We start from the raw sequence: 71,275 nt of genomic DNA, 5'->3' as shown, positions 1-71,275 counted from the left end.
GACTACCGCAGCTATTTTTTTTCACATGGCAAAAAGAATTAATTAAATGCCCGAACCAAAACCAGAAAAAACGGGTAACATTCGTGTATTTAACAAAACGATAAGTTACTAGTAGAGGGTTACCACTTACATGCAAACCAACTAATTTAACCAAGGGACAAATTCTATTTGTTTGTACGGGCGGTAAAAAAAATTCATTAGAAACGAAGGTCTAAGCTACTGTTTTAAATCTCAGTGACGGAACTTAAACTTACTCTTAAAGATGGAACGCTCCCGTTAATTTGTGTGAGTAAATGTGATATCTCCCTGGTACAACAACGAGGTCGGCGGCAATTTTAGACAGCCCCTTAGATGGTGAGTAATAGTCTCTGCATCTCGTTGTTAAAAACAACATATCACTTAATTTCTCTGAACTTGTCAATATATTAAACTTATCGCCTCTCCACGTATGATTCCAAGAAAGCCCTCTCTCCAGCAAGTTTTTTGAGGCTGACATGACGATAATCTCTTGAAACCCAATATTTGTTACCAAACGACAGGGTCTTGCTCCAACACAGAGACAATGTTTCGCAATGTTGGTGTCTTCGTTTGCACGCCGATGATTACTTTTAGTCGAATTGTTACGCAATTTCGTTCAACGCAAACACTTAAAGTTAATTTTAGTATTCTTGCATACGCAGTCTTTCTTAGAGTGGCTGAATATTTGACCGCTTCTATAGTTTTCATTCCTTGTGAAGATTGAAATAGAACATGATTATGCTCTAGTACGTCAAAATGCTGAGACGACGTAAGGCTATATCTGAATGGATATGCTAACACTATATCAGGATTCAGACAGCTTTTATTTTTCTGCCTAGTCTTAGTTACAGTATTACCCTTTCTATCTTCCCGCAAAATCTAGATACATGCCCGTTAGTGCACGCAAAGATAAGTTTTTCTAAGAATGTTTGTAATGAAAATGGCGTGTTTGTACTTACCGGTTTTTGAGTCAGTTAAGTAAGCACCAATTTTAAGGGATATCTTGGAACATTTCATGCACAATCTGCTTCTATTTTACAAACATATCGATATTACTTTATTGTAGAAATGATCACACTGCGAGCACCTTAACCCTATTCAGACCGGGCTTTTATTTGCTTCCTGCGACCGTCCCTACCCAACCCCCCTCCCCCCAAATATTAATTTAAAAGCGCTCACGATAAGGTACAAAACTAACACAGAATAATGGTCATAATTTCCAACATCTAGCTAACACATTAATAATCCTTACAATAGCAGTTAGTTCATGATGGCGTCGTTTTTATCCATCGTGCAGAATGCCTATTATATGTTGTTCTAGAGACATTTACTTCCAGTTCAACAAAGTTCGTAGATCGGTCATATACATATAACGCGCATGTTTTACTTTTCCATTTAAAAGATGTTAGCTCTCATATTAACCAAAATGGCGGGTACGTAAGTAAAACAACGACACTTGGCACTAGCTTACATGGAAAGGGCGGACGGTCGGTCGGTAGTACGTACGCCGCTGACGTTATCTGCAAAATTTTTCGTATCGGTAGGTACCTGAGATTTTCTTACCTGTGGTACTCCGCTGCTTGGTCACGCCGCGCGAAGCCTCACTGTAACTAACCGTTTTTTAATAACCTCTGTGAAGTATTTTGAACTTGGTTGTTCGGAGTGGAAGTTGGAGAAAAAGCATGAGACAAAACGCATCACAGCAGGCATCAGTCACGGACGGGATTAAAAGTGCAGAACCGGTCCCCGGGCACGCCTGATTCACATGTAACATAGGAAAAAACATACTACTATATTATGGGATGAGCAATGGCCAATGCTGTATTGGACTATTTTAGCCCACTCTCGAACTTAGTTCAGTTCCGGTTCCGTATATGCCCTTGGAAATAACAAGATTTTGAGCATTGAGGTACTGTATTTGACTCGAACGGACAAAATTCGAAACCAAGAAATACAATCCTTTTGGATCTACTGTACGTCGCAAACTTGATGAAATAATTAATGCGGTATTTGAGTATTTGCTGCGGGTCTATTATCTGATGCAGCTGCTACTGTGAAGCGGGTGAATCTGATTTAAGACTAAAAAGACATGCGATGCAAAGTTCATCAGTATATTAGCCAAGCTACTTTTAAGTAGGATTAACTGATAATCTTTACCCAATAAAATCAGTTATCAAAATATGGCACAAAAAGTGCTGGGTAAGATAAATAGACGTCCCAGGGAAAGTTTATCAGGGTAAAGGAAAAAAAAAAGGATCAATGGATCCGTGGTTTAAATATTCAGTCTGTCTATCTGTGTATTTCATACGGAATCCTTATATTTCATATGTTGTGATATATCCTTTGCCCCTTGTAAATTCTTCCAGAAGAAAATATTTTAAGTTCTAATCTTGGTTTCCAAGGGCCCTTTTGAATGATCAACCCAGTGGCATAGCCTTTCTAGGTACTATTCGACAACTTTTATTCTAGCATCAAACTTGCATATAAAGTACAAAAGAAACAAAAAAGGAAAGAAAAGAAAAAAAAGATGATATTGGCAGCATATTACTTGGGCAGAAACATCACTTTTAATTGGTATTCCAGAAGAAACGATCGAGTGAGTTGCTCCTTCGAATTTTATTTAAGCCCTTTAATCGACGAATTGAGCAAGACTAGATAACAAGTAGTGCCTTTTGATATCTGTTCAAAGCACTTAAAAGTGATAAAAGAAATAAATATTAAAATAATAATAATAAAAAAAACACAGACCGTAGACGTGCGTCAAATCATCGTAACAGGTTTGCACTTTTGTTTTTTGAATGATAAGTTGTTTGGGTTTGAAAATGAAAATGTCGCGTTTCCATGTCTGGTGTGCGGTAATTTTAACTACTCTTGTTTATGAAGCAATAAGTTTATCTTCGCAAATTGGAGAAAGATTGTTTTACTTTGTAATCCAGATTTATTAAAGGTTCATAATAATCTTCTTTTGCAAAAATTTAACCTGACCCACCACGGGAAGCAAATGCAATTTTGAAGCAATAATAACTCACCGGAAACAACAGGTAGCCCAAGCTCGAAATATGAACATCGGTACTGTTGCGTAACGTTCAAAATATAAATATAAATATAAAGTAACTGTTATCAGGAATGTTTTCGTTCTTAATCAACTTAATATTTCAGGAAGTCTAAATAAATAATCAAAACTATCATCAAAGTGTGTACAACACTTTCAAAGCATTCGCATTATCATCTAATAGAGTGAAATTAATTATTTATAAATAAAACATAAGAAAAGACAAAACTTTCTTGAACACAAATATAAAATCTCGAAATGTCAATCTAAATATATTTCAGACCTTTTCTCGTTTAGACGGGGATTTAGGCCCAATACGTGGGCGAAAATATCAAAATAGGAAGGGCCAATCAAAAACTCATCAGACATATTGCGTAGGGCGGTTTGAACAGCTACAAAATGAGACTTAAGAAATCATTCTTATCAAACCAGAACCAAAACCGTACTCCTTGGCAAGCTGAAGACATCATCTCAGAGACTTCGAGAAAAAGGTGTTCGTCATGTCTCCGACTGTTTGGTTTGGTTTTTTGTTAAGTTTGTTTGTCACCTTGTGTAAAAGCGCTTCCGTCCCTAAACAAAAACTGTACGCAAAACTGGCAAAAGGTAGGTATGGTAAACGACACCTTTACGGTGCTTTTTATCTCAAACTAATCATCCTTAAATCCTCGAAGCAGTAGTTACGTTAGTATCCACGTCATTACCCGTTTTATCTTATATCTTTTATTAACCAGAGTATCACTGCTAACTCAAAACGTGGCTCCGGGAGTTGAAACTCTTAGACCTAAGTATCATCAATTAGAAAACGCTGTTGGACAACATTTCCGAAAACAAATCTGAACCAGAAAGAAAGAAACTTAATGACCTCCTTCATACTAACAAGTTCGCTTACAAAAACTTGAAAAAGGAACGCAGGGTGTGCATCTTTTTTTTTCATAGGAAAATTTGGTGTTTCGTATTACTCAAAAATGTTTGTTAACAAAAATACATATTTTCTGCTTTAATCCTTACAGAGGCATGCCATTGTTGTAAACTTGTCGATACTAAAATTATTGTCAATCAGTAAATGATTTCAACAATGCCTTGTCCCGTTATAAGCGAACAGAAACTCATCACAATCGAGTTATTGCATCGCAAATCATTTTAAAGAAAAATTCAATTCGGTATGCCTCATTACTTCGACCTCACGATGTTTGCAGGTTGAGCTTCATTATCAAACTACAACCCTCGAAGGATTCAAATAAAAGATCTCATACTCATTAAGACAATCAAGTATCAAGCCAATTATTTTATTCAAGTTCCGTCTATGTTAAAATCACTCTCTTTTGTCTAAAATGTAAATTTTCAGGAGCCTATGTTTATTTTTTAACACTCCACTCATTGTATCCTCTATGATTGTAATTACTGTAAAATTGTGATAAGATTGTTTCTAAACGGAATGTTAAAAAATATATATAAATAACTGACAGTGTAATAAAATTTTAAAATAATTCAATTAAGCCTAACCAAATAGCTTTATATTAGATGCTTCGAGTGAACCTCAGTAGACAAATTAAACAAGAGCGGAGAAGTGAAATTGATTCTAAAGAAATAAGAGGAGTAAAAGTGAACCAGGGCTATGAAAAAGGAGTTCTTTTCCAAAATCAAGTCACTGTTCGACGGGGTTTTGCTAAAACAATAGGCAATGTTCCGCAAAGTTGGTGATTTCGCGGTTATTTTTGTCATATTGTTACGTAATTTCTTTTAACGAAAACACTTGAGATTGATTTTGGCATTCGTGCGTACGTAGTCTTTCTGAGTGGATTTGGATATTCGATCACTCTTCTAAACGAGTATTTATCATTCATGATAAGGCTTGGTGCTGACAACATAGTTTAGTCCATCAGGTTTCCCTGACGACGTGTGGCGTTAATCAAAATAATCTCTAAAATAGCATTTTACTAAGGTTAAATATCTGAATGGACATGCTCACACCTTATCAGGAATCAGAAAGCTTTTTTCTGTTTGGTTTAGAGTGCAGTATTCCCGCAAAATCTAAGTACAAACACTTGTTAAAGCTCTCCAATCCGTGCACAAGATGATGCCTAAATTTCCTAAGAAGGTTTATAATGAAACTCGTGTGTAATAATTTAGTACATTCGGTACTTACTTGTTACAAGTCAGCTAATTAAACTAGAATTATCAGCAATAAAAAAAAACTACATCAAAAATATCAACAACAACGAGTTTGCTTCGAGTATTCTCTAGTAAACACCAGTTGCGAACATTAGTGGATAGTGGAGGCTTCGAGTTAACCTTTTTTCTTGTCTCTTTGCCGGCTTGAAAACATTCCAGTAATTAAAAACATGTGAAGTCTGTAATTCTTACCAGCCTTATGTTCTGTAACTAATAGGGGAAAATGTGGCACACAGTCGACAGCGCCGCCAAATGGGCAACTGTGGAGGGTCTCCATTCAACCCCATGACTGAACTATGCTGCAGTGGAAGTGTAGCACCCAAAGTGGGGCGAACGCCCCTCTGCTGTGACAGTAACTCTTACGATCCCGCAACTCAGATGTGCTGTGAAGGTAACCCATCAAACAAGCCGCTAGGGGTAGGGGCAATTCCGAGCTGCTGTGGAAGCGACGCATATGATGCAGCTACTGCCCTGTGCTGCAGTGATAATGTATACTTCAAAGCAGCAGGGCCGAATGCAATGCCAGGATGCTGTGGAGACCAAGCATATAATGCTGCCACCCAGTTATGCTGTGACAGTAGTAACCCAGTACCAAAGATTGGATCCCTTCCAGGATGCTGTGGAAGCAACGGCTACGACGCTAACACCACCTTATGCTGCGATAGTAACGTCGTTTTCAAGGCAGGGCCACTGGGTGGCTGTTGTGGAAGTCATGGGTACGATGGCGCTACCCAGTTGTGCTGTGATAGTGTGGTTTTACCCAAGCCAGGGGCAGGGGGAGCCTGCTGTGGAAGCCTGGCATACGATCAGGCAACTCAGTTATGCTGCGAGGGAATGCCAATCTACAAGGTAGGAAACAGCTCAGCCTGTTGTGGTACCCAGACATACGACCAAGCCACTCAGCTCTGCTGCGGCGGTAACGTGGTTATAAAGACAGCGACAAGGTCCGTCTGTTGTGGACCAACCTCCTTTAATCCAAGCACTGAGATATGTTGTGATGGACATGCTTCTCCGAGGGTAGGATATCAGATGCCGACATGCTGTGGAGGGAGCGTGTACGATCGAGCTAACAGTTTATGCTGCGATGGTGTCCCAGTCATTAAGACGCCATCACGGCAAAACTGCGTAGGGCTCGCCTAACCAACTCAACTACTTCTTAGGGCCTGTTTACTCGGAGGTGGCGGACCCCAGGTAGGTGAGGTAACCCACTTAGGTGGGGTAACTCGCTTGTCCATATAATCTCTCATATGGTCACCCCACCCATCATGTAAACGTAATCAATTTAAAATGAGAGATTATATAGACATGCGGGTTACCCTATCTACGCAAGTTACCTCACCTACCTGGGGTCCCCCACCGCCATGTAAACAGGCCCTTAGATAACATTTTTCTTTCTATAAATAAAACTCCAAATAATGAAGTAAAATAAAAAAGGAAAAAGAACAAAGAGAAGGAAGTGAATTTCCACTGTACAGTGGTGTAATAACTGATAAAAGTGTGGAGATTGAAATATAGAGCGAAATTGTAAAAGACGATCGGAGTGCAGGCCGTGAATCATTGGAATTAACAGAATAAAACAAAGAAGTACTACCTTGTCCTTCTCTTGTCTCGAAACGTAGCTTCGTCCAGTTCACTGTCAGGGAAACTCAGGGTCAATAAACTGTCAGGGTAAATAATATTTTAAAGGAACATAAATTTCAGAGTACATTTTAAAGGAAAATTGTTAGACTCTACAGGGCACCTGGCACCATACGAGTGTAAGTTCACCAAGTCGCCGTATAAAATGCTTTCATTAAAACTAATTTAGATAACTTTTTGAACGCTTTTTCCCTGTTCTTGGCCTAAAACGGATAAAATGCCCGTATAAATTTAGAAACACGATGCTGCCAGATAAATAACATTCTCATTTACTCAGAATATTTCGCCCTTTCTGATTGGTTCCAGTCCCCCGGCCAATTCTTCATAACCAACTGATGCTTACCATATTTGGAAGATGTGGATAATACTACTTTCGATTCGATGGTATATTTGCTTGGAAATGAGGTTGATCGATGGTATATTTGCCTAGAAACGAGGCTGCTTGGGCAATAGTGAAATAAAAAAAAAGCGTTCTGGGTTATCCGAAGAAGAAATAGTTGCATTTTTATTAAACTGTGCGGTACTTTAATACGCAAGAACACGCAAAACATATTGCTCGATGGATGTTACCTACTTTTAGAGGAGTATATACCTGCAAGAAAAAAATCTGTTCAGTTATATCCTAGCTTATCCTGCAACCGTGCCGAGATATTGGCCAAAGGTTTAAAGAAAGTCTAGTAAAATAAACGATGAAAGAGGTGTCGAGCTCGGGTTCGTATGATGTGAAAAATTATGCTGATCTCGGAGGCCTTTTTGTCCACATTCTCCTCGATCTGCATAACTCAGTCTTCACACCATACTGAGTCTCATTCAATAATATTATTGTTAATCATCGTAACGTCACTGCGTTTTCGTAAAGTTCCTTTTTCAAAATGTTTTCCGTCCAAAACATTGTAGTGCGTAACCTTATTTACGAGACCTTATTTACACGTCAAATATATCATTATATTCCAGCTGTAATTCTCGACCAAGGAACAAGGGATCCTTTGCCGACTCAGAAGACTGGGTTCTATACAGCACAGCCGGAGATGGGATAAATGGATTGGAAACCGCTTCCCGGCGATAGCTGTGCACTTCGAAAACAACACAAAACTAAAACACCACGAGCCATAATAATGATAATGATAACGATAATGATAATAATAATAAAAATGATAAAAGGAGGCTCACAAATTACTTCACTCAAATTTCTTTCTTGGTGACTTCCAATCGAACTTGATTGTTCTGATTGTTTCTGTTGATTGGTAGAAATGATGAGTGTCATGCTCCAGTTATACACGAGTAAAAAGCCATATGCTTCAAGGAGATCGCAGGCAGCTGGTGGCATCAAAATATAAATTAATCATAACATATACAGCACAGAAAATGCGCAATGCAGGGCACATAAAAAAAGTCCCGGTCAAAAATTTTCACAGAGAGAACTGGGATGATCGAGGTGAGACCTGCCTAACGGTGATGTCTGAGCACTCATTAGAGAGCTTAAGCAACGACCAAGGCGACGTCAACGAGACAGGCAAAAAAGTAATTGGTTTAGATTGGCAAAACGTGCATCACGCTTTTTTGTACATTTCTTTGCCGTCATTGCACGACCACGACGGAAATAACCTAACTTCACGTTTTTTTGGAGGACATGAACCCAAGACAACAACTTTCTTTTTCTTTTCCTGAACTTTGATACAGTCTTTTACAATCCCGTACCTCGAGTCTTCGTCCCTTACTGTGCATGCTGGCTTGACGAGACGAGTTGTCGCAATTTCCCGACAGCTGGTCAAGGGGAACGAAGGCGCTGGGTACGAGGGTGTGTCTTTTAGAGCTCAACTCCAAAAAAATTGCCAACATTTAACAAACTGAACAAGATGGAATAAGCGCGATAAAGTTTGAAGCAGCGCGACTTCACTTTTTAAGTTACGTTTTCGTAGCCGTCACCGTCGTTATTGCTTAAGCTCCCTTAAAAGAGAAAGAAAGACGTCTAATTGCTATCATAGTAATGAGAACCAATGTTCCTTTCCCCCCCCCCCCCCCCCCCCCCCCCCCCCTACAAACTTCTTGGAGGGTTAGGTTACGGCAATGTTATAGTACCCCTAATTATGATCTGATTAATTATTAAGTGAAGCAAACTCGATGAGTTTGGATAGAAGGAACAAAAAAACACAGATATTTAAACGGTAATTATATCGTGTTTAATCTCACTTGTCCCAGTTGTAATTCTCGACCAAGGAACTATTCATCCTTTGTCGACTCAGAAGACTGGATTATAATTTAGCACAGCGGGAGATGGGACCAGCGGACTGGGAACCGCGTCCCGGCGATAGCTGTGCTTTTAATGATCAAGAATTAAAAGAAGAGGGAAACGAAAAAACGAAAGCTGCAACTCAACAAACCTTGTATCCCTTCATGCTGACTTGTCTTAAGGTCTGTTCAGGGAATGAGTTGCTCGTGTAAAAAGGATCGGAAAGTAATTCTCAGTAAGTCTTCTACGAAGAGCTAAACTACACACAAAACAGCGTCGATTTTATTTTATTTGTCCTAGCTGTAATTCTCGACTAAGGAATGATACATCCTTTGTCGACTCAGAAGACTAGATTCTAATGTTGCACAGCGGGAGGTGGGACCAGCGGACTGGGAACCGCGTCCCGGCGATAGCTGTGCTTTTTATGATCAAGCAATAAAAAAAGAGAGAGAGAAACGAAAAACGAAAGCTGCAACTCAACAAACCTTGTATCCCTTCATGACTTGTCTTAAGGTCTGTTCAGGGGATAAGTTGCTCGCCTGAAAAGGATCGGAAAGCAATTCTCAGTAAGTCTTCTACGAAGAGCTAAACTACACACAAAACAGCGTTGATTTTATTTTATTTGTCCCAGCTGTAATTCTCGACTAAGGAATCGAACATCCTTTGTCGACTCAGAAAACTGGACTCTAACTTAGCACAGCGGGAGATGGGACCAGCGGACTGGGAACCGCGTCCCGGCGATAGCTATGCTTTTAATGATCAAGCAATAAAAAAAAGAGAGAAACGAAAAACGAAAGCTGCAACTCGACAAACCTTGTATCCCTTCATGCTGACTTGTCTCTAGGTCCGTTCAGGGGATAAGTTACTGGCCTAAAAGAATCGGAAAGCAATTCTCAGTAAGTCTTCTTCGAAAAGCTAAATCACACACAAAACAATGTCGATTTTATTTTATTTGTCCCAGCTGTAATTCTCGACAAAGGAATCAGATATCCTTTGTCGACTCAGAAGACTGGATTCTAATCTAGCACAGCGGGAGATGGAACGAGTAGATTGGGGACCGCGTCCCGGTGATAGCCATGCTCTTTTTTTAGAAACAAAACACAAAAGTCGCAACTCAGCTTACCACGCACCTTGTATCGCTGGTACCTTTTACGGTTCGTCGAGGGGAACAACAATTCGCCTAGAAAAGAAAACCAATTCTCAGTAAGTCTGCAACGAAGATCTAAGACACATACAAAACGATTTCGTTTCTATTTCATCTGTCCCAGGTGTAATTCTCGACTTTGGAACCATACATCCTTTGCCGACTCAGAAGACTGGAATCTAATTTAGCACAGCGGGAGATGGAACGAGTAGATTAGGAACAGCGTCCCGGCGATAGCTGTGCATCTCATTAATCAATAGACGCAAGATAAACCTAAATAAATAAATAAAACTTTAATGGCTCTCACAGTTTCTGGTAAACCCAGTAGTTTACATTGTGGGCCCAATGTACAAATAATTCTAAAATGTAAAAGATATCGTAAAAAGAAGTTAAAGGGTAAAAAATTGAAAACGGTTTAAAATAGCTACCTAATAAGTACAGTAAAATCGAGACAAACAAATGAAAAAGGTACCTTAAAATGTCCTTGTAATAATAAAATGTTTGCGACTTGCGTTAATGTTTAAGAATCTCTCGAGCAAATGTTTCTTAAAGTTACTTTCATTTGTCATGTTTTTCAGCTTGTCGTCTGGACGATTCCAAAGGCGAGTCGTACTCGCGTGAAATGTTTGCAGACCCGCGTTTGTTCTTTTCTTCTTGAAGACTCTGAGAGTTTCTCTGCTAGTTTGATCGCGGGGTAAAAACTTATTCTTAGAAGGGAGCTTTTTTGAGGAAATATGGCATGAGAGGTATAAAACATCACTTGTTATATAAAAAAGGCGGAGTTCCCAAATCACGGACGGGTTGTGAAGAGGCTCTTTTTTAGGGTAAAGTGCGAGCTGATCAAAAGAATAAGCCGAACAGAGAAGCTATGAAAAAGAGACCTCGCTATGAAACAGAGGCTTGGAGCAACAACTCGGAAAATGGACTATAAAATCCCACCCCCCCCCCCCCCCTCCTCCTGCCCCCTTTCCACACCACACCTTACTTTTCCCTTTCGCCTATTTGGCACATTCTACCCTCTCCACTCTTTGTCTGCTTTCCATATCCAAGATGGCGACTACACACAAGAAATGCCGAGGGCTCACTCACGCGAAAAATGCCCCCGCTTTCCAGGCTAAACATACGCACTCTTCTGAGTACGCTCTCCTGCTGAGCCATCGCGTTGGTGCTTGCACACTCTACGGTTCATTTCTTTTCCCAAGATGTGGCCGTGGTTTTACTATTGCTCTGGCCCAGTTGTTCAAGCGTCGGAAAGCGCTATCTCCCGGATAAATCACTATTCAGCGAATAAGCATAAGAGAAACCTATTGCGCTAGCCACTGGGTAAATATTTATCCAGTGGATAGCGTTATCTACCTTTTGAATAACTGGGGCATCACACAACACATCAATATACTATTGATTTAAGCGTCACAAAAATTCTCACGGCGCACATGCGTGATAATGCACGCGCATGTTTTGTAAGAAGTATCAAACCTAACTCTCTAGAAAATTGGCCCGATATAAAAATAGGCTTGAGAGTTTGAAAAGTCTTGATTGAAAGAAATAAAAGCATACTGCCACCGCTTTCTTCGTTCATTACAGATATCTTATCCACGTCATAGATGTTAATTATTATAGTGAAGCTATGAAACGGCGCCCTCGATTGTAATATACGTGTTCGGAGGGGCAGCAAAGAAGCATTGCCCATGAAAACGATCGGTTCGACATAAATAAAACAATAATTGATGAAAGAAAAAAAATCTAGGTTTATTACAAGGAAAGCGGACTTAATTAAGCAATCGAAGTTGTAAAGGTTATGAAAGCACGTGCTTGACGACTAAAAATGCATTCGATGAAGCGACATTTTTTATCACTTTTTTAACTTACCTTTAAATAACCAAAGGGTATTTTGCGGCACCAGAGATGAACTTTTTCCAGCTTGCCTAAGAAAGTGGGGTCCAAACGATGAAATATACGGTTTTACCGTTTATCGAATCGCAACACGAGCCGGCCAAGAGACAAGTGACACGTTGATGTTGTGTGACTAGCCTCACAAATAATGCACCTTTCACTGAGGGTCAAAATCATTGAAGCGTTGATAGATATGTTAATACTTTTAATAGGCCCTCTGTAGAAGAAAATCAAGAAAACTGGACAATGGAACTAAGGAGGAATGCACCACGCTCTGTTTTCTCCGAGATCGATCAAACTGTGATCAGTATGATGAGGTTTTAAGCGGTGGGGCATTATAATTGAGCGGCATTCTTTCAGCGAAAGAAGGCTTCATTTATTAGATGCAAGGAATCCGGCGCCATTTGTGTTTGAATCATAAAACTTTTTTCAGCTGATAACCATAGTCCTTGCATGCTAAATTAGCCCCGCTACTTGGCTATTTGAGCATTTACCATTAGTCAGTCAAAACCGACTTAGCTTGTCAGGGCAGTCAATATACCGGGGGGGGGGGGGCACTTGGGTATTTTTTGGGTGGGTATGTGCCGCACAGGACTCCAAATTGGCACCCCGTTCTAAAAAAAATTTCCCCTAACATTGATACCCCGTTCTAGAAATGGGCCAATTTTTTATACCCCGTTCTAGAAAGTTTGTAAATTGAAATAACCCTGTTTTTTAAAAAGATATGTTCGACTTATACATCAAATAAATGCTTCTTCACAATCATCCGGAGTACGTTTCCTGTGCATGTGGATACAATGCGGTTAATTATGACGCAAAATCTCTCATCACGCACAGAATCACGCTCGTACGCTAACGATTTTCCTTCTCCTGCTCCCTCGGGTACATTATAAACTCGTTCCAGACTTCCGCGCGCCTATTTATCCAAGATGGCGGAGTCAGCGCTCGCGGCTCGCGCCAAAATACGCCCGCACTGCACGCTAAAACACAGGGTGCAACAAGAGTACAACAGTTTGCTTGTTAACGCATTGAACCATATTTTTAAAAGTAATCTGTCCTTGAATAATTTCAAATGGCTGCTTACAAAACTGGAGCTTTCGTGCGTTCGAAATATTACGGCCCCGTTCTAGAAAACTTCTCTGAAATGGATACCCTGTTCTAAATCAGGAGCTTCAAAATCACGACCGCGTTGGGCGGTACATACCCGTATAGGTAATGTATGGGAGTATCCTCCCCGGGTCAATATATAACCATGCGAACGCCGGGGTTACTTCATCCTAAGCATTTCAAACGGACCTCTAGAGCCAGGGTGCTATTAATAAAAGATGTCCACAGTCCAGAAAAAACCCTTTACCTCAAAACAGTATGCTCTGCAGTAAAACGGTTTATTTAGAATTCAGTACATTGGGGCGCAATTGGAGAGTAAGACACCGAGTAAAACTTCATGCCTTCATTAAAGTTCTAGAGTCAGTGGTCATCGAGCGACTTGGGAGTCTTTGTCGTTTACGACCTCTCATGGAGCAAACAAGTATTTGAACAGTCGTGTCGCGCAAATAAGCTGTTAGGTTACATTAGACGTAATACACACAGGATTCACAAGAGGCACTGACGGTAGTCGATCGTTCTATACTATTTCACTTTAGTTAGACCTCTTTTCGGCTGTGCAAACCCAAATTTGGGCTCCTCAGTCTATCGAACTAATTACAATAATTGCCTTTTTCCTGCACAATTTCCACAGGCAGCCCAAGCTCAAAATGAGAGTACGTGCGATTGCGTAATTTTCAAAATGGCCGTCATTATGAAGGATTTGTATGAGAATTCAGGTAATAGATTCGAGAAGATAAATACTGGTATTAATTTTCAATACAACACGCTTTACCTTGTTTGCTTGGTGTCCTCTTGCTTCCTGTGCGGCTAATTTCCCGATCCGTTGCGATTTGAGCGATTTCCTTCATCCCGGGTTTCCACAAGGGATCGGAAAATAACCACACAGGAAGCAAGAAGACACCAAGTAAACTAGGCAAAGCGTAACGTATTGAGAATTCATGCCAGTATTTATCTTCTCGAATCTATTACCTGAACCTTTATAAAGACGGCCATTTTGAAAATTACGCAATCGCACGTACTTCCATATTAAGCTTGTGCCGCCTGTGCAATTTCTTAGATGGACAGACTTAAATCTTTGGATATGCTTCCATTAACATTCTGGCACGAGTATCTCGATATGGTGTTTTTTTGTTTTTTTTGTTTTTCAAAATCATTCATGGTCTCGTATCGGTAGATCCATCAATTATTTCTAAACCCCGCGTCACGACGGAGACCTACCAGATCTTCATCTAGTGGTGTTACTAAAAATTTGTCGATCCTTAATGCCACACAGCAACTTTTCAAAACTGTCCTATATCATCAGATGCATACGCGTCTGGAACGTTGTTGCTGATGATGAACTGAACCTGCGCATGAACGCCCGGAATGATTTTAATCAGGCAATGGTAGAGCAATACAAAACCGCCTTAAGTAATCACGACTGTCTTAAATGTAATAAGTGTCGTAGCCTTGCCCAGCCTGTCTCCTGTTGCTGTTAATTTTGTGGTTATGTATTTCAACTATTCTTACATTTTTAATTTTCTGGCCCCTCAGCAACTGGCTCACGCTGTTGCGGAATCCCTGTCACTTTTTCTGGGTTACTTTGTTTGATTACCTGAATGTATTTATATGATGTTGGCGAAACTAACAAAATAAAATAAATGAAATAAATTCCCTGACGAAGGGCAATCCATTTGATCTTAAAATGACTAAAATTATCAGTCTAATCGCATTTTAAAGGTAATTACATTATCAGAGGGTGCTAATGGGGGTACCCATGTCTCAGGTAACTACTAACTTTTAGGCCATGTACTTTTTTTTGGCCAATTCTCACTTAACTACTAATTTTGGTTAGGTATTAACTTTCACGATTTTTTGCAGCGAATGTTATTCCGTCGTAACCCGAATTTTCTTTACTTGAGCACTTAATTAATCACTTTTGGGGGTGGGCCCTACCAAAATCAAGATATAAATTGCATGAATTCACACACACTCCGCCCCTAGTACAATTTAGAAGTAACTGAAAATATAGAACATAACATAACATAACATAACAACTTTATTTAAGGGTCGATGTGTCAAGCAGATACAAGCTAGTTAAGGACACTAGGTTTATAAAAAAAAAATTAAAAGAAGTTCACTACGAGCCTCAGCGCTCCGGAAGTTAAAAAATTCGTACCGTCTGGTTGCTATGAAGTGACGTAATCATCCAGTTGAGTATCCATCACCGTAACACTTTTGCGGTCAACTACCGCAGCGCTCGTAAAGTACTTTAATTAAAACCGTGTTCAAAACCCTGTAGGAAGTCTGTTTATTTTTGAGTCGATTAATGCACTGCTGACTTTCACGAGGTCAACTTTTGCATAAATTATCAAACATTATGTTAAGCGGGAAATCTACCTATGGTTCGCGGGAGAAGCAACTTCTATAGCGGCGCAAGACAAATGTTTCGAGAGTCGAGGATGTGCTCACAAACTATTCACTATGCGACGAAAGCAGAAATCACTGGCATGATAGCTGCATGTAATGGTAATTTTATCAATCCAGGTCGCGCCGTGTTCGCTCGGGAACACTGTGACAACCTCATTTGGCGCGCTTCTCAATACTTCCAAAACATGTTGTAATCGGTAAGTAGACTTAAGCACTTAGTATCGCCAAGTCATTCGAATCAGTGTATACCCAATTCTTTGTCTGAAGATTCTCACAAACACATATACCAAGTAAATCTGGATGGAAGAGGAAATTGTCTCCCTAAACGCAGCCAAATTATATTTTGAAGGATGGCGGCACAATTCAACGCGTCTTCCAGGTCAGCCCTAATTTACAGTTCGTAAGAGTATAAATTGCGATCTCCCTATTTTCGCTTAAGCTTTTTTTGATAAAACTTCAGTAGAAACAAAACAACGCAGACGTGACATTCTCCTGCATGAGACACAATCGGCTGAAGGAAATATCTGTTTACAAGTCGGGTAAATTATCCATTCTTGCGCACCGCAAAATCAGCTAAAATCAGTCGCTGGAAACCTGGCATATTATTAAGCCTGAGCGCTTCTAAGAATAACACGTTTAGAACTTCGACGCGTAGAAAAAAAAGGCAGTTGTTCTATATCCTTTCTGGTTCATCCAGGTAGAAGTCCTGGCATATTATTATGCCTGAGCGCGTCTAGGATATATAACACGTTTAGTGTTTCAACCCGTAGCCGTAAAAAACAATTAGGCAGTTGTTCTATATCCTTTCTGGTTCATCCAGGTAGAAGTCCTGGCATGATATCATTATGCCTGAGCGCTTCTAGGATATATAACACGTTTAGTATTTCAACCCGTAGCCGTAAAAAACAATTAGGAAGTTGTTCTATATCCTTTCTGGTTCATCCAGGTAGAAGTCCTTGCATGATATAATTATGCCTGAGCGCTTCTAGGATATATAACACGTTTAGTATTTCAACCCGTAGCCGTAAAAAACAATTAGGAAGTTGTTCTATATCCTTTCTGGTTCATCCAGGTAGAAGTCCTCGCATGATATAATTATGCCTGAGCGCTTCTAGGATATATAACACGTTTAGTATTTCAACCCGTAGCCGTAAAAAACAATTAGGAAGTTGTTCTATATCCTTTCTGGTTCATCCAGGTAGAAGTCCTGGTATATTATTATGCCTGAGCGCTTCTAGGATATATAACACGTTTAGTATTTCAACCCGTAGCCGTAAAAAAAAAATTAGGCAGTTGTTCTATATCCTTTCTGGTTCATCCAGGTAGAAGTCCTGGCATATTATTATGCCTGAGCGCTTCTAGGATATATAACACGTTTAGCATTTCAACCCGTAGCCGTAAAAAAAAATTAGGTAGTTGTTCTATATCCTTTCTGGTTCATCCAGGTAGAAGTCCTGGCATATTATTATGCCTGAGCGCTTCTAGGATATATAACACGTTTAGCATTTCGACCCTTAGCCGTGAAAAACAAACTAGGCAGTTGTTCTATATCCTTTCTGGTTCATCCAGGTAGAAGTCCTGGTATATTATTATGCCTGAGCGCTTCTAGGATATATAACACGTTTAGCATTTCGACCCTTAGCCGTGAAAAACAAACTAGGCAGTTGTTCTATATCCTTTCTGGTTCATCCAGGTAGAAGTCCTGGTATATTATTATGCCTGAGCGCTTCTAGGATATATAACACGTTTAGCATTTCGACCCTTAGCCGTAAAAAACAAACTAGGCAGTTGTTCTATATCCTTTCTGGTTCATCCAGGTAGAAGTCCTGGCATATTATTATGCCTGAGCGCTTCTAGGATATAAAACACGTTTAGTGTTTCAACCCGTAGCCGTAAAAAACAATAAGGTAGTTGTTCTATATCCTTTCTGGTTCATCCAGGTAGAAGTCCTGGCATGATATCATTATGCCTGAGCGCTTCTAGGATATATAACACGTTTAGCATTTCAACCCGTAGCCGTGAAAAAAAAAATTAGGCAGTAGTTCTATATCCTTTCTGGTTCATCCAGGTAGAAGTCCTGGCATATTATTATGCCTGAGCGCTTCTAGGATTATATAACACGTTTAGCATTTCAACCCGTAGCCGTGAAAAAAACAATTAGGAAGTTGTTCTATATCCTTTCTGGTTCATCCAGGTAGAAGTCCTCGCATGATATAATTATGCCTGAGCGCTTCTAGGATATATAACACGTTTAGTATTTCAACCCGTAGCCGTAAAAAACAATCACGCTGGGAAAAAAAGTGCTAAAAATCGGCCACAAAATGTGTCCAAAGTTTGTTTAAAAATATGCGTGGAATGTCACAAATATCTCTTAAACTATAGCAGATAATGAGTTGAGACTTTCACTTTCTATTTGTCTTAAGTTTTTCTTTCAAATTCTACATTTTTTGGGTTAGTACTGCGCATGACCAAAAAGTCCATTTTGTGACGTCATCAGTTGTGACGTCACAAAAATGAAATTTGAGATTCCAAATCGGACAAGTTCTTTAATTTTATGTGCACTATATTTGTGCAAAGTATCACACTTTCAGGTTTAATTCTCTTGGAGGAGAAGTCTTTGGGAATTTTGATTTTTTAATTGGCCACTAGAGGGTCACGTGACTCTCTACCAACAAAACGCCTATTCCAAAATTTTCCTGGAGTGAAGTATTGTTGCCTGTATTAATTTCAGTGTCATGCCCTTAAAGGAAAGAAAGTTATAGCCCCAAGAACTCCAAAAATGTTTTGTGCCTATCACGCCCCCACTCAATCTTTTGGCCGATTTTTACCACTTTTTTTCCCAGCGTGATTAGGAAGTTGTTCTATATCCTTTCTGGTTCATCCAGGTAGAAGTCCTCGCATGATATAATTATGCCTGAGCGCTTCTAGGATATATAACACGTTTAGTATTTCAACCCGTAGCCGTAAAAAACAATTAGGTAGTTGTTCTATATCCTTTCTGGTTCATCCAGGTAGAAGTCCTGGCATATTATTATGCCTGAGCGCTTCTAGGATATATAACACGTTTAGCATTTCAACCCGTAGCCGTAAAAAAAAAATTAGGCAGTTGTTCTATATCCTTTCTGGTTCATCCAGGTAGAAGTCCTGGCATATTATTATGCCTGAGCGCTTCTAGGATATATAACACGTTTAGCATTTCAACCCGTAGCCGTAAAAAAAAATTAGGTAGTTGTTCTATATCCTTTCTGGTTCATCCAGGTAGAAGTCCTGGCATATTATTATGCCTGAGCGCTTCTAGGATATATAACACGTTTAGCATTTCGACCCTTAGCCGTAAAAAACAAACTAGGCAGTTGTTCTATATCCTTTCTGGTTCATCCAGGTAGAAGTCCTGGTATATTATTATGCCTGAGCGCTTCTAGGATATATAACACGTTTAGCATTTCGACCCTTAGCCGTAAAAAACAAACTAGGCAGTTGTTCTATATCCTTTCTGGTTCATCCAGGTAGAAGTCCTGGCATATTATTATGCCTGAGCGCTTCTAGGATATATAACACGTTTAGTGTTTCAACCCGTAGCCGTAAAAAACAATTAGGTAGTTGTTCTATATCCTTTCTGGTTCATCCAGGTAGAAGTCCTGGCATGATATCATTATGCCTGAGCGCTTCTAGGATATATAACACGTTTAGCATTTCAACCCGTAGCCGTGAAAAAAAAATTAGGCAGTTGTTCTATATCCTTTCTGGTTCATCCAGGTAGAAGTCCTGGCATATTATTATGCCTGAGCGCTTCTAGGATATATAACACGTTTAGCATTTCGACCCGTAGCCGTAAAAAAAAAAATTAGGAAGTTGTTCTATATCCTTTCTGGTTCATCCAGGTAGAAGTCCTGGCATATTATTATGCCTGAGCGCTTCTAGGATATATAACACGTTTAGTATTTCAACCCGTAGCCGTAAAAAAACAATTAGGTAGTTGTTCTATATCCTTTCTGGTTCATCCAGGTAGAAGTCCTGGCATGATATAATTATGCCTGAGCGCTTCTGGGATATATAGTAGCAGTTTGACCCGTAGAAAAAACAAACTCAGCCGTTCATTTTGTAGGAGATATTTAAGCGTTTTTGTCCGTGTTAGCAATGTGATCGACTTTATACGCTGACCTTAATAACATGTTTTTTTCTTTGACGGCACCGAATAATTTTAGCCGAAACCTGAGCCGTACATTTGTTGAATGCCGCGCTTTTAATTAAATTTCTCGCCCTAGAATGATGACATGATGGCGCGAAAATTGACGCCTCTATCGTGTTAGATGCGAAATATGATCAGAGATAAATGGAATAGTGAATGTTACAAGCTTCTGAGTATCCAGCTGAGATAGGGGACTTTTAGTCCCCTATCTCAGCTGGATAAACAAAATTTTTTTGGTTGCTAAGGCGGTGCGGCTCGTTATGACAGTACTAGAAGAAAAAAAGGATAATGGCAGTTACAAAATGAGTGTATAGATCATTCTACAATTCTCTAAAATCTAAAATTTATAAACATTTAAAATTTAAAGTTACTGAGTTAACCCTACTTAAATATTAAGGAAAGTGTTAAAAAAATATTACTAAAATTCTTAAGAACTGACAAATTGTGCAGGAACCACAATTGTCGCTTATAAGATCTACAAGGTTAATGCGCCGTATGCTGGACTTAAAAGATTGTAAGCTAGGTTTGTCTTTGACTTTGTTGTCCAATCTAGACTATATAATTATTGGTCCATAGTAACTCATAGAATGTTTCCCGTAATATAAATATGATCATGTAACGCCCCTCTTGAAAAGCCTGTCTTGGTTGCCTGTTAAGGACCAACTTTACTATGGTCTTCAAATACATGACCGGTCAAGCCCCTGAATATCTTACATCCCAATTTATTACCCGTGAGCAAGTTAGCGAACGAACAACTCGGAGTAGCCAAAAGCTAAACATCCCTCTTTTCAGAACTGCCTCCGGACAGAGAACCTTTTATTACAGGACTGTTAAACTTTGGAACAATTTGGAATCTTTTCTTAAGTTAAGCCCATCTGATGAAATTTTTAAACGTTCCTTAAGTAGCCAGCTTTCAGATAATTTTGTAAATACTTCTTAGTTAAGTTTAAAACATTTTATTATATAGACACGAGTGTTTTACTGGAAAATATAACACTCGTAAAATTCATAAAAACTACATCCGGGACCCGAGTAGTTTATTTTCCATAATCTCACACGTGAGTTTATCGATGACGTAATTTTGGTAATTTCCCTCTATGATTTTATCCATTTCATTTTGCCTATATAATAAAAAAACATTGCACGGCGGCTTGAAGATATGAATTTTATTTTCTCGTGTCAAAAACAATATTCTACTCACTCGCTGCGCTCGTTCGTAAAATATTGTTTTGCCACTCGAAAATAAAATTCATATCTTCGCGCCACCGCGTAATATCCTCTATTTAATTAGTAACTAGCTAACATTGTAATTAGTATTAGATTAAGTGTTGTAATTAGTTATTATAAATAATGTAATATAATCATTGCTACTGAAAGGCCCCTTTGGGGAGGTAACAATAAAGTATGTATCATACGTAATATACAGTATTACATCTGGGTTTGAAAATCCGTATTTCTTAAGTGATACCGGCTTGGATGACTTTTTAAAGTCATTATGTTAAAGAACAATTACCTCATTTTAACCGAAGTGGTCAGAATGGGTAAGGGATAGCTATTAAGGCTCCTATTAAATGATTTTTTTCAGCAAGTACAGTTAACAAAAAGAAAAAAATGAGATTAAGCGTAAAGCCATCAAATGACACCGGCCTGATAGATCCAGACGCCGTGATTTTGTTTCGATCCAGTCGATCCATCCGACGAAATGACTTAATCACTTTCGTTTGTATGTAGTGAATTTTTAACCTGAGAAAACAGCCGATCTTTCACGACGCCACCACTGGCCTTGGCTGCGAAATGACAGCTGAGGGACGAGCGCAGAAATTCCATACTGATGCTGGGTAGTGCTTCTGATTGGTCGTGCCACGAGGGAAATTTGCTTCAAACAATCGACGGCACACATCTTTCAAATTCAAAGTTTTAATGTAATTAAATCAGTGGAACTTCACAAAAACTACACAGAATGAGACCATAATCCGCGCAACATCACTGCTATGTACGCTAAACTAACTGAAAAGGCATATATAACATTATAACATCCCTAAATGTCTCGTGCTGCAATTGTTTTAATTTTTTAAGACTCTATAAACAAAACCAAGGATGTACTTCGGCATGTCATCACTGTCATATAAAGGAATCTTTTTTGTGCTGACTTTTTCCCATCGTCTATCTTTTTCGAGTTCCATCATCTTTTCCTGGTAGGCTCCCAGGTGATCGTCTCGAATACTGAAACAAAGAAGACCACCTGCAGAAAAGAAACCAGAGTGTGAATCGCAAGTGACAACAGTTGATGTTAAGGGCGTAGCTGCCCTTATGTTAAGCCAACAACCCTATTCAGACCGGGAGCGTTTAAACCCTCTCCCCCCACCACCCTCGTGAAAAAGTTAAATAACTTTAAAACTGTTCAAGCTATGACCGCCAAACATAGTAAATTATATATATAATTTATATTTATATTTATTTAAGTATATTAGACTGCATTAAATATATTTACCGTTATTGTCTTCAATGGTTTATACTATGACAAACTTGAGATACAGTTGTGATACAATTTTCTAAAGCATTTTTGGGATGAACAAGAGTGTAATAATTACTGAGACTACATTTGTTATATCTGTAAACCACGTGATATAGCTGAGTTGCACAGGTCATTAAATTGTTGAGTTGAAAACCATCCGATCTGTATGATGATGTCATGTGTTGGTTTTGAAGTATACAAATTTTCGGAGCCCCCCCTCCTAGCGCAACAATTTTTTCAGAGGCCCCCTTCGGGTGTCTAAAAATTTTCGGAGCCCCCCCTCAATATCTTCATCCCCCCCCCTTGTCATATTAAATGAACTTTCCCTAAAAAGCAAGGTCTGAATAGTGTTAAGCCTGAGCTTAACAAAACTTTGGCTTAAATTTTAACTCACACACTGATGTCTTTCGCGGTATTAAATGGGCATGGATATACGGTTGACTTCCGATTACTCGAACCTTCTCTCACTCGAACCTCGCGCTTGACGCTATCTTGAGGAAAGTCGCGTAGTACGTGGTGAAATTTATGCTACTTACTAGACAAAAAGACTTACCAATCCTAACTATTCTAATCATCTCTACAAACGCGGAGGAACGAGCGTGTCCCTTAACCAATGTACCAGCACAAATAAGGGCATCATACTCGCTAGTGCCTATTTCAGGAATCCGCTGGTCACTCACAAAGGCGCAGATGAACTTTTTGTAGACATTTTTCTTCCTAGCTTCGTTCAACATTTCAGCTGAAATATCTACCGCCGTAAGGCTAGTGTAGCCAAGCTCATGAAGCTGAACCCCTAGCAGTCCTGTCCCTGCACCGACGTCGATGATTTTCATCTCATTCTTTGATTTATCTTGGCACTCTTGCTTGATTGATTCGTTTAAATATTGGCATAAAGCTTGGTACAACACATAACCCGCTGACTGGAGGTCCTGAAATCGTATTAATGCTCAAATCACGCGATATTTAATTAGATTTATTAATCATTATTCATTCAATACATTTCGCCGTTTCTGATTGGCTCAGATCCCTGGCCAAGCTTGGTTAATTCTTCATAAGCGGCCGGCGTTGCCGGACCAAATGGCGAGGAGTACACCAACGATTCGATGGTGTGTACTTGCTTGGAAACGAAATCGCTGAATTTCTGACTAAAACTGAACGGAAGAAATACATGCATATGCAAAACATATTGCTCGCGGATGGAACCTACAAGTACTTAATTAGCTACAACAGGTCATTTGCATGATGACATCATTATTTTTACCACTACGACCAGAACCCTTCAGGGTTTTGCTTTCCGGTGCAAATCAGGGCTTTCGTTATTAACCTCACTGGGATTGCAAAATTTAAATATGAAAGAAAAACGAAAAGGTTCCTGGTCGTAGTAGTAGAATGACGCCATCGTGCAAATGTTATATTGAGAAGTATCTGTAATAAAAAGAAAGAAAACCTTTTATATCTTGCATGTGTGCAGACGTCTCATATTTCCTTTGTTGCACGCGGAAAAGGAAACAGGAGACGTACGGTGCAACGAAGGAAATAGGAGACGTCTGCACGCAGGCAATTTTATATCCTGAAAATGTGCGAGAAATGGACCAAAGTTTCGAAGAATTTACGTGTACGAGGAGGTAAGGCAGACTCGTACCCAGTCGCTATTTAAGTGTTTTTTGGGAAGAGAGAAGATTGGGGATTAGGTTGAGGAGGGCGCGGGGTCTCATGGGAAGGGAAGTAGGAAAATTAGCCTGAGTATCAGGCGTTTCTGGGGAAAAGGGGAAAAATGGAAGCGAAAAAGGAAGAGAGGTCAAGGAGAGAAACGCCTGACACAGATGCTTTTACTGGAGCCTTCCACCCTCACACAGCATGATACGATACCATCCAATCAAAATCACTTCCGCTCATTGGGTTGTCAGCTTCACGTGTCAAAAAGCTCGCCTAAAATAAATCTCACTTAACGGTCTGGCCGAGCATCGGTGCTTGTGTTGCTCCGATTTCGCTTTTTTCTGAAACCTCCAATGAGGAGTTGTCGAATACTTGTAATGTAAAACCTGCCGTTTATGAGGAATTATAACGGGGTTTAGGAATTGTGCTAGTGTAAGATCACCAACGCTCTGTTTGTAAACAAACGTGTACCCGGAAAATTGTAAATTGCTTTTGTTTACAGAGTTAAATCAGGCGCTTTTCTGGCAGCTAAAAAGCTGGTGTTATCCTCCGTATTCTCGGGTGGTTGAATGGAGCTGCAAGAATATATAGGAAGGTGCGATGGTGAAACACCTATGCCTAGAAATTATCAAGCAGCAGCAGATTCCACCACTTCACAGAGAGCTCGTGAAAGCTGTTACAAGTTCAAAAATGGTGAGAGCCTATAGCAAAGGTCAATCCCGTTGGCGAAATATGATGGCGCCCGCTTGAGCTTAAGACATTTCAAAAGTGAGAAAATTTTGGAAGAGGAAGCGAACGAATTCCAATCACGTACGTTATCGTAACCGCAACAAGCAAAGTCAAGCTTTTTAAAAGCATTGGTGCTGTCGGCTATCCCCGCGGCTATCTCAATACATGGCTACCTCGCTCTATTTTCATTTACAGTAACAATACCCTTTTAACGGCAGGATGTTGTAAATCTGAATTTACATCTCTGAAACACTGATATCGTCTTCTTTGTCCCGGTCTTGTGTAACCAATACTCGGACATAGTTTCGGCAGAAGATGGTATATGAGGCTACGAGGCCTTGAAAACACAATTCTTGCTCGGGTTTTATTTTTATTCCTGGAAAGAACTTGAGAGCGCCCTGTAGAGCCTTTTTGAATTCCTCTCTGCGTCTCTGTCTGTAAAAGTATCACATACGGGTAATATGAAATCAAAACATCTATGAAAAATTTCAATGACCGTCTCCTTGCCGATCGCTCTTGCGGTCGGTGACGTCAGGGGGTATTGTGTGTTATCCAATCACTGCCACATCCAGATTTTGGATGTGTCACACGATTTGCTGAATGGTTTGGTGTCAGGCCTTCCTTTCTCTTCTCCCCCTCCCCCCTCCCCCATCTAAAATCTCCTCTCCCCTAGCCCCGTAGGAAGGCCTGATACTCAGGCTATAGGAAAATTCTTCCTTCTTCCCTTCCCATGAGACCCCGCGAGCGCCTCAACCTAATCCCCAATCTTCTCTCTTCCCAAAAAACACTTAAATAGCGACTGGGTACGAGTCTGTAGGTAAGGATCTTAAAAACTTAGAAATAGTTTGGACGAATAATAAAACTATTATTGAATTCAGTTTCCGTATGATGTTGAGAATTATGCAGATCTCGGAGACTGTTATCCACTTCGGCCGATTACATTCTCCAGCTCGATCTGCATAATTCTTCATATTATCATCACAGACAGCCTCATTCAAAACTTGTTAGGAGAAGACTCTGGATCTTCGGCATGTTGCTAGGATATACTTTCAAACCCAGTCCTAATAGCCGTGCCCTTAGTACAGCGGGCTCGGTTATGACCAACGATTTGTCAATAAACGGATGCTCGCACTCGAAAAACCTCTTTGACGAGAGAGAACAAGATTGACTGGTCTAGAACTCTGGGCTGCGGTGGCCTCAAAGGTTTGATGACTCCTATTTTCCCTCCTCTATCAAGATGACAAAAGAAGGCTCTGATAAATGAGAGCGAACTTTAAGAGCGGCGAAAGGTCGCAAGCGAAGTGACGTCCCCGGCGGGTACGTAATGAGTCGAAATGAAATCTTGTCGCATGAGGAGAAATTTGCATGGGTGAGCACATTTCCTGCTGGCTGGACAAAAATTTGCGACAAGCGAAATTTTGTTGCTTAGGCCCCAGTACGTAGTCATCAATTTTTCCGTGTTCTCAGGGGTTTTACAAGACAGAAATTCAATTTATAAGTTGCTTTTACCTTGTCATAACTGCTTGCCCAATCACGATACAAATGTTTAATCGCTTCCTCTGATGTGCTGTATGAGATGCTGTCAAACCGACTGCCATAGTATTTAGTGTATCCAGCTTCGTATCCAGATTTCGCAGACATTCTGGAAGAAGAGGGGAATCGAACGTTTTTGCATTTGCATAGATATCTTGTTTTATTACCAACCTTCATACATCGTACATAACTCCTCATAATCTTGTTATTACAAAATATGTATATATATATATATATAAATGAACACAAGTGAAACTCTAAAAATTGCCTTGAACGGGATTTGAACCCGCGTCCTCGACTTTCTAGTGCCGATGTGTTAACCACTACACCACCAAGACAACCACGCTAACGCGCAGTCGAATTGAAGGCTTTATGGCTCACGGGACTCCCCAAACAATTTTTTAGAGTTCACAGAGGCCACTGGAAGGTGCTAACACCTTTTTAATACTATACATAACACAAATGAACTGAAACCAGTGAAAGAAAGAAATAAATGAACACAAGTGAAACTCTAAAAATTGCCTTGAACGGGATTTGAACCCGCGTCCTCGACTTTCTAGTGCCGATGTGTTAACCACTACACCACCAAGACAACCACGCTAACGCGCAGTCGAATTGAAGGCTTTATGGCTCACGGAACTCCCCAAACAATTTTTTAGAGTTCACAGAGGCCACTGGAAGGTGCTAACACCTTTTTAATACACCTTTTTTATACTTAAGGCAAAAGGAAACACAGCAAGCTCTGATGAGCTTTTTGAAAGTTCCCCAATGATTTCTTTACATAGTTTAAAGTATAAGAGGTGGCATAATGAGTATCACTTTACATATTAATCAAGGTATCAAGGAGTATTTTTCGCTGATTGTACATGTGAATGTATAATGCTTCATTAAATACGTTGCTTGATTTTAATTCCTTCAAATCATTTGGTAAACTATTCCATATTATTGCTCCTCTATACTGAAGAGAAAATTTTCCATAATTTGTTCTTTTAAAATCAATGTGTATTTTTAAAGCTAAACTAATATTATAGGAGTGTATACTATCATTGATTTATTACGAAGTAGTCATTAAAAGTTTCAGGAAGTTTGCCATAATTATGTAAGTACATGAAGTTTGCAAATAGGTATAGATTTATTTCATATATATTCATTATTTTTAATAACTTGAACAAAGGCTGAGAAGTTTCTCGAAAACTTGGAAAAGTCATGAGTCTTACTATTTTCTTTTGTGCTATATAAATAGTCTTAGTCTAGTTGGATATGTGCTTGCCCAGTTAATGTTAAAATAGGTCAGGTAAGGATGAACCATTTTTAAGCTCTAAATAATGTCTTCAGAGGTATATATATAGCGCTGTTCACCTACTTTTTTATCTTAACCTTTTGTAAATTAAAAACGTCACTTAGTACAAACTTTGTTTACAATTTAGTACAAACATTTCGAGGATTTTGTCAAGTGCACTTTTTAACATTTTGCTGCAAATTCAGCATGAAAATAATTTTCTACCTATCAGTAAACACCGACAAGCCAAAGTTCGTCACTTTCTTGGTATTTGCTTGTACGACTGCTTCATTTATCGCTCAAATTTTGTCTACCAAAAATGTCTTAAAACGAGACGCCATCTTGGCTCCGGTTGCAAAACAGTGAATAGCCAAGGATATTCCGAGTTACGGGAGCCAATCAAACGCGCGAAAATTGCTATTCACTGATTTGGTGAATACAAAAGCAGTATATTGTGATCTACCGTGTCAAATGCCTTGGAGAGGTCTAGGAAAACCCGCATTGTATATTCACTGTTGTGTACTACCTTAGATATCTTTGAAACAAGCTCAAGAATTGAAAATTTGTTGACAGGTTTTTCCTGAATCCGTATTGACTGTCTGTTAAGATTTTATGCTTATTTGGAAAAAATAGAATTCGCTTGTACATTAATTTTTCCAAAATTTTTGAAAAACATGGACGTACCGATATAGGTCTATAATTTGAGAAAAGTTCTTTCTCATTTGCTTTATAAACAGGGGTTACCAGAGCTAATTTAAGTTCATCAGGTATAATATCAGGGAGAAACACTGGATATATGGTAGGAAGTGGTTTGATTATAAGTTTAGATATCGCTTTTACAACCCTTGGAGACATTTCATCTTAACCGCATGATTTGTCGATTTTCAGTTGTTTCAGCTCTATTTCTATTTCTCTTTCAGTGACTGGATCTAAAAACACAGAGTCAACATTACTTTTTTCTAAGTAAATTGCAAAGTTTATGATATTTTCTGGTATTTTTCTTGCTAGTCTTATTCTCCTTAAATGCATTAGGTAATTCAGTTTTAGTTTTTCTTTTATTAATTACCTCGTTTATAAGTTTCCAAGATAATTTCAAATTACCCCCCGTTTCTGATTGGCTTGAGCCCTCCGGCTAATTCTTCATAACCAGCTCATTAGCTGAAAAGATAATCGTCAGAAAAAGGCTCATCAGGTGGCCCAGTAGCTAAGCTGTTTTTGAGAAAATGGAATCTAATGGAGAAAGTGGCGAAAGATTTCACTCGTTTTGCGGAGAAGAAATATCGGAACTATTGCCTAAAACATAGCAAGAGTAAACTAGGAAAACACCATATACTCGAAGAATGACAACTGTTGTTTGAAAATCTCTTCTCACTAAATCATACCGGCCTTTATCCCCTAAACCTGTCAAGAAACAGACGCATGTTTTTAAATTAAAGGTAATTAAGAGGCATACTTGCACTAGGCTGCACTTTTCACGGGACTGGCACATCGACAACAGAAAATAATAAACTTTAGAATTTAGGGTCTAAAGGGTTAGCGATGCGTTACTCTTTTCTCTTTATCACGAAGGGTTAAACGGACTATGATGTCATGGCTGGCTAGTTCATTTTGTTGATGATGTTTACTTAATATGTTCCGCGTCCTCATTCGCTTATCAGCTGATGGAACTTGAGAAATTACTTGTCATAGACAAAATTACAGCTTTGTGTCAAACAAACATGTTTATCAAACATTATTTCAAACGTTTCAGACAACCAAAATGGACTTTGAAAAACTGTTTGGCTTAAACACTGCGGTTTTCAGAAACCACAACTTCACTGATTCGTTTCAATCTTCAAGTTTGAACATCCGTGCATCCTTTTGTATTTGCTGTTATTTATACCTTTTTTAACGTTTTGAGCGCGCTATTTTTTATGATTTACTTAATTTGGTGGCAGTGTTTGGTAAATTTCGTGACATAGCTCCGGTTAATACTGAGCTAACTGGGCTCCTGCTAAGATACGTTTCAGGTAGGTTATAACAATTATGCGAGCATAACTGATATCAAAGGTGCGCCTAGGCTAATAAGACTGAGACGTTTCTTGTGTCTCTAATAAAAGTTTGATCGTACTCATCGTCACTGATGTACGGTGTATACTGATTCAGTGCTCAAACCATATTTTCTTGGATTCATCTGTCTTGTTCCTCACTGGAGTTTACCACCAAGAGCCCTCGACACAACCCGAATCATTTAAGACCTAGAAGAGGTTTCTCTCTTGTTTGGCTTTTCAGCGTTTACCAAGTCGTTGGTGTCGCTTGTCAGTCGCGTATAAAACAAACTAACTACGAGACTGACAAGCGATGCGAAAAACTTCATACAAAAAGGCTTACATGCAAGAAAGAAGCCTCTGCTCGCGGTGTATTATACACGTAAGACCGAGTCTATTAAATGTAATGTACATGTATCAGTGAAGGGGAGATAATCTAAAGTTTTTGCGGAAAAAAAAATTGTTGCAATGATTACACTGGCTGGGAATCTTACACTTACCTTTCTGTGGCCTAAGTCGGTTGCAAACGCACAGGAGGTATTCGCAGCACAGACGAGGTTCCAGATCTCATGCGTGACCAGGACTGGCTCCCGTACGATGAATGATTGCCTCTTCAAACGACCAGTCCCTTGTAACGTATCAGAACCGCACGAATGTCACGCATTGTTGCAATCGATCTTGCTACGTCCTAGGTACATCCTTTACGACTACCAAAGGTCTTCGAGGCCGAGTCTACAGGAAAGAAAAAGCGAACGGGTATTTTCATTTTTGTTACTAGTCGTGTTTGCCACCATGTGTCAAGGCGACCATTTTTTGAGAAAAATAATACGGAAATATGAGAAAAGAGATCTTGTTGTTGTTGTTGTTGTTTTATTATTATTATTATTATTATTATTATTATGATTATTTTGGCGTAAAGGCATGAAACGGAGAAAAAATATCAGTTTCGCTGACCGTCACAGGAACTCCTCCCATCACCTCTGTGTTCATTTAAAATTCTCTCTTTACAAACCTATACTCCTTTTTATTTTATCATTATTTTTTATTATCGTGGAAGTTGTTTCATGTACGGAACAGTGACGGAATGGGGATTCAGAGCTTCAAATAATCGTGTTCAGCCTGCTCTTCTAGACCGCGAGTGCCTCGAAAATAATTTGTTCTCGGCCTTAGTCTCTTACCCGAGGGAAGAATAGGATCCCGCGATTGTCACGAGTGACTATAATTGATCACGCGATCATTGAGCCATTACGACAATACTTCAAAGCCGTGTCCTCAACTATTTGCTTCCAGTTTGGAAAGAAACGGATGCTTATTTGCATTGTCTTCACTGAGGTACGAGCAAGCTAAAATCAAGCAGGTAATAGTCAAACAATGCACCATTTTAAATAATTAGATGGTCTCACTGATTTACGTGTTTATAGCGGAGCTCTCGCGCGCGAAGCGCGCAGCGGAGCACCATGGGTAAAGAAATGTGGTAAACTACCCATCCGAGAAAATTTGGTAATCACATGACCGTACACCGACCGCCCGCCCGACCGTCCGTCCGCACCACAGACATACCAATGTAAAATAATTCAATTAATAGGTAAGGCAACCCAAATGCAACTCAAGGTTTTATTTGGAAAGAAATCGCATGGCCGCCCGGACTTTTAGAAAGAAAAAACAACAACAAAGTGGTGTCTTTTTCAACGTTATTTTTGATGTTTACACTCACGTGGATAACACAGAAACTGAGCTAGAGCTAGTTTCTGAGAACAAAAGAGAAGAATTTTGTAGGAAGAAAAACGTGAAAATTCAAAGCGACTGTGAGACAATGAGAAATGCTAGTGGCCAGCAAGGTGAAACTGAGCGCAGCAGTGAAAAATAAAAGCGAACATCAACACAGGAGACAAAATATTGGGTAAGAATTCCTCCATAAAAATAATGTGCAACTAGGAAGTTTGACGTTTAGTCCTACAAAACAGCGTTGTAGTTGTGCAAAACAACGGCAAAGAAGGACGAAAAGCGTGCTGCACGTGCAAATTTTTTTTGTTTTGCTAATTAGAAAAAAAAGTGTGCTGCACGTGCAATTTGTTTTTTTGCTAATTAGATCTATTGGTGCCATTTCCATTGGCCTCTCCGTTTAGCATTAGACGATTTACTTTTTTTTGTTTACAAGTTTTATTAACAAGAGCTTCGCTTTTAGCCCTGGCTAAATCTATATATTAACTGGTAAATAGAAGGTGTTTTCTCAGACGAAACGACACGTTTGGATTGCAGTGAAACCTCTATTAAGTAGACCCCCAATTAAGCAGACACTAAGCCGGGTCCCGAAATTAACGTCTTATATTTCCCTTTATAACGAACTCCTATTTAGCGGACCCTTCCATTTTAAAAGCAAACGCGGACACTAAAATAAATTGTATTTGGCTTATTTCTATTGTTAAAAACCTCTATTAAGCGGACACCGTACTGAATTGACAATAGTAGTATTGGATTACGTCCTTGAAATACGTACTGTAGTCGATTAGGGACGGACCATTAGAAACGTTATGGGGGTGGGGGTGGGGAATTTTTGAGCCGCAGGAATTTTTTTTTCGTTATCAAATTCCTTGTATGAATTATTTTTAGGCCGAAGAATGAATATTTTTTAGGGCCGTAATTGGCGTGCATCAATTTTTTTCATTTAACGTTCCCTTGCGCGAATATTTTTTTCTTTGACTTCGCCCCCCCCCCCCCCGCCCCCATTAGTTTTCTAATGGTCCGTCCCTTAATAAAGATAAATCAATACATTTAGCTGTCAATAAACTGATGATTAGACCGATATCCGGCCGTATGATTGTCATCCGCGATCAAATTTCACCTAAAAGTCTTGCACAAAGTACAGCGCTTCCTTAACGACATGAAACTTTATCACAGTACAGAGTAACCGTTATGTGTTTTCGTTAACAAACATTGCGCAATTTTTACAACTCTTATTAAACGGACATCCTCTATTAAGCGGACACTTGGGAAGGTCCCGAAGGTGTCCGTTTAATAGAGGTGTAACTGTTTATTATTTACTTACATCCATCAATGCTTTCTTGTCCAAACAGCGACTTATGGCAAAACCATGAAAGATACTGCAGAAACAGAAGCGCCCATACAGAATCATGTGTTTACTTTAACATATGAATCGTTAGTGTTCATGTTTATGTCAATTAAAACCGTAATCTTCCTCTTGTAAGTCCACCCCCCCCCCCCCCACATTAGTTAAAGGCCCATCTACCTGTAAACAAACAAACACCTCCTGTTATAAGCAGTTTTCTAGCTTGTATTACAATGAATTCCATTTTTCATGACGTTAGGTTGAACCTAAATTCATAAAGGATTTTGATTAGCACTGCGCGCTATGTACCTTGTTTGAAAACGCTTTTTTAGTCTGGTTATAAGCAGAATGGACAGAATGGCTGCCAAATCTTATGAAGCTGGCGTGAGAAAATACTACGGTGACAGACTGACCGACATCTCAGATGACACAACAAGTGAAGAAATTAGGCACGTTTATGATAACTGGGCCAGCGAATATGACAAGGTAACAATAATTTCATCTGACCCCGTTTACATGGGTCCAGATAAGTTTTTTGAACGGACCAAAACTTGCACGGATCCGCCTTTCGATTACACCGAACCCGCGCAAGTTTATCAGGAATGCAAACAATAGAGCAATCTGCAACAGAATTTGCACGGTTTTGCATTGTGTAAACGAGTTACACAGGCCAAAAAATTCGTCCGTTTAAAAATTTTTCCGGACACAAGTAAACAGGGTCAGTTTCGTAGTCAGGTGAAATTAAGGTTAATGGTTTTCATTCTCAATTCAGCCTCTCCAAGAGTCAAGAGAGTAGCTACAGAGGTTTCTAAATTCAGTGCCAGGTCTCAGATCTCTCTCAAGAACTCCAAGTTTAGTTTCTCCCTTTTACAATCCCCGTGTAAGTACATAGTTAGGGATAAGGTTTTTTTTTATCTTACTGTAACCGTCTATTCTCCACTCCGCAGGTCTTCTTCTCATTAAAAATCTCAAAAAGTTGCTACCAGAACATAAAGATGTATGAAAAGATAAATAAGTCAGTGTCTATGATCTTAAGTCTTAGTTTGAAATACCGGTTTCAGTATTCCCCTCCGAAGACGAGGTACGAACTAAACGAACACAAATTTTAGAAAGTTTCTCAAAATAAGTAGACTTTTTTCAGACGTGGTTTAGGCTGAGTATTAAAAAACGCCACAACATTGTGCCAATTAGTTATTTTGACTCAAAAAATAATTCTCAACAAGGAGAATTGTTTGGTGGAAATATCGCTCGAACACACAGCGCATGAACGGTTTCAAAATCAGGAGGGAGTATGAGAATAGACAAATTGAACCATGCGTTTTGCAAATTCTTGCTACGCATGGCATAATATCCAATCAAGATGGAAATTGTTGGAAAAATTGACGGAAACCCATTTTCCCACCCTCGTTCCCAGGGTCCTCTCGTTTTCAAATATGGCAGGAAAAGACCTGGGGACAAGGTTGCCATTTTTCAAATGACGTCACATCCGCCATACCTAGGTAAAATATTCTGGGAAGGTCACACTACTGATATCGGCCCCCAAGGTTTTCACGCGCAGTTGAAGTTTTTGGCGCGTAAATTCAAAATGGCAAGATGCTCAGGGATCTAGCCGATGAAAGAGAAGTATTTCTGTTATCTCGTTGTTATTTCTTACGCTTAATCAACGTGCAAGGTGAAGACAGGCGAAGACGTAGACTACTCGTGCCCCAAAATTTCTTTTACAACGTGAGTTATAGCCGCTTTTGTCATCAAGACCTTCGCCGATGAGCATCTATTGGCTAGCAACCTCGGTATTTTAAAATTTTTCCCTAGCTATCGCTTTGGGGTAGCTGTCAAGGAAAAGTCTATTGTTCTCGAGACATATCCAAGCCCCAGACGATAAAATTTTCCCGAGGTACGTTACCTAGGGAAAATCGGTCACACTTAAAAAGCAAGTTTCCCTTGGTAAACTGTCAAGAAGCCGAGTTTACCTGTAGGTAAAAAGTCTGTAGTGTGACCACAGCTAATGAAACGGTGGCCGAGTTAAACCTTGTCCTTGAAAAACTTTCTAAGTAATTTTCATCGCTTCTGGCCACATGAGTAAAAACGTTCTGTACTAAGATCAGACTTATTATGACTTGAGCCTAAATGGTTTTAAAAATTAAGCAGAATATAACGCTCGTTCATGGAGTGTCTTTGTTTAACCCTACGTCTTAGAATGTTGTGGACGCAGCACGTTGTATTTGCCACAAGCCACTTGCGGAATCTCTAGATGGAGCCCTCAAAGACAATTTTCCTGAGAAAGCAAAAGATGACCTCAAAATCATTGACGTGGGAGCAGGGACAGGATTAATAGGAATAGAACTTCAAAAACTTGGTTACAGTAATCTTCACGCGTTGGACATCTCACCTGAAATGTTAAAAGAAGCAAAGAAAAGAGATATTTACAAAAGTTTTTTTTGCGTCGCATTAAGTGACCAACAGATTCCTGAGATACAAACAGGAGAGTTTGACGCTCTTATTTGTGCTGGTAGTCTCCTTGTGGGGCATATCAGGGCAGCTGCTTTTGAAGAAATGGTCAGGATGGTAAAAAATGGTAAGATTGTTGTCATTGTTTTTTTCTTAGTGTACAGTTTGTCATAAAAAGGAGTGTCAATCAATTCTTAACTACCTAAGTGGCGATAATGATAATAATAATAATAATGATGATGATGATGATGATGATGATGATGATGATGACACTGGATAAGTTTTATCTTGACAACAGGGGGAGGGTTTAGGAAAACAGACAATTCTTTTTCAGGGATTAAAGACTGTTTCCTTTGCCCCATTCTCGCGACATGAGTATCATTACATTTTATACCAATAAGTATCACTGTAATTTTGAATTGTCAGATTTTGTTGTTGTTGTTCATAGGTGGTATAATCTGCTTCAACATGCGGGATGGCCAGCTGGATGACTACCGGGAGAAAATACAGGAACTAGAGAGAACGGGACGATGGGGAGAAATCTCTAAGAACGCAGCGTCTTTTTTCGAAACTAAGGAAATGCCCAGAGAAACTTACGCTTTCTTGTTTAGAGTTTTGAGGAAGTAACGCCAACATTCAAGGTTGTCATTAGTAGTGGTGGCGCCAACATTAGAGACCTCTAGACTCGAGGACGAGAACGACAACGAGGACAAGATTTAACTTAAGGTTTTTTCAACTGTTCTTAAAAAAATAAACACCGCGGAAACTTGATTGTACTTACAAGAAAAGTTAAGTCAATTCCATGCAGTAAACTAAAAATTGCTCAATAGCATATTTGATTTCACTTTCAATTTCCCCGAAAATTCCCTGATAAGGCAACGCTTTAAGAGGACAAGACGCATAACTGCGTGAGCTCGTGCAAATGCTTTGCCAATCAAATACGGATGGATCAAGAAAAGTTACCATGTGACCACTCATGTACAAGCCCCTGGCGGGTCCAAGAAATAACTAGGTTGATCATGAGTTATCAAGCAAAGCACATGCAGATGGCGAGTACAGAAACCTCAGTTGGTCATCGACTGGAGCCGAGTTGGGCCTCGGCTTCGGGCTCGAGTTAGGAGTTGCATCTCGAATTGATCTTGCCTGCCTGCCTGGTACATATGTGACCAAAAACAAAGCTATAAGGGTGTCTAAGTAAATTAATTAAAAAAACAAAAACTAATTTAAAAATGCAATAAACTATAATATTTTAATTCTTCAAAACTCTGTATAAAAAACCAAGGATGTCCTTCGGCAAGTCATCGTTTTCATATAAAGGAATCTTTTTTTCGCTAACTTTTATCCATCGTCCATCTTTCTCGAGTTCCAGCATCATTCCTTGGTAGTCGCCTAACTCAGTGTCTCGGATATCAAAACAAATAAGGCCAGCTGCAAAGAAAAAAGTGCCATCGTGAATAAAAACACTTAGGTCCACCTTTTTTTACAAAACCAGCTTCCCAGACAAAAATAAGTAGTAAAGAAAAAAATTAATAGTAAAGCTGAAGAGATGAGAGCTCGATACTGTTGAAAAAGGTAACTACAGCTCAGGCTCCATTTGTTCAAACGGTGGTGTAGCCGCAGCCTTTACGGGCTTTAAATTTGCACACAAAAAACTTTATTTCTACATCTTCTACAATCAATAGGAACAAGGCGAACCGAAGAGAGGCGATGTGAAGTAAAACGAAACAAAGTGAAGCGGTACTGATAAAAACAACAATTAAACAAACACAAGGTCAAGATAAAATAACCAACCAATTGAACGAAAGCAATAAGGCAAAATGAAAATGCGAATGAAACAAACGAGATACTTAAACACGATAGCGAAATAAGATGAAACACTTGGACGAGCAAAGAGCAAATAAAAATGAAAAGACTTAAACTGGACCAGCGAAGCACAACAAAGAACTGACGCGAAAATTACAATCGAAGCTAAATATAATATATGCAAGAAAACTTAACACGAAGAACAAAGATACGCAAACAATGAAAGGCTAATAAACCAAAAAAAACTATACTAAAGGCGCGAACACGAAAATAACTAAAACGCGGCAAACACACAAACGCTAAAGAAAACGAAAAACGTTCCTGGCGCTTAAGGGTGGAAAACACTATCCGCTGGATAAATATAAAACAGTGTATACCGAAACTTGTTCCCTGTATAAGGATTTATAGTGGATAGCGATGAGCAAGTTTTGCACAACTTGAGACAGAAAGGGTGCGACATTTCACAGATATGCAATTTGGAAAGAGTTGTGTTGAGTTGTGTTGATACAATACTTGAAACAGTTTAAAGAAATCAATAAAGTTGACTCTTTCTTAACGGAAACCTCCGTATAAGACGAAACCTCGATGAAACGGACACCTAGAGTTGGTCCCTTCTTTTGTTTACTCCCTTTATTTGACTCTCTAAAGGACAGACATCTCTCTAAGACTGCCCCAACGGTGTCCGTCTTAGAGAGTTGACTGTAATAACAAGAACAAAAACAACCACAAACAAATATAAATCAAGACAAAAACAAAATAACCCCACACCACACCACATCAGGACGGCACTCTCTTATTTGGCCTAAAGAGGTATGGGCAACTGAACAGGATATTGAGTCTTAAAGAGGGTATGCAATTTTAACATTTCGCGTATTGAAATTTGGGGCCGAAAACCTTTAAAATGGTGTTAAGGTTGGCGATAAGTGGTCTACATTTATGTTAACACAATTAGATGTTTTTCTCTAGTTTGAAGAATTACTGAACTGTTTGCAAAACGAAAGGAATAAAGGGTTTTAAATTAAGGTTTTCTGTATTCAACAAGGTAGCGAAATGAGCACTTTTTGGCTTAAACAGGGTTAGGTTTTGAACACCTTGGCGGCAAATTTCTACCTAATTCTCTTGAGTGCCACGGCCTCGCGACCAACACCATCAACAACAACAACCAAACAAACCAAAACAAAGAGGAGACTTAAAACCAGCAAAATAAAAGACAAAATTGAGAGACAAAATAAAAGACAAAATCGTGGTCACCGCATGATAAAGAGGGTTGTAACTATTACTACAGGCATAAATTTGGTCTTTTTGCGATCAAAGCAATCAAAACAGTTAACACTTAAACGGGGGGACATGCTTAAGTAGCTGCCATACCTGTACTAGTAGTATGTGTCCGGAGTTTCCCTTTTATAAACTTTTTCACGCACAAAATAACACTAAAATGCTTTCTCGACAATACGTTGACTTTCCTTAGCCGAACAGTGTATTTTTCCGCTTTAGACCCCCGTTTCCGAAATGGCAGACTTTGCTGCTTACATGTACCCTTCAAACGTGCAGATAGACGGTGTTCTATGTATCGTTTGATTGATGAAAATCTATTTCCAAATGGTTTTCATTAGGTCGCGCAGCATTAAAAATAATGGTAATTGGACTATAGGTCTTACCGATCCTAACCATTCTGATCATTTCCAAAAATGCAGAGGAGCGAGCGTGTCCCCTAAACAGTGTACCAACGCAAATCAGAGCATCATATTCCCCAGTGTCTATTTCAGGAATCCGCTGGTCACTCAACGAGGCGCAGATGAACTTTTTGTAGACGTTTTTCTTTTTTGCTTCGTTTAACATTTCAGCTGAAATATCCAACGCGTCCAGTACATTGTAGCCAAGCTCATGAAGTTCCAGACCTAACAGTCCCGTACCTGCACCGACTTCAATGATTTTCCACTCATTCTTTGTTTTGTCTTCGCAATCTTGTTTGATTGAGTCATCTAAATACTGGCACATTGCTCGGTACACAACACAGCGCGTTGACAGGACTTGCTGAAATTGTCAATCAACCGCAGCTTTCAATCAATGCATAATAATGATAATAGCAAAGATAATGAAAGTAAAAATAATTATAACTAATAATAACAATCATCATCATCATTATAATTGTAACGCTTGGAGAAGAAGAAAAGAAGATACTTGATCAAAAGTGTGAAATATAAAATTCCTTCAACCATATTCTTGACTGAAGGTGGCTACATACATGTACATACAATGACAAATGGCTGAGGGCTGTGCCCATACCTTTGAGGCTAAAAAAAAAAATGTAACAAACGAACTTTCAGGAAAGAGCACCTCATGCACAGTTTTATGTTTTTTACCATCTTTAAATTTACAACAGCTACCTTGAGAGTGCCGGTTACCGCCTTCCTTTTAAGTCAATTCATTCTTACAGTGGACAATCGTTTCAACATTTGCTTACGCTGTAGTTGCAGCCGTCTACAGCCGCTCCTTCCCCTAGTACTGTGTACATCTGAAAAGTAAGTTACCACCATCTCGCGAAATCGAGGAACGAAAGACTCGTCCCGAGAGACGAAAGTTTTGTCTCGCGAGGCGGTTAAGAAATTGCAAGTATCAAGTGTCTTCCGAGGTTTTCCGTCACAATACGGCATGCACTCGACCAAGCAGGTGATGTGATGAATTAGAGGCAAGAGATGCTCGAATTAGAAGTAGCTTAAAACTTCAGTACAGTATCAACGAAAAATAAAAGAAACATTTACAGTCTTAAACGCGCTTGTCAATTATAATTGAGAAACCTCTCCGAGAAATACAGTGCAAAAACTAGGATAGTAACAGTAAAATGGATAGTACGCGTACATCGTCTGTTTTCACTATATTTATTCGAATATTTCATTTAAATATGTGATACCCTCGGCGTCACAGGCTTTTTGCTCAGGTCACTATGTAGACTCGACAGAAACCGGAAACCGCACATGAAAAGTCTCTGGCATCCAGAGTAAATGTGCAATAGTAAACAGGCGAAATGTCACTATCAATTCCATATAAGTTAAACATAGGAACCTTTAAGATTTTAATTGAAACAACTGCATTTGCTCTTTCTGAAATGGCTAAAACATTCGCCAAGACAAATGTAAGCTGTGTGTCTAGAACTCCCTTCCAGTCTCCCTTGCAAAGTCTCCCCTCAAGTTCCCCAGGGTGTGTACGGGGGGACGTACGGGCGGACAAGAGCAATAAACGTTCCCCGATAAGAAAAATAACACTGAACATCCTTCTTGTAACTTGAGGACCTTTGCCTGGTCTTGGCAGCCTAGGGCCGAGAAAAAGTGCTCCACAACTTAAGATTGACATGCATGTGCATAACAATAATCATAACATTATCAACTAATGCAGGAGAAAAGTTACAGCCAAAGGCTGCTTTTACAAAGTAAAAACATACTTGCCCTACGAACTGATTCTTACTGACGGCAAAGAAATCAGTTGAAAAAATGTGATACACGGGTAGAGTTGTTGTTTTGCTTATCAAACCTTTAGCGTTTCTGCCGTTTTTGTTGCCGTCGCCGTCGTCGTTGCTTAAGCTGCCTTTTATCTCTGCGGGTTTTACACGAAAAATAAATCAATTAAAATGTCTTTCTTACCTTGTCATAACTGCTCGCCCAATCACGATACAATTGTTTAATCTCCTCCTCTGATGTGCTTTTTGAAACGTTCTTTAACCGATCGCCATAGTATTTACTGTATCCAGCTTCGTACGTTTTCGCAGCCATTGATCTAAAAAAAAGGGAATCAATTAAAAAGAATAAATAAATCAACAAATAAATAGCAAATAAATTGGAAGATTTATGACATGATTTGCCCAATAATAAGTTATCAGTAAAAAATACATCCTGTAAAAGAAGTTGTGCTGTGGATCCTGAGCGCACAGCTTGAAAAATTTCGAATGCTCATCGAACAAAGAAAAACAGAATAACTGAATAGAAATATGACAGCAACAACACAAAAACGCTTGTGCATGTAAGAGAAAATAAAATCTACATGAAAAACGTTCATTTACTGTCTATAATAATATTCTGAAACTCTTCACCCTGGACTTGCTACTTAATGTCTTGGTTGTAATAAGATTACATTATTAACGATCCTCAATAGCCTACCAACCATTTTAGGTCTCAACAAGTGATCAGGAGGGTGAATCTGGTCAAACTATTAAGGATAGCAAAGATTTGGTTTTGCATTCTACTCTAACTAAGATAGTAGGCGCGCTCTGATTGGCCGAGAGGAGTGTTTGCATGAGAATATGACTGTAAACATGGTTGTGGCGTCAAGTTGTTTGGCTTTTCGCGCGCTAATCACGCAAGCACGAATTTGAAAAAGTTTTCGAGTTCAAAACTCGACAAGTTTGCTTTATTTACCCATTCCTTCGTCGGCTGAAACATGGAATATCGTTACAAAGAAGGTGAGTCAATTTTTCATCGCTTAAGCTGACATTTTAAGCGAGAAAAATCCGTATTTTGCAAAGCATCTTTTTGCAAAGCAAGAACTGATTACGCGAGCAATACTTCGTGACAAGATTTTGCGACTGGTAAGAATTTCTCTTTCAGTCAGTGCCATACAAAGAGTTTTACGTTTTTTTCTCGGGAAAGTTATTTTATAAAAGCAATAGAAAACTTTTTCCTGTGTTTTTGCATAGCCTGATATAAACACTCGAGGAGTTGGGAGAATTCTTGACGGTTATGCAAACCCTCGACTTCGTCTCAGGATTGCATAACTGTCTCGAATTCTCCCAACCCCTCTCGTGTTTATATCAGGCTATGCAAACACGGAAAAACGTTTTCTACTGCTTAAATATTCCACTCCACTTCCGGGGATATTTTATTGATAGCCCTAGGCTCCAGAGGGGATCGGAGGAGTGGTACTCACTCTAGATTTAAAAAAAATGACGATGATCGAAGAATTTTGGGGTTTGAAATTTTCATTTACAATGTAGGGATTTTTTGGGCAAACTCAATTAAATAATTATCTGCAGGAGATTTGTTTTGTGCCACTTATACTGGCCTTGTCTCGTGGTTGCACATTCTGGTCATACCCAAAAAGGGTTTTTGCTTCAGTTCAATTGGTACATGTATGATGAAGGTGTGTGTTATATTTTTATCATTTCAATTATACAATGGAACATTTTCACGGCTCAGAGTGGGCATGGGATTTTTTTGCGGAAATTTTTTTTGTCAGGCGGATTTTTGGGTTTTGATTTTTGCACCCATTCGATCCTCTTTGTAACTTTTATTATGGAGTTATCTCCCATAAGCCTAAGGCCATCTTCTTCAGCTGAAGAGTGAAGCCAAGATTAGCAACAAAGCTGTGAAGAAAACCTTTAGTTACCAATTCAAGGTGGTCCCTTAAAATATATGTATAACAACTAGACCAAAAATGAGCATACTTAAACTCTCTAGCACCCAGGGCACATGCACACCAAGGGATAGGATCATTCTCATGAGTTCTTGCTCCCTTAGAGTGCATATAGTGGGTATAACTCAAGCTGAGCAACCACAGTAACAACAGACAGATTTTGAGTAAATACTTCCCAAACGCTTGGAAAATTCTCATGAGTTCTTTATTCCTTTGTGTGCATGTGCCCTGAATGCTAGAGAGTTCAGTTGTGCTGTAACTCAAGCTGAGCAACTAACAACAGACAGATTTTGAGTAAATACTTCCCAGACGCTAGGAAATATTTTGAAATAAAATTTAATATGCAGTAATAATAATATTGACCTCAGCTTTTGTATTAGCCTGTGTACAGACGTCCCCACTCCCTCAGGAAAAATCGGGAGAGGAGACGTCTGTGAATCGCCGACGATAATCGTGTTCCCGTTTCCCCGGAATGTTGGGGACAGCCTCTGATTGGTTGTAATGTTAATGCCATGATGCAAATAATTTCCAAATAATTTTTTTTTTTGTAATTGGTGAATGAACCTCAGAATAGATTCCCCGGGAAAAAGCTCAGCCTTTGTGGACATTCATATTTGTTTACCGGTATTTGTATTTCGGCTCTCTCGAAAAGGCATGAGAAGTTAAGACCACCGATGTTTGCTGCACCGGTTGCGGATGCGTCTGTCTGTACCGGTCGGTATTGTAAATAAAAGAGGAGTCATACAAAATCCAACGTTAACAGCCAAGGCAGGTCAAGCTTACCCTAAAAAGATTCTATTAATGAATTGATTATTTGAAAAAATGAATCCGTTAGTCGTTCCCGTAACTGGTGTCAAATTTAAATCGGCATTCCTGTATGCGTAATGAGCAGTGAATATTTTAAGAGAACTTCTCTGCATTTGGTCAGATTGAAAATCTTTGAATGGATTGAATGTCTTTGGAGACATTTACATCAAATTCAGGGAAACTGAGCTGGTAGAAATTTCGTAACTAAATCGCGTGTAAATTCACGGCTCATTACGCATGCAAAAATGCCCTCAGAGATGAATCTGAAATCTTCAACTACCAACGGTTCAACTTAATTTCGAATAATAAATACATTAATGGATCTTGGGAGGTACGCTTGACCTGGCTTGACTGTAATCAGGGATCTTATATCTGGATTTTTGGGTGGACATTGCGTGAAGATGTTCGTCTAGCCTGTGCACAGATGCCAGAGCTATTTTTCGACCTACCTGTTTCTTTTAAACTGTCAGCGAAAGAACAAAAAATAATTTATGCAAATTTATACCTGAACACGATTATCGACGGCGATTCACAGACATCTCCTCTCCCGATTTTTCCTGAGGGAGTGGGACGTCTGTACACAGGCTACTTTTGTATGAAAATGAAGAATGATCTCGAGAGAATGCTAATCAGCTATCTGCATAATTCTTCATATCATACTCAATAATTGTTAACAATTTATTAGAGCGATTTTCATATGACCTTGAAATGAAAACGCACGAACAAAACAGAAACAACAAACGACCTGAAATAGAGCGAATTGATTGGTTTATCGAAAGGATACAAATGCACGTGGCTTTTGGTTGGTTAAGCGAACTCGGGTGAAAAAACTTCAGGCCCCAAAACTTTCCAGAAATCAACCGATACTTCTCTTTGACATCATACTGCAACATGATTGACCCGGGGAAGCCATGATTTTAAATTTATTGTACCGAAAGGACATAAAGATATTTTTAGATTTTCTTTTTTTCCCAGGACAATAACTGAATGGAACAAACTTCCAGAAGAAACTGTTTCCAGCCAATCCCTCTGTATTTTTAAAAGCAAACTAATTTAGTTTTATTTTTTATCAGTAGTTTTTAATAGTTTTTAATAGTTTTGTATATTTTAGTATAGTTTTATTTATTATTATCTTAGAGTTGGCGTGATGTCCCAAACGATTTTGCCGACATAACGATATTTAGATTTAGATTTAGATACTGCAACATGATTGGCCAATCAAACAATGCTTTTTCCATATTAGGTTTTTCGTTGTGGGAAAACAAAGAGGCCATGTTTTGATCTTTTCCTCCATTGGCTGATAAAATAAATAACAAACACTTACTGGAATCACTTTTCAAGGTCATACAAAAATCGCTCTATTTAGATAACATGGTCGAATGTAATGTTCTCAACCTAACCAAGTATCCCAAACAACTAAAACAATAAAAGAGATTAAGATGATCTGTGTAACATACTGCTGCAATTTTACAGTCATTCAATCAATATGATATACATAATGTAGAAATAGTAAAAATAAAAATGCAATGTTCAACAATTGCATAATTCTTGCTTCTCACTGCCATATTCCCACCAAAAGACCACAAAATATACATCCTATTCATTTTACGATCTAAGGTCTATTGAATGACTCTTGTATGAAATTTATGTATCGGTCAAATCAAAGCTTGGTTCAACATCTCCATGGGGTCCCATGGGTATACATGGGCATTCAGCACCTTTGCCTTCCCAGGGAGGGACGAGAGGAGGGGATGATTTGATCATCATGGTCTTTTTGGGATCAGGGAATGCATAAAAGCAGTGGTGAATTTGAACCCTATCCTCTATTTCTTCTGATATGTCTTTCTGTTTGCATTAAGGCATGGCAAGTCATTGAAAAGTTTGGCATGGCCAGTTTAGATCATTTAATTTTAAAGAGGATGGTGGATCAGCCAAAAAGCAAAGAATTACACAAGCTTTGCTCTAGTGTCTGCAGACTCATCAATTAAGGTGCATCAGTTCATTAGTAATTAAGCTACATTAAAAGTTAATTAAATTAATGGTCCATTTTAATTACCCTGGGGTTGAAGCATATTGATCACCTAAAATGGTGCTCTTATGGGGCATTTGAATGGTGTTTTAGGAATCACTAATTTTTCAAATATTCAAATGCCTGGAGGCAGGGTCTAAAGTACAGGTCACATTCCACAGGTTAAGAGTACACTGCTCTGTCGATAAATTACCAAACCACACACATTCCCCTCGATCTAAAAGAGCAGTTTGTTAAGAGAATAGGGCTAGGAGACACTTTTAATGCTATTCATTTATCTGTATCATTGTGACCTGTACAAAGTGACCTGTATTGTAGACCCGCCGCATTGTGAATGATATATTTTCCATGTCGAATGTCGTCGATCTCTTACCACCACAAGTTTTTTCGACGATAACTTTGAAGCAATGTAAATCACCTTTTAGAACATGTTCAGAAGTTGACCAAGGTGACTCCAGCGTTGTAAGAACATTTGATGATGTCTACCGCTCTGCTGTTAGATCCGCACCAGTCTCCTGGGATGCCAACAGAAGAGCGCGGTTGTCACGCAATGTTGTAATTCATCACGCAAAGAACACTCTATCGAGAACAACGTAATCATTTCACAAAAATTGTTCCAGTTTTGCTGCTCTTTCCACTCATCGCTGTTTCTCCTTGCCTGGATTAGCTTGTTAGTAATCCGCTGATGGCGGTCGGGTAAGTTGAAGTCAACTGAATTCGAAAAGGTAACTCAAACAACGGATCAATCACCAGCAATCACTGATTTTATCAGGTTGGTGTACAGTTGTAGTTTTTCAAAATTTCCACATTAAACGACCGCCAACGTTTAGTGAATTCTCTGTTATAGGTGGTCTTGCCAGCTTGATATTGACAAGAACCCCAAAACTTGAATTTTCCTGGCTCCTTAGAAAACTAAAGCCTAGGATAATTGGTCAGGGATTGGTACAAATGCCGGTATGTTTGGTGATGAGGGTCTATTCATTGTAGCAATTGGCCCGTAAGCCAACAAGAACCCCCCCCCCCCTCTCCCACCCCCCAAAATAGTAGAGGCCCCATTTTTAAGAAAGAGGGCCTAAAGTGCCCTAAAGGTATCTGAACATTTTTGTTCCACTATTGCTGGTTTAATTTTTTCCTTCACTTTTTTGATCCCCGTTTAACTGCATCTAGTTGAGCTATTTTCATTACAGTCAAGTAACTGGTAATTAATATTTTGGTTTAAAAGTCTCAGTTAAGTGACACAATTTTTAACAACCTTTCTTTTACAACTTGAAAGATGCACCCCCAACTGTACACTTCACTCCCAGTTTCGTACCAAAGTCATAAATCTATAGGTACCTTCAAATAATACCTTTAAATTCTTTACTCTGGTATTACCTCACCGCTATTTGCCATGCCATATTTGTGGTGGTATGTTTCCCATTGCAGAAATCCCCTAATGCCTCATCCTAGAAATACAGTTGAACCCCTCCACATTGGCCACCTTGGGAACAGAAGAAAGTGGCTGTTCTGGAGAGGTGGCCATGATTATGGGGAGTGGGTGGCATTTAGAATTTAGGGCTTTGCTGCCATAACATGCAAAAAAAATCAAAACTTTAGTTGCACCTAGGGTGCTCAGAGTGTCACTCTGGAGAGCAACTATAGCTAGCTTCCCTTAAAATTCCCCTGAAGCAAAAATCAATAGGATTTCTTGTGTGATCATTTATCATACTTCCCGACGTAAAATTTCAGGCATAAAGAAGGAATCCAGTAATTTTTATTTTCAGGGGACAAAAACTTTGTACCAGAATAATTTAAAGAATATTGCATTCTTTTTTACATTGTGAAAAAACAGGTAAACTTCTGAAAATTTCATGTGTAAGATGTAATTTTGTGAAATTTGACATTCATTTTCTTGGGCTCCCGTAAGAAATTTTCTTAATGGTGTTGTTGCAGGTGACTGATTACATCTCTAGCCCTTGAAAAATGTAAAAAAGAATGCAATATTCTTTAAATTATTCTGGTACAAGGTTTTTGTCCACTGAAAATTAAAATTACTCAATTTCCTGATGGATTCCATCTTAATATAAATACTGTTTTTTTATACAGTCACCTTGGGTCACACCATAAACAATTATATAAATTCTATAAGAACTAATGAAGCTTCAAGCAAACATATCATTAAGTGTCAGGTCCTTAGTTCTGATATGTCAGTTACCAAGAAACCACCTGAAAAGATCTGCAGCATAACTTAATCAAGCCTTCACCCCCACTCTCACCCTCCAAAAACATGCTTATAGAAGATGTTTTTTACATGTACCATAAAATCTCTAAATTGTCCATCATCCCAGTAACAAGCTTTGTATCAGGAGTACTCCACTAGTATATAATAAATGTTAACCTCTTTTTACCATTCAATCTAGTTAATGTATTTCATTTTGACCTCAGAATGGCAGCCAGATCTTATGAAGCTGGTTTTAGAAAATACTATGGTGACAGACTGACCAACATCTCAGATGACACATCAGATGAAGAAATTAGACAAGTTTATGACCACTGGGCTAGAGATTATGACAAGGTGATTAAATGTATCAAATCAAGTCCAGAGACTATACTGGATCAACAAGGTTTCTTTCATCATCCTCCCCACCCCCAACTCCCTTTCAAGAGTTGGAGGATATAATTTGATGTTACCAGTTTTTTAAAAAAATTGAATGTATCTTAAACCTGTTTCACACTGAATCCTTTTATTTAATAAAGAAACTGTAGGTTTTTAAACTCCTTATTTGATCTCCTCTTGTTACTTTCCCTTGTGTGAACATGTGCACCTTGATGCACTCCATCATTTTTGTCATAAAATTTTACATGTGCATTGTTGAGGTAGAGATGGAGGGGACAAATCCTGTTGTTATATTCCTAGACTTTCACTCAACTAAACAGGGACTGCCATTGGTTGATTCTTGGTCACGTGGCCTTGACTAAAATCAAATGTATCCCGATCGTGATACATTAAACAATGTATCCCGCTCGGGATACATTGCAGCACGTGATCAAAGCATGGTGGAAAGTGGTGTGACAGAAGGCGGGAAAAACACCGCCAGGTCCAGCCAGTTTTCTTTTTCGTGAATGAACACAACAACACAAAAACGAAGCCTCAAGCTAAAAAGCAACGATTTTTAAAGTTATCCCAGAAGTTCCCAGAAGAAAAACAGCAGCTAGTGGAGGAAAAAGATGCAGATAATATGAGGAAAGTACTTTTGTTTGTAAATCATTCATTCAGTGGTTTTGAGAATTAAATTTGTGTTGTTATAAGTACCGAGTCGACTGTTTTGGTTCGCTCCGGTTATTCTTTTGTTGCTGTTGAAGTGAAAGTGTAGAAATATAACAAAACACTTAATGTCAGGTCCCTCGGGAAACCAGTTAGTTTTGTTTTCCCTCGAGTCCTGATGTTTCCCTCGACTTCGTCTCGGGAAACATCAGGACTCTTGGGAAAACAAAACTAACTGTTTCCCTCGGGATCTGACATTAAGTGTATATTGTCCCATTCAAAATTTTCTGGGACTGACAAGTTTCATGTTACATTAGTTTGATTTGTATTAATTAGATGTAACAATACAAGGTATTTTTGTAATTTCCATATTACTTCCAATTACTGATTTCAATTTGAGAGTAAGGTATATAGTAGAGTTGGTCACAAATTTAAGATAATTCACCTTAAAAAGTGACTGTAGACTTTTTAAGTGATTATAAGGGCTAGAAATCTAAACCCAAGGACACTATGCTCCTGCATGCTTCTAAACAATTTCCATGCCCTGTCCTGGAGGCTTGAACTATAATATGTTTCATTCTTTTGAGAGGGGAGGGTGATAGCAGATAAAGTCTTACCCTGAAATAGCAGTAGCTGATTCAGATCTTCAACATTCAGTATGGGAGGCAGGGGAGGGAGTTGCTTGCTCATCCCGAGTCATCCCAGGATCAGATTGAAGCCTAGCATAAAAAATAACTCTTTTTGATGCCTTCAGGCTTCAGTTTAGGTAAAAAAAAATGGTCGGGCCTTATCCTTGGACCCCCTTCCCTAAATCTGCCACTGCTGTATGTGTTATTTTAGTAAAATCCAGCTTAAGTGGTCTATTATCAATGCTGCGTTCTGATTGGTGGAGCTACGACTAGGCTATATTTTATAGCCCACTAGTAGCGAAAAGCTCCAGCTTTCAATGGCGGCTGAATCGCTTTTGGTAGCTTAAGTTGTTTTGTCTCGATATTTTTGACCAACTAGTTGGATTTTACTAAAACAATTCTTATTCCTGTTGCCCTCATTGCCTCTGAGTCAATAGCCCATTTGGACTTGAGGAATAATTGTTAAATATTCTTGACTTACACCATTGGAAATTAAGTCCTACACATGTATTGATATCGGACTTAATAAGCTGTATTGAATTAAACACAAAAATAAGTGGCCCATCTGTTGTTTGCGTTTATCTCTGTCCCTTAGGATGTTGTTGAGGCAGCACGTGGTGTTTATCACAAGCCACTTGCTGAATGTCTGGAGGGAGTTCTCACAGAAAATTTTCCCGAAAAAGCAAAAGATGACCTCAAAATCATTGACGTGGGAGCTGGGACAGGATTAATAGGAATAGAACTTCAAAAACTTGGTTACAGTAATCTTCACGCGCTGGATATTTCACCTGAAATGTTAAAAGAAGCAAAGAAACGGAACATTTACAAGAGGTTTTTAGTGTCGGATTAAGTGACCAACAGATTACCGAAATACAAACAGGAGAGTTTGATGCCCTTATATGTGCTGGTACCCTCCTCACAGGGCATATCAGGGCAGCTGCTTTTGAAGAAATGGTCAGGATGGTGAAACATGGTATAATAACTAATCATTGATTGTTATTGTTGTTGCAGTCACGGCCTCTGATAGAGTGCAAAAAATACTAGGAGATTAAGGGGAATCTTCTGGAGGTCACGTTACATGGCAAAAAGGTCTATTATATTAAAAAAAAAAAGAGTTTTCCGACCTCATCACGGCCTGGTTTCCCCGCGAAATGACGTTTGAGGAACGAGCGCAGAAATTCCATACTGATGACAACTGATAACACGTCTCCATAGCTACCCAGATCTCGGTAGAACTTCTGATTAAACCAAGCAAATTTTTAACCAATCACAAACAGTACCCATATCTGGGTAGTGACGCGTCATCAGTATGGAATTTCTGCAGTCGTTCCTCAAACGTTATATCACGCGGAGTAATGCGTCGTGAAATGTCGGCAGCTTTCTCAGGCTAGATAATCAGAAGCCCGCTGTTGTTGTTGCTTTGTTTGTTTTTGTTCTTATCATGCTCACGAAATGAAGACTTATACAAATACTTCATTTTAATTGTTTGTAGGTGGTGTAATCTGCTTCAACATCCGGGATAATCAGCTGGTTGACTATCAAGCAAAAATACGGGAACTTGAAAAAGCGGCAAGATGGGAAATGATCACTGAGAACGTAGTGTCTTTTTTCGAAAGTGAGGAAATGCCCAGAGAAACTTACGCTCTCTTGTTTAGAGTTTTAAGGAAATAACGCAAAAATTCCAGCTCGTAACTACGTAGATTCTGAAATATGAAAACCTTAGCAAATTTTTGACAAGTCTGACGCTGTTTTTATTATTATTATTATTATTATTATTATTATTATTATTATTATTATTATTATTATTATTTTATTTTATTTATTTTATTTTTTTTATCTTCAGTTTTTAAGTTTATGTTGTAAATAGTCCTGTTTTAGACTTTTTTAACCAATAAACTGTGGTAGAAAATCAACTACTTTTGAGAGTTCCATGGCTCCTCAGGGGGGAGGGGTGGGTATAGGAGAAGAGGAAATGGAAGGAACAAATCCTGTTGTCCCATTCCAAATTTTCTGGGAGCGACACTAAAAACGGCTGCGAGCAAGACTATTGCAGAGGCAAAAGTGTCCTTGCCGGCGAGCTCTTGTTACTCAAATCATGTCCCCTGGGCTTACAGGGAAACTTATGGCCGAGAAGAATGGGGAATGGAAGAGACTAAGATCAAGTTTTTTTCTATTCAAACTTCCTTTTTTTTTATTGGCTGTTGTCAGGAATGGGATTTAAGCACACAAAGATACGGCAATATAATGTTGTTACTACCCCGAGCAGGCTGAACTTTCCATGCAGTTCAAATTGATTCCATTTAATTTAATCGACTGGTTCGTAGCTTCAGATATGTTGTTGTTCTAGAGCAAAAATGGTCCCTGGTCTGTCACGGGTGCTGCATTTTTCTTTTTTTCTTGGAAATTTCGGAAATCACTTTTCGAAAAAATATTAAAGCCATGTCCGTAAAGAGAGGAAGTGGGTCAATAAACAAGAAAGAATAAAAGGAAGGAAAAGCAACAAGAACATGATAGTTAACTTTTAGCCTTATTGTAAATAGGATTAACATTTCCTCCTAACGCTGTGCCTCGGCGGATTCCGATTCCTTGACGGCAGAACTTGGATTCCATTTCCAATCGTTCGTGTGATTCCGGATTACTTGAATTGAGAATTCTGGATTCCAAATCCCATCATTCCGAATTCCACAAGCAACAAATTCCCAAATTTCGGTTTGCGGATTACCTTACTTTGGACGAGATATGTTCGTCGCAACACCGGTTGGATAATGGCAATTTTATCTCGTCCGTCAGCAATCTTTCGTTTCTTTGTTTACTAATTTACTTTGTTGTTGTTACTGCTGGTTTGTTTGGAGATCATGTATACATAGCCAATCACGTGACATTACGAACAATGCCCTCTTTGTTTTCATTCTAGATAGAGGTAGGTGTGACCACAGGTACCCCAAGCTCACTATGAGAGCACTGAACAACATTATCCTACTTAGCTAATTAATTATTCATACAGCAAGAGAATTATAAGACGTATGGAGAAATATTCTTTGCTCACTGAGCTAAAGGTAAGCTTCAAAGCGATGTTCAATGTACATTTTGCTAATTTAGTGAGCAAAGAATATTTCTCCATACAACCTCTTATAATTTTCTTGCTGCATGAATATTTAATTAGCTAAGTAGTATGATGTTGTTCAGGGCTCTCATAGTGAGCTTGGGCTACGAAATTTGCCAATATCGCCAGTATCCATGATCAGAAATGTCCTCTTTTAAGGGCTCATTTCTTAATTAAAACACTCATTTTTAACGCGACAAAACATCCCTAAACTTTGAAAACACGTTGTTTTCTTTTTTTCTCTCTTTCTCGTGCGTACACCTTTCAAACCACCCATTCAAAAAAGCACCCTACCTCCCCTAGACTCAGTCAGAGGAAGTCAAGTCAGTCAGCCATAGAAAGGTCATATTCACTCGAAAGCATGTTTAATTTTACTTAAAGTTTCCCGAAAGTTTCTTGATCGCCCTAGCACATGCTAGCAGTACAGCTTTAGCTATCTGATCGCATCGCACTTTACTTTCGGTACTTCTCTGATCATCTGCCTACGCCTCTATTACAGACGGTAAGAAGGCCGACGGAAAGGTGTTTTAAAAACGTAAGTACGACAATTTGAAGCGAAAATTTACTCTGAATTTTATTTCTGATTATGTGTTTAGATCATGTACGTCTGTTAGATGTGCACGGATATCAAGCGGTATTATGAATTAAGCAGTTTCAGTGCAGTCTAAGGTGTGTTTCAGTGATTGACCGTTTTGAGCTAGCACTCTGTTTCTTTGGAACTGTGCGAACAAGTAAAAACCCTCATTCAAGAAAGCACCCTCTATACCTCCATCATACTCCGATGAAATCAAGTCAGTCAGCCAAAACTTTAGGTTAATTTCACTTTCAATTCCGCTGAAAATTACCTGATAAGTCAACTCTCTATCATAGCATTAAGATTTTTTAAATATTATTTGATCGCATTCCAGTTTACGGCACCCTTCGAACGCCTCTCACAGACAACATGACGGAAAATTTTGTGAAATCGCAAGTTCGCATTTTGGAAGCGAAAATTTTACGCTGAACTGATCAAATGTTACATGCGATGCTCACATCGCAGTTTACTTTCGGCAACTCAGTGTCCATGAATATCGATAAGAATACAGAACAGAACTAGATGTCTTAAAAACGTAAATACGAGGATTTGAGGTGAAATGTTACTCTGAAATTTATCTCTCTGATCATTCAGATGCGCCTCGACGATCAAGTGATCCCATGAACTTAGCAATTTCAGCGGCCTTCAGTGCTGGTAGAATACATTAGAACATGTTTCAATCTGTGATTGACTGGCTTCCCTAGCTAGTAAACGGCAGCCACATTAGATATCAAAGGGACCTTCGAAGTTTGACGCATAGTTTATAAGCTTCTTTAAACATGAACAGTTCCGGCGATTTACGTATAGAAAAAAATAAAACATTATGAAAATCTATGAAATCCCGTGACTTCAAAACCCTATATTTTAACACTCTGTCTTCCTGTTTCAGAACTGTCAGAGTACCGTATCCGTAACCTGCTTGGTCAACGATTTCGTTTAGGCAAAGTTCGTGCAAGGGGCTCGCACGGAAACGCTTGCTACGCACAGGTAAATATTCAAGAAAATAGTTCATACGTCGTAATTACAGAAGCACCTTATTTGTTGAGTAGCCAGCCGTCCGCGCTCATCATAAACTCATTATAAACTCTGTATTGGTGATCCCAAGAAGTTCAAATAAATGATGAAGAGAGAAATTAAAAACAGAATAAATAAAATTGATAAAATAATAAGTCAGTCAGCCGTAGCAAGGTAGCATATTTAATTTCACTTTTAGTTGCCCCGAAAGTTCCTCGATTATAGTCAACGCCATAGCAGTACAGCTTCAGAGATTTGATGACATCGCACTTTACTTTCGCACTTCTCTAATCATCTGACCACGCCTCGATTACAAACGGTAGGACCGCCGACGGAAAGGTGTTTAAAACGTAAGTACTTTTGAAGCCAAATTTACACTAGATTTTATTTCTGATCAATAATTGTTTAGATCATGTTAGGTCTGTTAGATGTGCACGGAGATCTAGCGGTATCATGAATTTAGCAGTTTATGTGCAGTCTAAGTTGTGTTTCAGTGATTGACCGTTTTGTGCTAGTATTCTGTTTCTATTGAACTGTGCGAACAAGTAAAAACCCTCATTCAAGAAAGCACCCTCTATACCTCCATCATACCCCGAGGAAGTCAAGTCAGTCAGCCAAAACTAGGTTAATTTCACTTTCAATTTCGCTGAAAATTCCCCGATAAGTCAAAGCTCTATAGCATTAAAATTTCTTATTTGATCGCATTCCAGTTTACGGCACCCTTCGAACGCCTCTAACAGACAACGGGACGGTAAATTTTGTGAAATCGCAAGTTCGCATTTTGGAAGCGAGAATTTATCGCTGAACTGATCAAATGTTACATGCGATGCTCACATCGCAGTTTAATTTTTTGCACTTCAGTGTCCATGAATATCGATAAGAATACAGAACAGAAAAGATTTCTTAAAAACGTAAAGACAAGGATTTGAGGTAAAAAGTTACTGTGGCGTTTATCTCTCTGATCGTTCAGATGCGCCCTCGAAGATCAAGTACTGCCATAAACTTACCAATTCTAGCAGCCTTCAGTGCTGGTAGAATACATAAGGACATGTTTCAATCTGTGATTGACTGGCTCCCCTAAAAAATCGATTCATAAAAAGAGTCAAACGAGTAAACGGCAGCCACATTAGATATCAAAGAGTTTGACGCATAGTCTATAAACATGAACAGTTTCTGGCGATCTACATATGGAAGGAGATAAAACATTATGAAAATCTATGAAATCCCGTGACTTCGAAAAACTCATACTTTAAGATTCTGTCTTCCTGTTTCAGAGTACCGTATCCGAAACTTGCTTGGCCAACGATTTAGTTTTGCCAAAGTTCGTGCCCGAAAACGCTTATGCTACGCACAGGTAAATATTCAAGAAAATAGTTCATATGTCGTAATTATTAAGAAGCACCTTATTTGTTGGGTAGCCAGCCGCCCGCACTCATCGTAAACTCATTATAAACTCTGGATTGGTGATCCAAAGAAGTTCGAATAAATAGTGAAGGGAGAAATTAAAAACAGAGTAAATGAAATTGATAAAATAATAATAATTATTGGTAGTTCTGAGGTATGCAGTCATGCAAGGAAGCTTTGCATGCTTGTGTTAAGTTTTCGAACAAGGCTGATTTTAAACATCAATTTACACTGATGATACAGGAAGGCATTACTACAAAACGCGTTTTACAAGTCTTATAATACTGCACTAGTGCAAATCATGGCAAATAAATGCTGTAATATTCCAGAATATGTATGCCCCATTAGGGCTAAAACCCCCGGGGCTTTATAACCAACGAATAACAGCATTATACAATGTACATCAAGTGTATGAGCTCTCATGATGATTAGTTTGTCGTGGGCTGACCTAACGATTACTGGACGTTACGAGATCTTCGCAGAACTAACTACACAGTGCACAATTAGTTGAAGTGTGCATGTTTGCACCTGCCACTAGGTCAAGGCTAGCCTCTAGTCTCTTTTACAGACCGAGGCGATTTAGAAAGACATACATCCTTGTAAAAGAGATAATGTCCAGCGCTGGCCACAAGATACCTACTTTCCTTTTTCATCCTTAGTTCTACACTTCTCTGAGGTGTGGAAGTGCGAAATAACCATACTTTCCTTTCTCATCCCAAGTTCCACACTTCTCAGGGGTGTAGAAGTGTGGAAAAGTCTGAAAAAGTCAGGATAATGTCACCCTTTTCCCCTAGTCATGATCCCTCTGTCATTCTTTACTTAGTTCTACACTTCTCAGAGGTGTGGAAGTGTGAAATAGTCTGACAAAGTAAGGATAATGTCACACTTTTCCCCTGGTCACGAACCCTTTGTTATTCTTTGCTTAGTTCCACACTTCTCAGAGGCGTAGAAGTTGAGAAAAAGGACAAGGCGTTCATGACTGGGGGGAAATGTGCGACAATATCCTAACTTACTCTTTCGGACTATTCCACACTTCCACACCTCTGAGAAGTGTGGAACTAAGTAAAGAATGACAAGGGGTTCATGAGTGGGGGAAATGTGCGACAATATCCTTACTTTGTTAGACTATTCCACATTTCCACACCTCTGAGAAGTGTGGAACTAAGGGAAGAATGACAAGGGGTTCATGACTGGGAGAAAAGCGCGACAACATCCGGCTTACTTTGTCAGACTATTCCACACTTCCACACCTCTGAGAAGGGTGGTATTAAGTAAGAAGTGAAGAAACTCTGGATTTCAGGGCCAGGGCTGGACATGATGTGCTCTTGAGGGGCGGAGGGAAGGTAGGTGAGGGGGAGGGGGAGGAGGAGGGGTTAAGAGTAAAGCTTTAACCAAGCTTTGACGTTGTGATGCAGAGCTCAAAATAACGCCCGGCCAACAGAAAGTGTACGGCCAAAATGATTATTATCTGCATGATACTGGAAATTACAAAAACGGGCCCGCTGCAATTGGCCTCAGCTGTTTAGGCATCCCTGCCGACCCCCTTTTTTAGTTTAATTACGTGTTTTTTTTTGTTTCTTCGGCGAGGCTAATAAAATAAGATAAAAATAGTGAAATCAGTACAGTTTAGGGCGCACCGAATAGTCCCCTTTTTTGCGGAAGAATATCATGAACTTGCGCAGGATTTATTAACGCCGATGACGTTATAGAGTCATGACTCTTGGCGCGCAAATCGTGCATATTAATGACGGCGAAGAGGCAAACTAGCTCTCTTTAGCACAAGATATAATGTTTTCCTCACCCCACTCTCCCTCCTGCTCCTCCACATTAAATTTATTTGCCCTTTCTTGCTTTAATTTTTATTTTTATTTCCCCTCCCTCCCATCGACCTCACATCGGCCCATAATAACATTAACTAGAAGTGACAATAATGTATCGAGTTTTGATTGGCCGTTTTTACTATCAGCCCCGCGTTATATGCTTTACATCGAGTGCCTCTTGCGGGGAAACACGACGATCGTGAAGGAAAGCGTTGCAATAAGGAAATGTGCTCGCTCGCGTGGAAATAAGCTGCGATTTATTCCATACAAACTGTAACTGCATACTTTAGGTTTTGATATAAAAGAGAAAAGCTAATCCTCGATTAGTTTATGCTGATTTTTCTGTTGCTGTGCTTTGACAAATTAACGATCCCTGACTTGAAATACTTTTTGAAATAATCGAGATACCTGATTTTTCCTCTCTCGCACATTTTTCCTAGATCCTAAAAACCCCAAACATGGAGTACACTTTGGTACAATTAAACTATTTTAGAGCATGTTACATTGCCTTCAACTTAGTTCCCCAAGGGCTTCGAAAAGTCTTTAAACAAGAGTGGGATTTCCTCTACAAGACAACTCCGTTTAAGGAATGGAAAGATATTTCACAAAATGGCCGCGATTTCTACCACAAACAATCACGAAAGAGTCGCAACAAGAATTCGCGACTTTTAGCGACAATACAAAGGGGAAACACGGCGGAGTGGGATTGCAGTTGCCTGTTTTTTGCTATTTTGTACTCGGATTGCATTGGCAATACTCTTAGTCCAGCAGTCAGAAAAGAAGTTGACGATCTCAGACAAGTTCGAAATGATATCGCTCACTTGAACGAGGTTGAACTTACTGATGTTGAATTCCATAATTATGTAGCGAGAGTTTTAGCCGCTTTTAATTCACTGAAGCTTCCAATAAATGAAGTTGATGATATAAAAAACCAGACAGACTTTCCAACAGCTGAAGTAAATAGCCTTAAAATGCAGGCTGATAATCTTAAAGCTGAGTTGAAAACCAAAGAAAAAGAGAACAGAAATCTAACCTCCGAATTACAATCGACCCAAGCAACATTACAGACAAAACAGGAAGAAGTAGAAACACTTACTCAGGAAATAAATTCTAAAGCCGAGTCTTTCTGTACTCTGACATTCAAGCCATCACATAAAATCATCAAACGATCAAGTGATGTCACAAGAATCATGAAAAAACTGGACGAGCTTTACAACGAAAGTAATGGAGCTATCAGCACCATTTATCTATCAGGAATTCCAGGCTGCGGAAAAAGCCAGTTAGCTCGACAACTGGGACAGGACATTTTCAGCAGGAGGTTGCATAAAAACGACCGTCTTACGTTTGTTGCAACCCTAAATGCAGAAACCCTAGATTCACTTTCAGACTCCTATTTTAGCCTGGCTAGACACATGGGAATAACAGAGTACACCCTGACCAATCTCGAGACTTCTACAAAGGGGAATCCAAGAGAAAAAATCCAGTATCTGAAGCGAGTCATTTATCCAAAGACGAGGAATTTCTCCAACTGGCTGATAATTGCAGACAATGTTGTTGACCTATCACTGGTTTGTAGAGATCTACCTCCGACCGGCAGTGAAGAATGGGGCCACGGTCAGGTGCTAATAACTACTCAAGATAGCAGCTCAATACCCTCCAATGCTCCACTTACTTATCATGAGTCTCTAAGCAAAGGAATGAATCCCGATGACGCAGTGAACCTATTACGACAGGTATCTCAGATTCGGGATCAGAACCAAGATGAAAAAGTCGCTGAAGTTCTTGAGTATCAGCCACTTGCTTTAGCAGCTGCTGCCTTTTATGTACAAACCATTGTGGTCAGTGGTTCTCCGAACTACCACTGGAAAGACTACTTGGAAGCACTTTCCCACGGCGAACGTGAAGCGACAGAAAAACTTCTTGCAAACCAGAACATAGCGTATTCCGAAACAACAACTACTGCCATTCAAATGGCAATTATGAGAGCTTTAAAAAGTGATGACGTTCTTCGAGAAGTATTGTATTTGTTTTCTCTTTGCGCACCTGAGTCTCTTCCGATGGAGGTTGCTGTTGCCTTCGTTAAATTACGTATCACTGGGGAATCAGAAGAATTGATCAAAACTAAACTTTTTAAAGCTTCCTTACTCTCTTGTTTGCAAGACAAAGACGGCGCTTATGCCTTTTTAAGGACGCACACCATCGTTCATAAAGTGCTCAAGGCAGTTATAACATCTAAAATTGATTCAACAGATAGAATTCAGTGCATTTCTATTGTTATTGAAATCTTTCAATATTTAATAGCAAAAAACAGAAATCTGTTGCATTCAAGTAGGCATGTGTTTGCTAAGTTACGTTTAATCATGAGTCACTGTAAAGAATTGCATGTAATTGTTAACACCGATTTTACTGAATCAAAAATGTTTCTGAATGCAATCAACCCTAAAAAGTTAGTTTTGTGGCTTTCCTTAACCGCTGACGTTTGCTGTAACCTTAGTAATCTGTCGGATGCGTATCTTTTTAATTCGTCAATCTGTAATTTTATGCGTTTTCTTAACGATTGCAAAGAAGACAAATTGTTAAGAGCGAACACGTACACCATACAAGGAACTGTTTACAGAGACCTTGGTCAGTACAGTAAAGCTAAAGAGCACTACGAGAAGGCTCTGGTCATTACAAAAGAGATTTACGGTGAACACCATGGTGCCATAGCAGCAAGCTACAATAATCTGGGAAATGTTTACAGTGACGTTGGCCAGTACAGTGAAGCTAAAGAAAACCATGAAAAGGCTCTCATCATTCAAAAAGAGATTTACGGTGAACACCATAGCGACGCAGCAGGAAGCTACAATAACCTGGGAATTGTTTACAGTAACCTTGGCCGGTACAGTGAAGCTAAAGAATACTATGAAAAGGCTCTGATCATTAGAAAAGCAATTTGCGGTGAACACCATGGTGACGTAGCAGCAAGCTACAACAACCTGGGAGCCGTTTACGTTGGCCTTGGCCAGTACAGTGAAGCTAAAGAATACTATGAGAAGGCTCTGATCATTAGAAAAGAGATTTACGGTGAACACCATGGTGACGTAGCAGCAAGCTACAATAACCTGGGAATTGTTTACAGAAACCTTGGCCAGTACAGTGAAGCCAAAGAATACTATGAGAAGGCTCTCATCATTGGAAAAGAGATTTGCGGTGAACACCATGGTGACGTAGCAGCAAGCTACGACAACCTGGGAACTGTTTACAGACACATTGGCAAGTACGGTAAAGCTAAAGAATACTATGAAAAGGCTCTGATCATAAGAAAAGAGATTTACGGTGAACACCATGGTGACGTAGCAGCAAGCTACAATAACCTGGGAACTGTTTACTTTAACCTTGGCCAGTACAGTGAAGCTAAAGAATACCATGAGAAGGCTCTGATCATTGGAAAAGAGATTTACGGTGAAAAGCATGGTCACGTAGCCGCAAGTTACAACAACCTGGGAGTTGTTTACAGTGACCTTGGCCAGTACAGTGAAGCTAAAGAAAACTATGAGAAGGCTTTGATCATAACAAAAGAGATTTACGGTGAACACCATGGTGCCGTAGCAGCAAGCTACGACAACCTGGGAACTGTTTACAGAAACCTTGGCCAGTACAGTGAAGCTAAAGAATACTATGAGAAGGCTCTGATCATCACAAAAGACATTTACGGTGAAAAGCATGGTAACGTAGCAGCAAGTTACGGCAACCTGGGAGTTGTTTTCAGTTACCTTGGCCAGTACAGTGAAGCTAAAGAATACTATGAGAAGGCTCTGATCATCACAAAAGACATTTACGGTGAAAAGCATGGTAACGTAGCAGCAAGTTACAGCAACCTGGGAATTGTTTACACAAACCTTGGCCAGTACAGTGAAGCTAAAGAAAACCATGAAAAGGCTTTGATCATAACAAAAGAGATATACGGTGAACACCATGTCGCCGTAGCAGAAGGCTACAATAACCTGGGATTTGTTTACGGAATCCTTGGCCAGTACAGTGAAGCGAAAGAATACTATGAGAAAGCTCTCATTATTTTCAAAGAGATTTGCGGTGATGAACATGCTTTGGGTAGATGGTTGCACCAACAGATAGTTTCATTATTATCTAATACCCCATTCACAGCAACCAAACATGTTTAACTAAACACAGTTTGCATAAACACTGGTTTAACTAAACGTGTTTTGCCAAAAAACCGTTCACATCGAAAACGTGTGTAGAAGTTACTTTCAGCCTCGTCTTGAAGTTTGCAGCCTCACTTTCATAATGTAAACATCACACAATCTAATAAAACGCAATCTTCATTTTGAGGGAGGTTTTAACACAGGTGGCCCAAGCGTAATATAAGAGTTTGTATGGGAAAAATAGAGTTTGAAACTTAGATGAAATAAATGAAGTAAAAGCGATAAGTTATCAATAAAGTGTAAATATTGTTACCTGGAGTCGTTGTCTTTGTTTTTACGAAGTTTCAGCGAGATTTGAGTACTTTTACATCATCTGACCTGACAGTGTATTAATATGAGACAAGGTAGGACAGAATCGCTCGATCGACCTTCAGAGCTGCTCAGTTTCACGCGAAAAAAACAAACACACTTATATTTTACGTCGCCGAATCCACAAAGTGATGCCTTAAGTTCACCTTCCTGCAAAGTCCCGGTAAACATTGCTTCTGGATCGCATAACTCGATCGAAAAGATCTACTACAATTCAAAAATCGTGACTAGTAAAAGTGTAACATTTCAACCGTTCTGTCGCTCGGCGGTGACTGGGCCTAGCGTCAAATAATAACTCACCGGGAGAGGGTGACATTACTTTGTTAAGACAAATCTTTACGCACCCACCTCCCAGCAAGGTCGGCTTCTTTGTTTTGTTTTGTTGCTTCGTTCATTGGCCGAGTGAAAACAAAGAAGCCGACCTTGCTCGGAGGTGGGTGCGTAGGGATTTATCTCATACTATTACACTGTTAGGTCAGATGATGTAAAAGTACTCAAATCGCGCTGAAACTTCGTAAAAACAAAGACAACGACTCCAGGTAACAATATTTACACTTTATTGATAAGTTTTATCGTTTTTACTTCATTTATTTCATCTAGGTTTCAAACTCTTTTTTTCCCATACAAACTCTGATATTACACTTGGGCCACCTGTGTTTTTAAGTGAGTTAAAATTGAATTTGTATAGGTAATAGCATGATTAGTGGTGGTATTTGGCAGAAATACCACGAGTGATATTTCAAAATTGTTATACGTAATTTCCCGAGCCGGTAGGCGAGTGAAATTGGAGACAATTTTGAAATATTACGAGTGGTATTTATGCCAAATATCACGTACAAATTATGCTATTATTTGTTTATACTACTACCCGTAAAAGGTTTGTAATTTTCACATGTAGGTATTTCAAATTAAGCTGAAATACCACTGCTCTAAGCCAATCAAATTGTAGAAATTTCTCATGTAGTAGTATAAGAAGATGAACGGCCCTCTATAGTTTTTCCTTTTTGTAAGTTCAATAACCACACAGCAGTTCAAATAAGTACACAACAGATCAATAACCACACCAGTAGTTCAATGAACACACATTAGTTCATTGAGCGTAAACTATATGTAGCTGCGGGAAAAATAGCCACAAATATGTTAGTAATGTTTTAATAAGAATGCGTGGCATTAAGTATGTGGTAAATACTCATTTAGCTACGTTACGAGAACCAAATTGATAAATAGCTATGTTACACTGTTATTAAGTTCTAGTGAGCTCACTAATATAGACAGGAACATAGACTGATGTTAATTTAAACCTTTAAGTCTGCTCAGAAGGTCTGTCATTCTCATCAGGGGCACAGTGAACAAACCTGGAAAGAGAGTCAGCGCCGAAAAGGGAAAGCCAACTCGGTCCGGAGATAACTAAAACTAAATAACCCGACAAAGCGTGCGTTGATAAAGCAGAAAAACATAACAGTTAACGGTGGATGAAACCTTGGTTTTTTGACCCTCTTTCCTCATGTTTCAAACCACAGCTGTCCCTACGTGCCTGAGTCGAAAACCATCAATCCATGTTTAAAAATAGTTATTTTTAACCGTACAAGTCCTGAACTTTCAACTTTCTTGGTTGTTTCAAACTTGAAAGGTCGCTACTCGTTTCCTGACCATATTTCAAAAATCTGCTTTCGATACGACAATATCTGTACAAATATAAGAGATCATAACAATTGCAGGCGATACCTCAGAAAGGTACCAACAGTTTTCTTTCCAAAACGAATTAGACATAATGTTTCAAATGCGTCTAACTCACCGCAGTTTGAATAAAAACAACCAGTAGGATGACCGCACTATGTTTTCTTTACTGATGGCTTACTAATGGCTTACGTCATTTCATATCATGCGCAATTTCTTCAAATGTTAACCGGCAACCGCCGTGAACTTTCGCACGCAACTTGAAGGAGTTACCAGTCCGGAATATCTCTAAATTTAAGGACAGGGCCAACTGGTCACGCGACACTTTTCAACCAATGAGAAGGCGCGCTTGTGTTTATCAACAAACAAATCAAAACATTGCCCCAGTGATCAAAACTTTTCAAAACAGCGGACGGAGTCGGACAGAATTAAAGATGAGCTTACAGTACTCGTCTAGGTTTCACATTTAATATTTGAAAGAAAACATTTCATGTAAGAGAATAAGAGCATTATTCATTGCAAGGAATCATTGGGGTGTTCGAACTGATTCCGGATCGATCGCATAGGTCGTGGCTTCACTGGCATATGGCTTGCAATATTTTTAATAGAAGCAAACTGGTCCCGTGTAAAAATAGCCTTAGAGAGAGGGTGAAAATTTGTTGAGATCGTACAAAAAAGTATTGGTACTACCTATTAACTTCTACAGGACAAGAATCAAAGAACAAGTCATCATAACAAGGATAAAAAGTAGTTCAAATTTATAAATTTTTCTTGTTTTTTTTGTGTGTGTGTGTGTGTGTGTGCGTGTGTGTGTGTGTGTGTGTGTGTGTGTGTGTTGAATCGTGTTGACTTCACGCATCTGGTGCTTTCTTTGCTTCCGAGTTTTCACAGTGCGTGACAGCAAAATAGGAATGCTTTCTTGTTCAAAAAAAGTCTCTCCTCTTGATTTTCGGCAGTATAACCATTTCAAGTATTAGAAGATATGTTTATGCGCACCTATGCTAGTTCTCGAGTGAAAGAAAGAGCTTTTATAGAAAAAGTGAACTCCAGATGTTTTTGTTGATTTCCGGCGGCCATACTAGGGAACTTAAGGTAGAGATGTTTTTCTGGGCGACGGCGACCGGACTGGCAGACCAAGCCTGGAACAGAGGCAGCCGTCGCTTCCCTCCAAAATTCGAACATTAAGATCGCAGTGAACTTAGGAGGACGGCGCCATGGAAGACTACCGAAGAGGAAAATATGGCTTCACATAAAGAATTAAGAGAATTAATGCTTATTTGCTTGCATGCAACAACAATAACAACAACAACAACTTTATTTCAGTATTCTAAACAATTTTCAATACGTCTCATTTATACGATACTCTAATGAAAAAAGTGAGCTAAAAACACATAATAAAAATATCGGAGTTCCTACTTTTTGTCTGGATACTTTCATTTGGCTCGTAGGACAGTTTTGTCCATGTAAAGCTCACTTACGGTTTGCTGTTTGCCATATTGGATCAGATTGGATCTTGACTCTGTGACACAAAACATAGAAGCATTATAAAGATGTAAGTTTAGATAACAGAGCTTGGAAATCGAGCTTGAAATGTGACTTAAAGAAAACAAGGACAATTTAAGAACGATAATCTGCAAAATTCTGGTTGTTAAACGCAACAAACCTGATTGAAATGAAGGTTTAATACTCACGTTCCTCGCCACAACGCCAAACAGACCAGTTTCACGTCGCCGACGGCAATGTGTTGAGCAAGAGCATGCGCAATATTGCACAAATTATGACGTCACGTCCGGTTGAAGTTGCCGTCGCCCCGAAAACAGGGAACTTAAGATGGACACGTTTTCGGGGCGACAGCAACTTCAACCGGACGTGACGTCATGATTTGTGCAACACTGCGCATGCTCTTGCTCACCACATTGCCGTCGTGCTCCCGTCGGCGACGTGAAACTGGTCTGTTTGGCGTCGTGGCGAGAACGTGAGTATTAAACTTTCATTTCAATCAGGTTTGTGGCGTTTAGCAACCAGAATTTTGCAGATTATCGTTCTTAAAGGGTCCCTCTCAACCAGTGTGCTTTGAGGGCGTGCACCCGGCGGGCGGCCATTTTTGCTTATATCGAAAATGGCGTCGTCTGTAGGTTTGCCTCCAAAGTGTAGCAGACCTCGTAAAGACGAAAAAAATAAAGCCATTCTATTAAAGAAACGACATTCGTTATTTGGAACGAGGTAAAAACGGAACTGGGTTTCAAATCAAAAAGCAACAACGAATTTGCTGAGTTTCTGTTGGCCAAATGCGGAGATGATGATAAGATGAGTGTTACAAGCTCTGAGTCTGATGCCAAGAGGAAGAAACCTGCAGGAAAAGGTGAGCGTTGCTTTAATATTAAGATAAAAAATAGGATGTACATCCCCTTCTAAGTTTCTGTTTATTTCATTTACATGACTTTCTGAAATAAGCAGTGTTAATAATTTTCGGCAAGAGGTCATTAGTTTTCCAGTTTTCCATTCAGCGCCAACTTCAAAACCAGCAAGATCTGAGGCCGTCGAAATAGGGAAGTCTGGACTGTCCGTGTCTCCTATTGCAACTGAAAGGTATAAGGCTATATACACGTGGTGAATGGTGCATAAATGGTAGTCATAATGTACATGTACACAGTTACTTATGAAGTTTATGATCTCTCAACAAAATTTAAGCTTAAATAAGTTACTCTAAATGTAATCTAAGCTTATGCCCATCTAGATGAAACCTGAATTACACCTGCATTGGACAACTGCAGGACTACCTAGCTTAGCTTATGCTCATCTAGATTAAACCTGAAGTACACCTACGTTGGACAACAGCAGGACTATTTAGTGGGCTGTGTATTCTTTAATCTAGCCTTTTTTTCATTATAATCTGTAAATTTGCTTCTAAATTCTAGGGATGTATCTTTGGTGACACAAACTGAGGATGCACCAAATATTGAAGATCAGCTTTATGAGTCCACTTTATTAAAAGCTGTGAGTAGAGTGAACCCATTATATGCTACTGTACTGGGTAATCCATTTGAAATATGTCAGGAAATGGATGAAAGCTCTGATAGGTAAGTTTGCAATATTTATTATTATTTTTATGTTGCTTTACAGGCAGCTATAATAAAAGAAAAGAAGGGCAGCACCCACACTTAGAAAAAAGCATTGCAGTTCCTACATTGCATTCCTTGTCTCTTAACATATGAATATTCTCCCATCGTTATTATTAGTAGTATCATCCATTATAATTTTTATCACTTTCACATCATAACTATTATTATTATTATTATTATTATTATTATTATTATTATTATAATCATTGTTATTACACAGTTTTGATATTAGGGAGTTTAAGAAAATCGCTACGGCGACCTCTACTACGGCGGCCGGAAGTAAAAAAGCCCCGAAATGACGCAGTGCGCATGCTTGGAAATGACCTTTCTCCGTAGCGCCAAATCCTACGACGTGAAGAGCTGTCTTCTGGCGTAGTCGCTACTACGTGAGTATAAAAGTCGACTCTTCTCCTATTTTTTACGATCACTGGTTTTAAAAGCTATCATAGATTGTTTTTCACTTTATGAAGAAAGTATTCGAGGCTTCTGGTTTTCCAGTGTTTACGTTTTCCTTGCGTTTTCTCAGTTTGAGATTTCGATCCTCAAGCGAGTGTGCAATGAGTTCTGCCGCGCCAGGGCCGCAGAAAATCCGCCAGTACAAACAAAGGCTAGACGAAAACCGTAAGCACGACTGTTAGCAATAAAGCTAAATGTCACTGAAGGTTGTTTAAACAAGAATAGAATAGAATCTAAAACGCTGAATTTGTTGATTTGTTGTTAAATGCGGTACACAAGAAGAAACATCACTAGCAGCTTACTCCGATCTTCATCTGTAGTTTTCTGTTTTGTGTACGAATCGCCCTCTGATGATGTTTACTATCAATATTCTTCTTGGCAAACGAAATTTTTAAATTGGCCGTTTTCTTACCTGACCACCATTGAATTCTGTTGTTGATAAATTAAAGCGAAAGCAAGTGAGCAAGAACCGAGCTTGAGATTTGGCGAGCTACGAGACGTACTCTCCCCAGGACACCGCATCCACGACCGCCGTAGTAGAGGTCGCCGTAGCGATTTGCTTAAACTCCCTTTCACTATCTGAAAGCAGGCTATACCCTATAGCTTAAGACTTCAAATGTTATCATAAGGATTTTTTCCTTGCCAAGCAATGAAACTTGCTGTAGTTTATATAACTTGTTGTCATTGCCCAAACTGTGTTTTGTTTTTGTAACATTAATTGTAGAGTACCATCAAAAGGAAAGAAAGGCTTGGCCCTATTATGTCTACTTAAATGTATATAAAGAAAAAAGTTATTTATTTGTCACAGTGTACATACATTTTTTCAATCACCCAAAAACAAAGGGAAATAAATTTAAATCAAGGATACATAATTATAGCATTAAGCAAGAACATCTAACTTTTTGTGGGTACTGTTTGCAGTTCCAGTGACAGTTTTGATGAGAGTTCTGATGAAAGTACCGAGTATAGAAGTGATGAAGAAACAATGTCTCTGTGAGTGAGCTTTCCCCCTTTTTTACTTCTTTACATCTTACCCTGTGTTAAGAGTTTGCAGGTGATGAATTCACAAACTTTCGCAGAATTACAAGTGGCCAACAGTAGTGGATAAGGCACCGGTTACTCCTTTTCTTTGTGGATTTAATTAACTTTTTGAGTGGTATAAATTAATGCAGATGACGTCATGCATCTCATTAAGATCGGATGATGTCATAGTTTATTTTTAGCTGGCAAGGAGCAAGTGACGTCAGAATTTCCTAGCGTTGACGTCATCAAAAAATGTTGAGTTTTCTATCATAATCTATAAATAGAAAAGTGATATCATGTCCCTAGCCACTTGGTCATGATGATGTCATATTTATTCAGGTACGATGATATCATGGTTTATTTTTACCTGCCAGTTTTTTCTATTGTTTCAAAACACATAAAATGGTCATTTCTTACCAAGCAAATCATTCTCGAGATTTGAAATCATGGTTGGATCAGACCAGATCATAATTGATGAAGTTGAAATGGGAGTACACATCATACGGAATAAAATAGGAGAGATTTTTCAAGATGTATTTGTTAGAGAAGTGAATCGTCTGATCTATGTAGCAGTGAATGAACACCGCGATGGTTGTAAAATGGATGATTTATCTCAACTGCATCACACTTGCTTGATCACGGATGCTCAGGAGGCGTGGGCAACATATTTTGAATACGTGAAAGGAAAAGTAGACTTGAAAAAATTATGGAAGCTTGCACAGCAGGAAGTGGAAAATAGACTAAATTTGCAGTTAAAAGAGACTTGGATGAAATATTTAGTTTGCCTTTGTAAGATGGATGCTAGCACAGTCTATTTACTCTATATGGACTTTTTAAGAAGGGACGAATGTCATCAACTTGGGTGTTATGAATACATGTTTGAGAAAGACTGTTCACAATAAATGTATAACAATAAAGTGAATTATCTTATTTGTGGTTCTAAGGTAAACGCTAGCTCTTTTGGTTCTTAAAGGGACAGTGTCTCGATTATGCGCACGCGCGAGCGTCATCTGTTTTTTCTTCAAAAGATAATAGAACTGTCAAATTGACTCGACAAGATTTCCTTCCGGACCGCACCGCCAACAGAGATTTGTTGTTTATATTCTCAAGTAATATTTTAGACTTTCGAAGAAGTCTTTCGTCTTATATAAAAATTTGGCTCGCGGTTCGAAGACTCATCGCGATTTTATCGCTAGCTGGGCCGCCTCGCGACCCAAAAATCTCGTTCCGCTCGCTTTAAAAACATATTTTCTAATTTGAAACTCGTGTCAGAGGTCAATCGCTCCAAGTCTAGTAATATCTGCCTGATTTGCTCGCGTTCTAGCCTCAAACGTTTGAAAGACATAAATAAAAATGCAATCTCAACGCTATGAATCGTCACAAAGGTTAGTCAAAAATGATATTATGATTTCATGTCAATAGTTTTTCAAAACATGTAGCGCCTGTTTGTTTGATTTTGTCGGCCGTAGGGAGATTCATTTAAAAGATTACTGACGCGTCGTTGCAAAACATTCTGCTTCACGAAGCTCTCCTCCACAAGATCTCCTCAGTCACATCAATGTCTCAACGGTTTCTTTCTTACAGTCTTTATTGTTGCTGTTTCATTTCTGCGTATTCCTTTCACAATTATCTGAGCTTGTATGGAAGCTAGCAGAAGAAATAAGCCTTCAATCGGCATTAAAGTGCTTCCAATCTTTTGGTCCTCCAAAAAAGGACCAAAAAATCCAGATTTTGCCCAAATCGAAAGTTAACAGGAACAATATATCATTGATCTATAATCCTGAGAAGTTTTAGTGTCGTATTGAACCCGGCCAAGCGCGATGCAAACGGATTTTTCAAGATTCTCTTACTCTCCTCGCATCTTTTGATTTCGCGACATCCTGTCCAAAAATCAAAGTTTGGTGCATGCGCAGTAACGGGATACTGTTCCTTTAAATAAACCCCATTCTTGTTCCTAATGAGTGGAAAGTCTATTTATAAAAACAGGAATAAGAGGTGCGATCGCCTGGCAACACATGTCTTCTTGTTTAGCGCTAAAAATCGGATATATAACAAAACACACACACACACACATACACAGAGTGGAGCTGAAAACTCTCTATTTCAATTTTGACTCACCATTACAAAAGCGTTTTCTCCGTTCCATCTCGAGGAAACGACTAACTATTGAAATCTCAGCGCTTGATGCGCTTATGGTCTTGTCAATTCACGCGCCGTTAGCGTTAGTCAGTTAATTATGCGGCTTACCAAGCCCAAAGTTGAATACAAATTAGTTCATCTCTACAGCTAGACCCAAGGGAGCACCTTGACTTATTATTGTAAAAACACAAACAATTAATACCTTAACAAGGATCAATTTAAACACGCGACAAATAAATTGACAAGACACGAGATACAGTTTTAAAAACTTTATTGAAAACCAGAGTCAAATACACAGCGATTTGAAAGAGATGGAAATTAATCATCTTCTTCGCCCATGGAGTACTTGTAAGGTCTAACTCGAAATTTCTTATGCCGTCGTTTCTTCAGCTGTTTGCCATGAGATTTATGATCATCCAAATAATTTAGAAATTGAATCCGACGCCTTTTGCGCTTCGGGCCTTGTGGTGATGGGGTTTCTATTGTGGGAGGAGGGGTCAGGAAAGCAGGATTTAAGGTTATTGGTGGGGTGGAGCTTTCGTTTTCAGGTTTTTGAGAGACAGCCGCTTCTGTTAATTCAGGTGTTACATTAAAGGGGTTGAGGGGAGTCGAGAATGCTGTCGTTGCTGTCGAAGAATCTTGTGTGCTTGATGTTAAGTCTGGAACAGTGCTGATTATTTCTTCCGGTCGTGTTCTTGTATTTAATTGTTCTTTAAAAGCCAGGTATCTGTTTTGCAACTGAAGGTATCGTTTAGCTTTTTCATCGTCCCGAAGATCGTTTCGAGAAAGCACGTCATCCATGTTACCTTGTATTTCTTGCATAGCTGGAAGAAGCGGGACAGGCGAAAGAGTTTGCTGCTTCAGATATTTTAGAAGCTCTTGAGGAATATTTTCTTGAAACCCTGCTTGGTTAAAGCCTTCTTCACTGGGTAGGACGTTTGTTCGCAACCGACAATTATCTTTGGTAGTAGTTTTCAGAAGATCATCAGAAGATAACCAAAAGGTCTTTTTACAGCCTCTTCGTACTGATTTAAAAAGAAATCAGTCTGCCTGGGATACATTTACTTCGCCAGAGTCAGGATTTGCAATTTGTCTCGTGGATTCTTGAAACACCAGATAATGGCTGTTTAGGCTTATGCTGCGGCTACCTTTCCCCTGATGAAATAGATTCTGCACGATATAAATCACGCTCAGATTGCGATGATGAGAACCACGAGTAAAGAGGTTCACAATTGGCTTGTCTTTACTGGCGTCAATCATCTGATCATCAAACACGATCAAATTCCGTTTGTTCACGTCAAAATAGGAATCCTGCTCCAAAGCCCTAGGAATTCCCTTGACGAATTCAATGTTTGGCATGGCGACTAACATTTGTGTATACGCAGGCTGCCATTGTGAATAACGCCAA

General features: G+C 39.1%; 5 protein-coding genes and 1 pseudogene across 8 annotated transcripts; 4 read left to right on the top strand and 2 right to left on the bottom strand.

The window, feature by feature from the left end:
* Window positions 1-3,509: 3,509 nt before the first annotated feature.
* On the top strand, window positions 3,510-7,215 carry LOC140930565 (uncharacterized). The gene is made up of 2 exons (XM_073380287.1): window positions 3,510-3,673; window positions 5,460-7,215. Exons 1-2 carry the CDS (start codon window positions 3,571-3,573, stop codon window positions 6,380-6,382), a joined length of 1,026 nt encoding a protein of 341 aa, XP_073236388.1. The 5' UTR covers window positions 3,510-3,570; the 3' UTR covers window positions 6,383-7,215.
* Window positions 7,216-21,317: 14,102 nt separating this feature from the next.
* On the bottom strand, window positions 21,318-30,251 carry LOC140929408 (uncharacterized). 2 transcript variants are annotated; one of them, XM_073379208.1, is made up of 4 exons: window positions 30,092-30,251; window positions 26,262-26,394; window positions 22,921-23,296; window positions 21,318-22,094 (listed from the first exon to the last, which is right to left on the bottom strand). In XM_073379208.1, the coding sequence occupies exons 2-4, from the start codon at window positions 26,391-26,393 to the stop codon at window positions 21,916-21,918; spliced, it is 687 nt and encodes a 228-aa protein (XP_073235309.1). In that variant the 5' UTR covers window position 26,394; window positions 30,092-30,251; the 3' UTR covers window positions 21,318-21,915. The 2 variants fall into 2 exon arrangements, with proteins under 2 accessions (XP_073235309.1, XP_073235310.1); XM_073379209.1 differs by lacking the exon at window positions 30,092-30,251 and adding an exon at window positions 28,666-28,712.
* Window positions 30,252-33,015: 2,764 nt separating this feature from the next.
* On the top strand, window positions 33,016-36,103 carry LOC140929407 (methyltransferase-like protein 27). The gene is made up of 3 exons (XM_073379207.1): window positions 33,016-33,144; window positions 34,855-35,233; window positions 35,555-36,103. Exons 1-3 carry the CDS (start codon window positions 33,016-33,018, stop codon window positions 35,731-35,733), a joined length of 687 nt encoding a protein of 228 aa, XP_073235308.1. The 3' UTR covers window positions 35,734-36,103.
* A 233-nt stretch (window positions 36,104-36,336) lies between these two features.
* On the bottom strand, window positions 36,337-45,625 carry LOC140930564 (uncharacterized). Of its 2 annotated transcripts, none has more exons than XM_073380286.1 (4): window positions 45,567-45,625; window positions 40,548-40,680; window positions 38,568-38,943; window positions 36,337-36,534 (listed from the first exon to the last, which is right to left on the bottom strand). In XM_073380286.1, the coding sequence occupies exons 2-4, from the start codon at window positions 40,674-40,676 to the stop codon at window positions 36,356-36,358; spliced, it is 684 nt and encodes a 227-aa protein (XP_073236387.1). In that variant the 5' UTR covers window positions 40,677-40,680; window positions 45,567-45,625; the 3' UTR covers window positions 36,337-36,355. The 2 variants fall into 2 exon arrangements, with proteins under 2 accessions (XP_073236387.1, XP_073236386.1); XM_073380285.1 differs by having other exon boundaries at window positions 45,522-45,612.
* An 11-nt stretch (window positions 45,626-45,636) lies between these two features.
* Window positions 45,637-50,760, top strand: LOC140930563 (methyltransferase-like protein 27; annotated as a pseudogene).
* A 2,901-nt stretch (window positions 50,761-53,661) lies between these two features.
* Window positions 53,662-61,345, top strand: LOC140930562 (uncharacterized). 2 transcript variants are annotated; one of them, XM_073380282.1, is made up of 2 exons: window positions 53,662-53,685; window positions 57,377-61,345. In XM_073380282.1, exon 2 carries the CDS (start codon window positions 57,395-57,397, stop codon window positions 61,097-61,099), a length of 3,705 nt encoding a protein of 1,234 aa, XP_073236383.1. In that variant the 5' UTR covers window positions 53,662-53,685; window positions 57,377-57,394; the 3' UTR covers window positions 61,100-61,345. The 2 variants fall into 2 exon arrangements, with proteins under 2 accessions (XP_073236383.1, XP_073236384.1); XM_073380283.1 differs by lacking the exon at window positions 53,662-53,685 and adding an exon at window positions 55,061-55,066.
* The last annotated feature ends 9,930 nt before the right edge of the window (window positions 61,346-71,275 follow it).

The sequence above is a fragment of the Porites lutea genome, chromosome 3 (assembly GCF_958299795.1).
Source record: "Porites lutea chromosome 3, jaPorLute2.1, whole genome shotgun sequence".
NCBI lineage: Eukaryota > Metazoa > Cnidaria > Anthozoa > Scleractinia > Poritidae > Porites > Porites lutea.
Note: the sequence above shows the minus strand (reverse complement) of the source record. Positions and strands in the feature narration are given on the sequence as shown.

Coding starts and splice junctions, on each gene's coding strand:
- LOC140930565 (XM_073380287.1), top strand. CDS start 3,571: ATGTCTCCGACTGTTTGGTTTGGTTTTTTGTTAAGTTTGTTTGTCACC. Junction 3,674..5,459: donor GTACGCAAAACTGGCAAAAG/GTAGGTATGGTA, acceptor TGTAACTAATAG/GGGAAAATGTGGCACACAGT.
- LOC140929408 (XM_073379208.1), bottom strand. CDS start 26,393: ATGTCTGCGAAATCTGGATACGAAGCTGGATACACTAAATACTATGGC. Junction 23,297..26,261: donor GGGCAAGCAGTTATGACAAG/GTAAAAGCAACT, acceptor ATACGATTTCAG/GACCTCCAGTCAGCGGGTTA. Junction 22,095..22,920: donor GATTAGAATAGTTAGGATTG/GTAAGTCTTTTT, acceptor TCTTTTCTGCAG/GTGGTCTTCTTTGTTTCAGT.
- LOC140929407 (XM_073379207.1), top strand. CDS start 33,016: ATGGCTGCCAAATCTTATGAAGCTGGCGTGAGAAAATACTACGGTGAC. Junction 33,145..34,854: donor GGGCCAGCGAATATGACAAG/GTAACAATAATT, acceptor CCTACGTCTTAG/AATGTTGTGGACGCAGCACG. Junction 35,234..35,554: donor GGTCAGGATGGTAAAAAATG/GTAAGATTGTTG, acceptor TGTTGTTCATAG/GTGGTATAATCTGCTTCAAC.
- LOC140930564 (XM_073380286.1), bottom strand. CDS start 40,676: ATGGCTGCGAAAACGTACGAAGCTGGATACAGTAAATACTATGGCGAT. Junction 38,944..40,547: donor GGGCGAGCAGTTATGACAAG/GTAAGAAAGACA, acceptor TGACAATTTCAG/CAAGTCCTGTCAACGCGCTG. Junction 36,535..38,567: donor GATCAGAATGGTTAGGATCG/GTAAGACCTATA, acceptor TTTTCTTTGCAG/CTGGCCTTATTTGTTTTGAT.
- LOC140930562 (XM_073380282.1), top strand. CDS start 57,395: ATGGAGTACACTTTGGTACAATTAAACTATTTTAGAGCATGTTACATT.